The sequence below is a fragment of the Diplotaxodon limnothrissa genome, linkage group LG18, assembly GCF_057381915.1.
Source record: "Diplotaxodon limnothrissa isolate DT_005_m linkage group LG18, D_limnothrissa_male_GT1.1, whole genome shotgun sequence".
Taxonomy (NCBI): domain Eukaryota; kingdom Metazoa; phylum Chordata; class Actinopteri; order Cichliformes; family Cichlidae; genus Diplotaxodon; species Diplotaxodon limnothrissa.
Genome location: NC_140613.1, coordinates 25,436,317 through 25,508,405, shown reverse-complemented (window position 1 = coordinate 25,508,405; position 72,089 = coordinate 25,436,317). Strand labels below are relative to the sequence as shown.

Sequence of the window (72,089 nt, the reverse complement as noted above, 5' to 3'; positions counted from 1 at the left end):
GCCAGACTAGTATCTCAATTTACAACAAAAACTGCAGTCGATATTTTAATTTTAGGATTCTTTTGCCTGCAGATGACCAAGAAAATCCTCCAAAATGAAGCTAAAATACATAGCAGCGGGTTATTTTGTAATTTGCATCTGCTCGTGTGTGCGATTTGGCATCCACAGGAGACACAGCTGCTGACGATATGACAAGTGTGACATTTACAAATAAATCTCTGGGGACTGTGAGAAAGCAGAGGCACATTTTCTTCCCCGACAAACTTTGATGAAAGCCAAGATGACACAATTGATCTTCTCCCGCTGCTTGTCTTGCCGTTTGTGTTGGCATCTGCTTTCTGTGTCAGTTTCCTTCTTGTCACTTCAAGTCTTAATGCGCAACCGTCAGGCAGGCGGACTGATCTTTGTCCATGTATGCATCCATCCTGCCAAAACAGCTGAGAACAAGGTCTTGATTGCTTGTGCTCTTTCCAGACCATGTTTCACCAGATGGGTCCCTATCCATTTTAACAGAAGCTCTGTCTTTAGTCTTCCAGTTATTTTTTCCCCCGTCTATTAATAGTTTTCAGTCACATGACCTGTGCAGCACCCTGGACAGCAAAAACATGATGGTCAGTTAAATTAACTGTACCACTTTAGCCTGTCAATTTTCCAGCTGTTTCAAACCAAAAATACTTAAATAGTTTTTTAACATGGTTGAAGGGTGCTTCTAACTTTTCTTTACCTCTAAAATGTTCATTTATTGGCCATTCTTCTTCTATCCACAGACTTCTGGCATCAGTAAAATCAGTTGTAAAGTTCTGCCAGAGCCATGTTTTATACGCATCTCGTGTACAAGTCCTCTCCTTGTCCATGCATTACTTGATATAATAATAATAATAATAATAAGTGCTGAACAGCTATTTGAAGAGAAAAAAGATAAATAAATGAAAACAATACAGTTTGAAAACTGATCAAACAAAAGGGAATAGCAGTAAGAACCAACAAAAAAAATAGAATTAAGACACAGGATATGGTGAACAAGTGGGTCTTTTAAGGTAGCTTTAAAAACCTCCACAGAGCATGCCTGCCTAATATCTTGAGGGAGGTTCTTCCACAAAGATGGAGCACGAAAAGAAAAACCACGGTCCCCAACAGTTTTTTTTTCTGGCTTTAGGAACTTTTAGAAGGACCAAGTGTCCTGATATCAGAGAGCATGGGATGGAACATAGAGGTGCTAAAGGTCAGAGATATGAAGGCGCCAAACTATTTAAAGCCTTGTAGGTGAGCAGCAGGACCTTAAAAGCTACTCAAACCTGACAAGGCAACCAGTGAAGAGATGTCAGTTCTGGGGTAATGTGCTCAAATTTCCCAGGTTTGGTTAAAATGCAGGCAGCTACATTTCGTAGTTCGTGTTTGTATCTTCAGCATGGACGAATAACTAATACTCCAATTTTTAAAGGTATAGCACGGGAAATTTTTAGTTGTAAAAGCAATGGTAACAAAAATAGTCTGACACTAGCTACCTACCAACTAAAATCCAAGACTGGTTAGTCTTTCTTGCAGACCAAGTCGACAGCCATTGGTGCATCCAGTGTAACAACTTCCAATGTGATTTTTGGTTGAACAATCCTGGTAGAAATACTAAAGGGAAGCACTGGAAGAAAGTCCTGTCAAGTGTAAATGGCATCTATATGGATTAAGCGTAAGAGTACTGGTACAGTAAGCTTTTATAATCCAACCTCGTGTTATATAAGGAAGATTTTTTTTCTACTCCTGCACATGCTTTAAACTGGGCCATTATATCCCATGAATGCAGTAAACCCAGTGGGTTGTGGTTAGCCTTGTGGGTGATCAAAAAATAAAACAGCCTTCACACTGAGTGTCCCTCAGAAATCCGTGATTGAAACCAAAAGAATAACATGCTTTCATAGCAATACTGGAATCCTTCAGGACTTTCCGGAAAGCAAAGAAACCTTTAAAGAACTTCACTTGCTGGGGAGAGTGGTTCATGTGCCTTGGAGCATGCTCTTACCCTGTAATTTCTTCAAAAAGCTTTTCTTTTCACATGTGGGGTCTTGTGGCCTATTGGCTGAGTTCACAGTAATTATGACTGCAGTAGAGAATGTCTGGAAATGACTGAAAAGATCAGATTCATCAGTTTGAGTGCTGAAAAATAAGTAAAATTATATATCAGTAGAGGCAGAGGAGCAATTTCCTCCCAGCCCACATAAGCAGTTACACAGAGAACTGAAGCATCATTGATGCACTATGTATATGTAGTGCATCAATGTGTATTTTGAGAGAGAGAGAGAGAAAGTAAAATTAAATATCCCTCACATACCCGAGTCATGCTTGCAGAAGCACTAATCAGGAATCATCAGAAAACTGCTAAAACGTTGTTTTACATTTTCAGCCTTCTCTGTATCCCAAATATGGGATTAGTTCATTATAGTTATTTGTACTTTATGTAGACAGACTTCTTTCCCAACAATCTGTTACTGCTGACAGAAACCATACTGCCATCATCCTTGCAGCAAGGACTGTACGGAAAGATGCAGTCATGTGGCCGTGTCCCCTTGCCTGCTGCCATCTGGAGACGCTGTCAAATACAGACTGACTATCTGTGATTAGAGCTGGATCTGCAGCCAAACAGTCATATTCTTAGTGCACGGGTTGGACATGATGTTTGTCCGGATGTTCAGAGTTCATGTAGTGGGGCATTCTTAACCCGATCTGTCAGTTCCACAGTCCCATGAGCTCAGTCCTTTCACCTTTCCTGCCATGCTGTCAGCTCCGGGTACACAACAAGGCAGAACAAGTTTAGAGAACAGGAGACATTCCAGGTGGCCTTCTGTGTGTGTGTGAGTCTCCTTGTTTTTTCAGGTGTTTGCTTTTTCAACCTTAAAGCCAAAGAGCACTGACATGAGGCACAACTAATCATTGCTTATTCAAAGAAGTCACCAGAGAGGGGGGCTAATTATGAACTGTGTGACTAAAATACAAAAATGGGAAAGAGGAAATTTAATTTAGGGAAGTAGCAAAATCTTTAGCACGCTAAAAGGTCATGTATTAATACATCCAAGAAGGATGGACTTAAATCACCGTGCATTGTCTTTCATGTCATTGGTTATATTAGACATATATTAGTATTAGCTTATGAACAGTTGTTAGTTATTTAGTTTAAGTCCTGTAATATATTCTGTTGTATATCTTGAATTATCTGTAAGTAAACTTTTGAAGTACACAACTTCAAATCAAACAAGAGATAAATGCAGACTTTCAGCTTTACTTCAAGGGGTGTTGAACAATTATTGCATTACGTTTTTAGGAATTACAGCCATTTTTATGCACAGTCCCCCATTTTCACAGGCTCAAAATTAATTGGACAATAGACCGACAAACCATTGGCCAGGTAGGACCGGTTCCCTTGTCATCCCATAGCCAGTGAAACAAATTAAAGGTCAGAAGATTATTCCGAATGTTGAACTTGCATTTGCATTTGTTTTCACTGGTATTTTCAATAAGTGTGGCCAATTCTACAAACTGGTACAATCTTAAAAAAGAAGGACTGGACTAGAGATCCCCACACCAGCAGGCCTGAAAGACCACAGAAGAAGTAAAGTGGATGATTGCAGAAGAAAAACCCTTTGCAACAAGTCAACAGCACTTTGGAGGAGGTAGGCGTATCATTGGAAAACAGTCTACAGTCTCTCTGCAATCTACAATCAAGAGATGCATTCATGAATGAAAATACCTGCAAAAACTATTTTACACTGCTCTTCTCTTATTGTCTTCAACTTCCTTTTTCAGCATTTTTTACCCCTCGGCTGTAAAAGGGTGATGAGTTCTTTCGTCACCCTGCTGAGTGGGCGGGTGAGCAGGCGGGCGGGTGGTGTGGACGCCTATGTTTGTGAATTTGATCATTTGAGAACGAGGCAACGTAGGAGCTTCAAATTTACATCGTAGGTGCATCTACTAAAACTCTTAGACGGGTTCAAATCTCAGTGACCTCCACCTCAAGGTCAAAGGTCAGGTTTTGTGAAAATCTTGTGAATGAGTCATAAAAGAGGTCACCTGGCTTTTCAACTGCATACTATAGGTGTGAGGCTGAGGAGTAGCACTGGCTGTTGTCAGTATTTTTTCTTTCATCCATTAGGAATGTTACTGATATCACTTACATAGTTAATTGGTTTTAATTTCTTCCAGCAGTTTGAAAAAGCAAAATGGTTTTTAAAAGAAAGACAAACATTAAGGTGGATGTAGATTGTTGGCATCTTGTCCTACCAGCTCTATTAGTGTCAACTGAAAAGCAACATGCCACTAAAAGAAAACATGATCAACTCATAATGAATACCTACTCCCTTCTGCAGGAGTTAACACTGATAGGAATTACAGCTCAGGGGCTCTGCCTATGAGAGCGCAGTTGGGGATAATGAGGATGTCTTGTTTAGAGGGAGTGTGGATAACACAGTCGAAAGAAATAAACACTGTAGGTATCATTAGTCCTCCCCCCAAAAGAACGCACCGCCAGGGGAACAACAGCATATCAAACAAAGAAGAAAGTGGCATCTAGTCATCAGATCCTCTGAGAACTATTGAAAGAACAAAAGTCTATAAATAGGAAAAGGTGAGGGTGAAGGAGCGCTCGGCTCAGTCCCTGTGCGTTTAGCCCCGAGGCTCAGATGTTTGAGTCCAAATCAGGGCAAATTACGATAAGCCTGGGGCTAATTTTGTACACGCACAGTTTCCTGCGTCTTTGTGGTTTTTAAACTGTGATTCTTTTTTTTTAAAATAGAATGAGAGAAATTGTGTGGTGAAAATAGGAAGGATTCAAATTCCTCTCAATAGTTGTTCATTTATTATTATCAGACAGGACTTAATTTTAGGTGGCCATCTGCCTCCCACTAATTAGTCATTTTCATTTTATCGTCTTGGAGGAAGACACCGATTGAGTCATCTCGGGTCAAAACCATCTATTTGTTCATGTTGAATGTGTCATTTCAGAGACTTTAAGAAGAAACACAGGAGAGCTTTTTGCCCCACAAACGTCTATCCACAGCTCTGTATGTGATTTCCCAAGGTTCCCTGATTTCCCTGTTCCTGAGCTGCACCGTGCCATTTGATTACAGCTTATCTAAGCTGCACAACAGAGCAAAAATCAAATTGGATTGGTTTGGTTCTTATTGTTTACGCACAGTCCACCTGCTACACAGACAAACTACAGTGTAATTTGGCACTGACATACGATCCCTCTCCAAGTTGAGTGAGCGAGCATCTGAGCTCTTGTATTTGAGCGGTTCCAACAGTAGGAAACTTTTAATATGATAAGCCTTTGTGCTCCAGGAAGAACAGTGTCTTCTCTGATCTAGTCTTTACTTTAACAGTATGGAAAATAATTAGTTTTATGAGCCTCACTTGGATTACAGAATTTCAGGCATATTACCGAGAGAAGAAAAACACAGTTAAATGGGCGGCTGAATTCATGTATTCTGGCTTTAGCGACATTTATCCATGCAGTTAGTATTGATGTGAGCTGCCCAGTTTGGGAAATTTAGCTGGGGTTAATAGGGTTAAATGGCACGTGTCTTGTGCTGCTCAAAACTACAAAAAAAAGGAAAGAAATAAAAACAAAAAAATCCAAAACTTGGCCAGAAATTTTATGTAGGAACTATTTTTTTTCTACCAAACTTCATACACAAACTGTATCACTCTGCAGGAAAAGTGTGCTCTACCCGTAATGCGACACAGAATGAGAGAAACAGAATGACAGGAATCAACCATTAATTGTGATCTCTCTGAGCTGAACTGTAACATTAGTTGGCTATATGTGTATTTTGGTCGATGGGTGTAGATGGTAAAAAAGAAAATTGCTGCTACAGGAAAATGCTAACAACAACGGGGTTTATAGAATCATTACTGATTCTGGAAAGAGACACCGACATCAGCTCTGTGGCACTTCGTGCACCACGTGTGCCATCTGGTTGCATTAAATTCAGGAGAAGGCAGACACTTCTACGGCTCATATCTTCCAATTCTTAGTCAACTCGCATCAAAACTCTGAAGGTGGATGGATAGCACTACAGGCAGAAGGAAAAAACTGTGAATTTGATTTTAGGGGGAACTGTTCCTTTATGGCCCCAGTCACGAAAGCCTAAAGAGAGGTCAGCAGAGGTGGCATAAAATCCAAATATATTCTTTACCAAAGCAGAAGTGCAGATACTTTAAAAATACTCTGGTAAAAATTCAAGAACTGGATGGAAGTCTTTACTCGAGTAAAGTAAAAGCTCTGAACTGTACTGTGTACTCAGTGTAAGAAAGTAAAAACAGCTCTGGAAGACGTTTCTACCATCTGTTTTGTGTTTTTTGCAAAACTAACTGAACCTTGTGCTATTTCAATAAAATAATAAAATAATAGCAGTACATGGGAATAAAACCTTTTTAACTTTACCTCCACGCCTTAATAGAAAATAAATACTGTTAGGGATTAAAGAAATAGAAATTTCCCTCAGATGCATTAAACCAAAAGTAACAATCCTGTTTTGAGTAGAAAGTACAAATACTTGAGTAAAAATGTGTGTTTGGGGGGGGGAATAAAAAGTTGCCCAAAACTAAATACTTGAGTAAAGTAAAGGTACCTGAAAATTCAGTAAAGTACAGTAACAAAGTATTTGTACAGCAGTTCCTCCAACCAGTCAGCAAGTGGTTGCAAACAGGGCGATTGCTACCAGGCTGAAGCAGTCGCCTGTAGTTTATAAGGAACACACCAGCTACTTACTGGCTCGTAGTAAAAGTTCTAATTGCAACACAACTCAGAACTGGAGAAAATTTGCCTTCAGTATTAAAGCTGTGTCTTGCAGCTGCTGACAACTTGTTTGTGTTGCACATTTAACAAATTCATTACTGCTTGGAGAGTAGTTGGCAAGCGTTTGCAGATTAGGTTGGCATCTTCCACGCAAACTACAGGCAACCTTAGCAGTCTGCTATTAGTCGGAGCAACTGCAAGGTGATTTTCACCTTATACATCTTTACAATTTCTTATCATAGCAACCTTTTACCAACTCATCAGGCATACATCTTCTTCCCTAGTGACCTGTGGTTTCCAGGGGGTTGCTAGCAGGTTTGTAGGCCTGTGTGAGTGGAGCCTAAGAACACATCTTGCAAACAGACAATAAGAATCAGGAACTGAAAGAATCACCCTTACCACTTTGAAAACTTATATTTTGTTGTCACCGAGACGCACAAAGCAAGTAGTTATTATAATTTAATGCTTTAATGTCACTTTTAGGATTCCCCTCGGCGGTAGATCACTCAGACTTCATTCTCGTCTGTGGATGTGGCTACGTGACGAGACAAGCCCACAGTCCATTTTCTGCTTATTCTGGAACTTTCTGCATCAGATGCATCAATGAAAGCTGATGCAGAAGTTTGTATCATTTACTTGTGTTTGTATTGCAATGAGATGAGCCCTTTTGGCAAATGTGCACCATATTTTAGAGTTGACAAATAAATGTACTTAATTAATATCCTAACCACTGTCGTTGTAACATCAGGCTGGGTGCCACATTACCCCGAGAGACCCGTAACCCACTCACCATGCATTATATGCTCCCAGACCGGCACCCTTAAACAGATGAGATGTTTGTTCCAGTGAACTGGCCAGCAGCCACCACAGCTCAGTGCTGCAGTGAAGAGGGAAAATAATGACATGTCATCTGATAATGGCTGCATTGCTGACGAACTAGGCCTTTTAATGGATTTATAATTAATGCTTGTGTGTTGGCCGATGCCACTGATGGCTGCCGAGAGGCAGGATAATGTTCTGGAACTACAAAGTCGTTTTAGATCAGTGTGGATCAAGCTGGGGCCACAGAATCAGAGATAAGAGCTGCATTTTTATTCTGTGAGAGGTGCTGGGCTGGCAGTTGAAGCCCAGAGAGCTTTCTGTCCTTCTTCTATCCCCCCCCCCCCCCCACCCGCCTTCCTCCGCCCTTAACCAGGACATTAGAGGCCAATGACTCCACAGGCTGCTCAATACTTATCACTTTAAGGACAGAGGGTCATTATGGCTCAGGTTTTTTAGGTCAGTGATTCATACCTGAACAACACAGTCACATAATTGGTCCACGCGGCCGGTGAAATTTTTCAACATCCACATTTGTTACAATAGCCGAGTCAAGATAAGGGAGTTTGTGAATTGAAGTGTAAGGTTATATTTTGGACTGCACCCCCTTCAAAACTATCTTTTTAATGAGTTGGGATGAAACGCAGAGTCAGTCAAAGGTTTTTGTGGCTGTCTGGTCTCCTTTGCTACGGAGCGCTGCACAAAGAAATACTTGAGAGGATTGCTGATTCTTTGATATTTTTTTAACTGCTGTTGAGCATATTTAAATCATGGTTAATCAGAGGGTCCATACCCCTGCCAAAAAAAAAAAATGTCACAAAGTTTCATTTTAATTCATCTGGGATCTGTATCTAAGTAAACACATTTACGTCAACCAGACTTTAGTACATGCAAATAGCCAAATTATAAAGATTTATTTAATAATTATTTCTATTTGTGCTTCATGAAAGGTGATCTATTAATATTCATATGGTAGCAATTAGTCAGATTTTCTTCTGGCTATGACCCTGAACCAATAGTCAGACCTGTGTGATTTATGCCAACACAGAATTATGGATATGAGGATGGATGTAGCCTTCAATTTTGAAAGAAAAGCCCAGGCATGAATGATTTTCTTAGTGTAAAATAGGTATAAATGAGATAAACAAAGCTTTGCTTTATGATATATGGGACATCTGGCTTCAAAGGACCAGGATGGCCATGGCAGAAATGCTTAATATGAGGTTTTAAAATGGTAGACCAGTGGATAACATCATTTTATTAGAGTCTGTGTTGGCAAACTTCATTTACTTAGAAAACAGATGATGCTGGAAGTGGAATTCCACAATGATCCCTGTGGCTTGCAAAGCAGGTAAAAGTCAAGTTAATGCAGTACACATGTGTCTGTGCCTTTATAATCTAATCATGTCTAATGACTGGATGCAAACCTCTTCCTGTGAAGCAATTTAAAATCCAGCACATATAATGATTGCATGGAGTTGAGTCCTGCTACACTACTGCTACTTATCTAACATTTCCCTCTTCTTCTTCTGCTGGGAGATCATCTGCTTCCATCCACTAGCATCCTACCTCTACGTCACATCAACCCTCTGCATATCCTCCTTCACTACTCCATGAACCTCCTCTGAGGTCTTTTTCTCCTCCACCTGCCTGGCAGCTCCATATTTAACATCCTTTGCCCAATATATCCACTATCCCTCCTCTGCACATGTCTAAACCATCTACAACCTTGCCTCTCTTACTTAGTCTGCAAACCACTCACCCTGAGCAGTGCCTCCGATTTCTAATCCTGGAAGGAAGATCTCAGCACTCCTTACATCAATCAATCAATCAAAATTTATTTATATAGCACATTTTTAAAGACCGAAGTACACCAAAGTGCTTTCCAGTAAAATCATGATACAGATAAAAATCACAATATAAAATATAAATTACAGATATAAATAAAATATAAAATAATTACATAATCTAAATGCAAAGCCAGATGTAAATTACTCTAATTCGCCTTGAATGCCAGGTTAAACAAATACGTTTTTAAACGTGATTTAAAAGGCTGAATGGAATCTGATGCGCGAATATGAAGAGGAAGAGTATTCCATAACCTGGGTGCAGCAACGGCAAAGGCACGGCCTCCTCTGGTCTTCAGCCGAGACCTAGGTTGCACTAAGAGCAGTTGGCCCGATGATCTTAGTGCTCTCTGAGGGCTATACAGACAGAGGAGATCAGCTAAGTAGTCAGGTGCCATATTGTTTAGAATTTTATAAGTAAACAATAAAATTTTAAAATCAATTCGGTATTTAATAGGAAGCCAGTGTAAATTTGCCAGAACAGGGGTGATAGAATCGTACTTTCTAGTGCCGGTCAAGAGACGTGCTGCGGCATTTTGGACCAGCTGCAAACGCTGAAGAAGAGAAGATTGTAGGCCCAAGTAGAGAGAATTACAATAATCCAGTCTTGAAGTGATGAAAGCATGAATGAGTTTCTCCAGATCTTTGTGTGGTATGTAAGGTTTAGCCTTAGAAATTAGGCGTAGTTGGTGAAAGCTGGTTTTTACCACAGTAGAGACCTGTTTATCTAGTTTGAAGGAACTATCCATGAAAACTCCAAGATTCCTAGCAGCATCAGTGAGGTGGTTAGCAACAGGCCCGAATGTGCCAGTCAGTTGTCCCAGAGGCATATTTCTATCAAAAACAATAATTTCTGTCTTCTTTTCATTTAAAGTAAGAAAGTTACGTGATAACCAGTCTTTAACATCGCTCAGACAATCAAACGGAGGATGTAGTGAAGATGAAACATCCCCAGTCAGGTGGAGGTAGATTTGAATATCATCAGCATAGCAGTGAAAAGAGACATACATACATCTTCACCTCTCCATCTGTCTCCCTCTCACTCACACACATGTATTCTGTCTTGCATCTTCTGGCTTTCTCGTCTCTCCAGAGCATACCTCCACCCCTCCAGGCTCTGACTGACCTCATCTGTCAATCCATCACCACTGCAATCAAGAATGCACTTGGAGAAAATCTCTGATGTAATCCTGCCCCCATCTGTCACTCCTACTGCACACCTCACCACTGTCTTGCTGTCGTAAAATACATGTCCTGCACCACCTTCAGGTACTTCTTTTCTCTCCTGAGTTCCTCGTGGACAGAGGAACTCTATCTTATGTTTTCTCTGGATCGACAGGGTTATCCATGAACACGCTCAAAGCAAACATCTCATCGGTAGAGCTCTTCTCAGCATGAATCCATGCTGCTGTTCACTAATCATCGCCTCTCTCTTTAAACAGGCTTCAACAACTCTTCCCTGTATCTTCATGGTGTGGATCATCAGCTTTATCCCTCAGCACCTACTACAGTTCTTCACTTCACTCTTGTTCTAGAAGCTACCATTTCCGTTGTACACAAAACAGGTTGCAAATACAAATTTCCACCACATCTGAAATCTGCACAAAACCAGCTCAGATTTATACACATGCAGTCCACTGGGAAAATCACCAATTCCAACAGTTCCACTGAATTTGACTAACTGTAATCCTTTCAATGCCATAAATGCAGATGTGACCCAGCACACGTTCCGTGCAGGCAGTTTCACAAAAACCGTATCTGTAGGAAGCAGAAACGTCCCGTGGAGAATAAAAGAGCTCCTTGGTGGAGGTAATAATAAATTTTGACAGGTGAGTCACTATAAAATTACAGGGAATCAAGAAAAACATGTTTTTATACATCAGTCGAACCATTCACCCGACACAAAATTTCAAACGATGGCGTAATTGCATCCCCAATTCTTAATTGAATAAGTGCACCAAGTTTACGGGCTAGTGGTGATATTTTGATTTATTTTGATTAAATTCCTGTCTTTCTGGTTTCACCATCTTTTCATTTAAGTTATGACAACCACAGTCATCGTAGAACACTTTACATTTTAGGCCTTCAAGATTATTATATATATTATTATATAAGATTCAAGATTATATAATAATTGTCACCAGCACTGTTTCAGGCTCAGGACGGGCAGCTATCTGTCTCACCCAATGGGAGTTCATTTCATTTGAAGGTTTACTTAATTAGCGAGATTAAGAGGAGACACAAATCAATGCGAGGGTGTGACACATCAATTTGTATTAGAAAGTCATGGTTTTTGGTAGTCTTTGATTTTTAAAAAAAAATGAAGGTAGCTTGATCAGGATTATGTATAAATTGTGTGCGTGTGTCTTTTATACTATAATCAGGTTTTAACAGTTGTGTTTTCTTCAAGTCACAAACACACTCGTTGTCTTAGCACACAAGCCCGCTCTGTGCCCGTGAATCTCAAACATCTCCTCCATCTCACATAAACTCACTTTCAGAGCTTTCGGATGCTGCGCCCTCCCTTGATGCACAGCAACACCCGGCTCCCCCTTTTTTTATGACTGAAGGAATGACAGATGTGCAAATCTTTTCCTCTCTCATCTGTCTTCGGCACATCACGACTGAACGAGGAGTTGCCAGTGTTGACGTCGGTCAGCGGAGCTCCGTGAATACTAGAGACACGTTCGCAGCCTTTTATCATGTGTTGTTGAAACAGTAATGTCAGCAGAAACCGTGCCCCAACATCTAAGAGAATATTTGTACTTCATCTACATGACATTTCAGCATTTGAGACGGAGGGTTGCATCACTTAACTTCGTCAAAACAGCTCAAAGCCAGGCATCTTTTGAGTGGCATAAAGATGCTGCTGCAAAGCACAGCAGTGACACAAGCTGTGATATAAGATGAGATGCCTGCTTGATGCTCATGAGCTGAGGCTTAGGGAAAGTCTAACTCCTTTACTGGTCCTGGCCAAGTTTTAGAAAAGGCTAAGACTACACCTCTGGCTTCCCTCACCTTTAGGAGGGCGTCAGGCGTGTCTTCAGTTCATCATATCGCACTCCAACGCGTTTGTGAGCATCTCCCAGTGGAGATCCTTTCTAGGACACACACTCCGTCAGAGATCAAAAAGATTGCAATCATCGGTCCTGCAGCACGCACAGAGAACACTTTGGTTACATCTTCTCCCTGGTGATGAACAAGGAGCAAAAAAACAAGCGGGGCATTATTCCAATTTTAGACCTTCACATGTTTTTCACAGAACAAGAACCTTTTATTTCTGTAGTTTATTTCATTTGAAATGCATTCATTCAGTGACCAAGTGTTTTTTTGTTTTGTTTTTTGCACTTGTATTCTTTTGAGAAGCATAATACCGCGTATTCAAGGATAGGAGATGCTCAAACAACCATTTGCCGAAATGCACAAAGAATATGGCCCATTTAATTAGAATTTCTTTCAGTTATGTTATTTTTCATTTATTTATGTGAGCAGTTTTAAGTTATTCATATTTCAGCAGTGGAAACGGAAGGTTGAAAGAATAAAGCCTGCCTCATTTTAAAATGCCTGCTATGCTCGCAAATGCAATGCTATCAGTTAACTATAGCAGCATTAACTACTTGGTGTAATTTTACTCATTTACGGCTGCACCAGTGAATGATTTCAGTGAATGAAGCAATGGCGAGGAGAGAAACGGAGAGACAAAGACAGAAATTTATCACCCAAATCTGCTGTTCAAACTGTTTTAGCATCTTTCAGATGATTTCTTTCATTGTTTTGACTTACTCTCATTTTTTCTTGGTTCACCGTCTCTGCTCACAGCAGTGTTATTTCCAAGTGTAGCAGGCTAATGTTTTCAGCCAAAAAGCTGTAAATACAGATTGTACGCTATCTGCACAGCACGAAAACAGCAGACAGATAAAATGAGCAGACCTCAGGAGCCAAAAATAAGGTGGGAATATTGGATATCTATTCACAGGTAACAGCAGATTCTTCATAACTGTATTTTCCCTCTTTACAATCTGTTTTTTGGCCCTAAAGTGAGGGAAAAGTTAATCTAGGTATAAATATTGTTTCCCCTCTGTTTGGGTAAGAAGATGAAAAAATCACAATTTATTGTAAATCAAAAGTTCAGTGACATGTAGAATAATGGTCGCATAGTGTAATTAATTCATCTATTTTAGCTATTGTATAACACATCATAAATTCTGCCTGATGAATAATGACAAGCCTTCTATTAGAAAAGCTTAATTAATAAGTTTCTGATTGATGGAAACGATCTGTAGGCCTACTCCTATAAATCACGAGAAAAAATGAAACACTGTAAATTGCACATTTGACCTTTGAGGAACAGTTAAGTATTCGTGTTGGTTACAGATGCTGCACTCGTGCTTCTGCTTATATTACAGCCCTGTCGCAGTATCTTCATATCAAAACAGGTTTCTGAATTAATAAAAATAGCTTTAGAGCACAGAGTGGAGCACACGCGGTAAAGTTTAATATGGAAGCTTGTTATCTGTTGTTGTTTACACTCAAAGGCTGATTCTGAAGAGTTAACTTACAGAGGATCAGTCTGGCTTGTTATCTCCCCTCAGTTTTCTGTGAGGAGAATCCAAAAAGGCCACGTGTGATAGAGGATCGGCAACCGCGGGAAACGGCAGGAAAGATTTATTGCAGTTTTGTTTTTGCTAGATGCGTAGATCACTTTAATTTGTGTAAGTGTGTGGTCAAACGCCGACAAGCTCTAAGTATAGGCTTCAGTTCAGGGAAGCGAGTTAATTTTTAAATCGGTCCGACCCAGTCGAACGGTCCTGCAAACACTATTGATTGCATGCAAAACGTGTCTTGTTTATCAGTTGTCAGAAAGTTGTGGCTGAAAATAAAAAAAGAAAAAGACATCGTATACTGATTTAGGTTAGAGCTGATCTATCGATTTCTCTCCCTTCTTCTGTCAGTGAGTGATATGGCTGCATTTTGAAGATCTTTGCAATTGATCTATTCCTCCTTCAGAAAAAAAACCACCTGAATTACTTATTCATTACTCAAGTGTTTGACTGACACACAGTTTGAAGTACTGACTAATTCACTTTGCCAAAAAATCTATTGGGCACAAACTGACATTTTCAGGATGAGTGGTCTGTGAGTGAGTCTTTTGAATTGAATAGAATGAATGTTCGAGGCTGAATGTTTTTCCTGCCTGTTAATTAGTTCTTATAACAGGAATGTGGGAAAGGAAGTGTGTCCTCTATCACACCGAGAGTTAATCCTTCTGAATATTAGGAGGGAGGTTCCTCGACAGGTCCCTCATGGGCTCACATGAATACCAAAGATGGACTTTTTTGAAGCTAAGAAGAATGTCTAACCTATCTAATTTCCTGTTTTTTGTGATAGCGGGTTTCTCCATTGAAAATAATTTGTGTTATAGAGCCAGGCTCCCCCTTCCCTGTATCACTCAGACACACACAAAAACACCGATACTGTCACGGCTGGCGGAGTGAGCCGTGTGGTGTGGAGGAAAGGGAGGACCCAAAATGCAGCAGTGACTGATGATACGAGTGATGTTTATTTACAAAGTGACAATGGCAGAAACAGGCAGTGAGGCATGACAAAACAACTGAAGAAACCTAAACTGGGAGAACTAAATGACAAACCTGAGACCATACAAAAGGGGTGCGGGGCAGAGAGACGCAAAGACAGGAACACCATAGAACGCAGACGAGCCGACAATGAACACAGACCGACACCCACTAAATATACACACACAAGGTAATCAGGTAATCACACACAGGAGGGAAGAACAGCTGAACCTAATACACATGAGGACCGGAGGACACAAGCTGAACACAATGACAACAGACACAGACCTTCAAAATAGAATAGGAAATCCAGAACATGAGCCTTCAAAGTAAAGCAGGAACACACAGACTGATTTACAACACAACACGGGGACATGAACAGAGCACCAAGGACAGACACAGGTAGGGCTGAATACACACACCAAACTACAGGTTCAACCCTAAACCAATACAAAATCAGAATAAACACAAAGCACAAAAATGAACTTCAAGGAAACACAAAACGCTGGGCCAAAATGACCCAGGACCATGACAGATACAAAGGAAAGCAAGAAATGCCAGAGTGATGCAAAAGTAATCAATTCATAAGAGAGAGGGTCTCTGCTCACTTATCCCAACTCTGAGGTACACAATTGGTAAACCACCCAATGCGTTGTTCTTTACCCTTGACTTAAAACAGACTGTGTCCTGAAGACAAACGAGGCTGGCTACTGGCACAGAATGAAAGGTATCGTTTAATCTCGGCCTCAAATACAATCTAAGTGGGTTAATTAAGGCAAAACACTGCTCCTTCCACCACAGGGAAGATGCTGTGTTGATACAGCTCAACGAGGGCACAGTCTGAGGTGCATGGTTATTGGGGTGATTTGCATAGATCTTTCCAAATTCAACATTTAATCTTAAAAATATTAAATTGCGCATTATATGCACACATGTCACGTCACTTGTCTGACTGTCTTTAAGGCTCATGGGCACCACAGTATAAATAGGAGGCAACTGACTCGCAACTGGGAAAATTTGGTGGTTGAACAGTGATTGCATGTTTTCACATTCATATGATTGCAACTGTTCACCTAGAGGTTGAGCAACACCCTCAAAGGCAACCACTTATGCTCACAAGGGGACTGCACAGCTTACCTGGGGCAGGTACCAATCATGGTCTGATGTGGTAGCTGCACATCTTTTTGCAGTGGGGATTCAACTCAACTAATTACTAACCTGTTTGCATTCTGGTTATATTCCTATATAAAAGCAGGGTTGCTGAGCATCTATGAGATTTTGTTGTTGCATCTCTATTATAAAGGAATTACTATGAAGTTCTGGCTGCACTCACAATCTATGTAGTTTTTATGAATTTCTATGTATGTCACTGGCAATACTTATTCACCAATTTATCACAGTTAATTACCATATTACAACTATTGTTGGTTCTATGTAAATAAAACTCAATTGAATTGAATTATGATTACTCAAGAATCTATGGAGGTCTATGGAGGTCTGTGAACATGTAACACCAAGTGGTCCTGAGTAAGCATCAGTACAGGTGCACTTGTCATGTAAGTAAATGAAGCAAATTTAAAACTATAGTTTGTGAGTTATTGCAGTTATGGCTGACAGTCCATCAAGTAAATGTTCAGACATTTTAAGGAACGAGTGAAAATTCTGACCTGCTGTGGAGCTGACGGGGTCTCATTACAGCCACTATGATGTGAGTTACAGTGTGTATGTGAGGTTGACACTGACTCAAGCATTGAACATGTGTACGGTGAAGACTGCAGTTTTCTTTTACAGTTTGCTATGATGTGTTGTTTTAATAGATAAACCACTAATGTGACTAAAAACATGCTAATATGAAACCACTCTTACAGACTAAGAAAGACCATTTGTCAGGGTCCTGAGTTTGGTGACTCGGTGTTTATGTTTTTGATCATTAATATTCTTTGTTTCGGTTAAATTCTTGTTATATCTTTTGGAGTTTTCTAATTCTTTGGTTTTGTCTCAATGCCTCCCCTGTGTTTCACGCCCCTTGTCTAGTTTCCTGTCTAGTGTCTCCTGTGTCTTTAAAGCCAGTCGTGTCCTTGTGTTGCAGTTTGTTACTCCTGTCTCTGTGCTCCTTGTTCGCTCTGTCTTCCCCGTCAGCCGTGTCCCCTTGTCAAATCTGCGTCTCTGTGCCTGTTTCCTGTTTTACTTTGATAGTCTGTGTCCTATATCAATGTATCCTGCTTTGCTTCCTGTGTCTGGTTATGTCAGATTAGCCCCAGCTGTGCTTACCTCCTGTTTTCCATTCCATCGTTACTCCCTGGTGTATTTAAGCCCCGTGTTGTCCTCTGTTGTTGTCTTCTACGCTTGCTGTGTTTTTCCGCTGTCATTCTGGTAATGTTCGGGGCCCTGTTTCAGGAAGCCGGTTTAGTGGAAAAACTGAGTAAGTATACCCTGAGTTAACGAAAACTCCGGGTTTTCGGTTTCACAAAGCGAGTTCAGCTGAAGCCTGAGTGAGTCACTATGACGACACACGCCGTGAAGCTAACCTGCCCCCTAGCAGGTTTACTACAACTAACCCTGACTGTCTCCGCCCCTTTGTCGGAAACCTGACAGTAGGAAGTGTCAGACATGGCGTGTCCCTTCCTTGAAGAGCCAGTAGATCGTGAAGCCCAAATTCTCCGCAGAGCTCTCCGCCGGGAGAGAGTGATCAGAGCGCGTTTGGACATTTTATCATTTCCTGATGATTGTCTGTGCGAACGTTACCGTTTCTCAGCACAATCTATAAGTTATTTGGATAACATCCTCAGGCCATATATTACGCATGTGACACATCGCGGACATGCTCTCAGTTCATTGCATATTATTTGTATTGCACTTCGGTTTCTTGCAAACGGGAGCTTTCTGTATAATATTGGTGACGCTGAGCACGTTTCCAAGGCTACCGTCTGTCGGGCAGTCAGGAATGTTACAGTTGCACTGAAACGTCTCCTGTACACGTTTGTGGTGTTCCCCGGTCATAGACCCACAAGATTCATCAAAGAGGGATGCCACAAAATTGCAGGTATCAGGATGACCAAAACTTAATTTATGATGTGGTGATACTTGAACTACTACTTAAATTTTACATTTATTTTCAGGGTTCCCAGGCGTGATTGGCTGTACAGATGGCACTCACATTCCAATCATTGCTCCTTCAGTAAATGAAGGAGACTATGTGAACAGGAAGTCTTTCCACAGCATTAATGTACAGGTACATAGTTCCCTGTAGCATTTCAAACTAACAAATTATTTAATCATAGTAATGGATGCTAATTTGTGTTCTCTGCACTGTGAAGATCATATGTGATGCTGCCAACATTATCACAAATGTGGAAGCCAAGTGGCCAGGCTCTGTCCATGACTCACAAATATTCCGTGAATGTACACTGAGCACAAAATTTGGACATGGTGAGTTGAAAATACTTTAAAATATATAAAGACCAATTGCTTCAGGGACATTTGAACTGAAGTGTATCCTTCTGTCTTAGGAGAGTTCACTGGCTACTTGCTTGGTGATAGGGGGTATCCATGTTTACCCTATTTGCTTACCCCTTACCCTGACCCTGAACCGGGCCCACAGCAGCGATATAATCTGGCTAATTGCAGGACAAGAGCCAGAATTGAAATGACTATCGGAATGCTTAAGGCCCGGTTCCAGTGCCTGCAAAGACTCAGGGTCACCCCAGAAAGGGCATGTGACATTATTGTGGCATGTGTGATTCTTCACAACATTGCCACAATTAGAGGAGAACACTGTCCTTCTGAACCAAACATCAGCAGTGATCCAAACCATGAACATCCTGACCCTCCCACGGACATACAAGATGGAAGAGCAGTCAGAGACACCATATGTCACAATCATTTCTTTTGACCCATCACCTCAACATGTTGAAAGAAGAATAAACAGATTTTTTGTTCAACTGGCTTTATTGGTCACCTGTGTTTCCTGTACACAAAGTATTAAAAGATTTAAACCTCATAAAGTGTCTCTGTTGCTTCCTCCTCTGTAACAGCTGTCAATGTTTCTTCATTATTTTCCTGTAGTAAAGAAATTAACAACATTGCTGTTCTACTGTAAACTCATATAATCTGTGGAGTATTACTCACAACTGCATGTTGGTCTGGCTCAACAGGAGGCTGCACCAGATGCAGTACACCACCACCATCAACTGATAGAATATGAGGTTTATACAGGTCACTTATAACTTACAAGGGACCAAATGGCAATTAACAAACATACCAATCACCTTACACTTCATTGTCATTATGCTCTCAAAGACAACCAAGGCTGAGGGAAGGCAAAATCAGTCGGAAAATAACTTCACTACAAAATAATCCATTATGGTAAAGAGTTTATCAAATGAATGAGTAGCACTGCAAAGGTGACTGTGAAGAAAGGATGTATGCACATCATGTATTATTTTGAATTTACCCCTTATGTAGGCACTTGTGTCTTGCGGGGTTATTGACTCAGAGGATGTCCCCGCAGAGATGCCTTCGGCCACAGGGCGCCCACTGTTTTGGCTGAGGGCCAACTGCTCAGCCTCTGTGAGTGGTGGTGGTGGAGGACCCCCACCTGTTTTTCGGGCCTCCGCTTTTTTTCTGTTGGCTATAACGGGTCACATTTGAGCATACAGAGTAAGCAAATATGTACTTGTAATGTGCTCAGATAATTTCAATAAGTGCTTACAGACAGAAAATTAATGTAGCCTCTAACTGCAATTGATTTACATGGGACAAACAGACCAAGCACTATGGCTCATAATACAATTACACCTTACCTGTTTGGACTATATTTTTATATTTCATTTTTACTTGCTGCCAGGAACGTTTGGGGCCTGTTGGGTTGCACCTGCGCTCACATCACGTCACAAAATAAAATGTATAAAATAACAAATAAAATAACATATGATAAAATAACGTGTTAAATGGGTGGAAATCCCTAGATCAATGTTTAAATTAACACTCACGCATTGACTCTGTCGGCTATGTTTTGCCATGCATGCTCACTTTCTTTTGCAGCTGTCGCTGTGTTACTTTTTTCCGCGGAATTTGCATGTTATCGGCATATGCTGCCATCAGAATTTCGGCCTCAAGCGCTGTGAAATACATTGACCGCGCCTTCTTTCCCTCCGTCTCCATGGTGACTCGCTTAATCTGTGCTCCACTGATCAGGGCTTTATGTATCCTCGTCCGCGCGCTTCACTTGGGGTTAAAGCAACTCCGCGTTGACTGAACTACTTGTTATCAGCCTTTCTGAAACCGAATATTCCGAGTTGGACAGTTCGGGGTTACTCAACCCTGCGTATCGTTTTTCACTCTGAGTTTTCTAAACCGGCTTCCTGAAACAGGGCCCTGGTTCTCTGTTGCCTGGTTATGTTTTCTAGTTTGAGCTTCATGTTTTGAGTTTCAAACCACCTCTGTTGCCACCCAATATGACCCAATTCCTGCATGCATGCCAAAGAGACGAGCTGCCTAATTGGACTGTTTTGTAGATGAGCGGTGATGCAGATGAACATCAAGAAACCCTTGACAGGTAAACAGTGACAGTGCATCTTTGTTACAATTTTTTGAGCTAGTTCTCATCATAATAGTGGCCAGATTTAAAAAAAAAAAGTATGGAAAAACAAACAAAGAAAAAGACTTGAGAACTGAGATTTGAGAACTTAAAGCTTACGAGTGGTACAAACAGGACTTTATGACTTTAGGGTGAAAATTGATGCATTTGCACAGAAGGAAACCCAAACGCAGCAAGAACATGATTTGTAAATAAATTCATATGAATAATTCATGAATTAAGTTTGTGTGTATTGCACTCATGTTGCTGTCGGGTTTGTCACTGTGGCTGCATATTAGAAATACATTGTTCTGTTCGAGCACTTGGGTGTGAATAATAAAATTTCCGAATATCGTTCAACATTTCGTGTGGAAAAATATGACTCTCCAGCTCCAGTATGGTGTTTTTCTAGTTGTAAACACACCTATAAATAACTTCCTTGCCTTTGTAGCAACCTAGAACCACATAATACCCTGTGTTAAGATTCAGCTGTGTCATATTTGTGAGTTCTTTGACGTCTACATCATCAGTGTGATTCTTTTTTTTTTTAAATGAACTGCAAAAAATGAAAACACATATGTACAAATTTATAATTTTTGTCATAAGATTCATTAAATAGAATTTCAAAAATATTTAATTTGCTGGCAATTATTTCATTGGTTCAGGCTTTACAGGGTTAAATACTCAACTACTCTTCAAAATGTCACAAATGACAAAATCATACTATTTGACTTAAATATATACAGCTGTAATCACACAGAACAGTGTTGCTGAGTGATTTCAGTGCTTAGTTTAAAGCAACATTTTCCTTGACGATTTACTTCTTGGTGATGAGGGACTAGTGTTGGTAACATTTATGAATTAAATTATTACAAACCAGAAATGAAGCATAGGACAAAAAGTATTCTGAGCTCATACGTTACATACATTACTTTGTTACATATTATACTCAAAAATATGGGTTCCAGTGGTGGTCGTGTACCGTAATGGTATGAGGGATATTTTCTTGGGTCCCTAGTCAGTAGTGTTGGTCACTTGAAAATAGTAATTAGTTACTGATTATTTCTCTAAGAAAGTAATCCAGCTACTTTACTGATTACGTATTTTCAAAAGTAATTAGTTACTTCATTACTTACTTTTTAAAAACATGATACACAACCTGAATACCTAATGAAGCAAAACCTTTCAGCCCAATTCTTTTTTTTTTTTCTGCATTTTCCATCAATTAAAAATGAATCAAATGAAAATGTCTCTTGTTAAAACTTTTTAACAACTTTTTGTGTTTTATTAGTTTTAATCTTTTAACTTTATGCACATTGCATCAAGTAAAAAATTAAATTATATGCAACAGTCTTTGACTTGAAGAAATTTGTTTAACATTTAACCCTATTTTCTGCATATCCCAGCATATGAAATGAAATATTTTTGTATTTACACTCACTCTTTCAAATAGATGCAAGTAAAACACAGCGAAAAATAAATAAAATCAAAGATTCAGCAGCAGTGAGTCCTGTCTCTCTTAAGTAGATTTTCACCTGTTTAGCAGGAGTGGGGCTGTTGGAGGTTTGCCGGGTGCTTGGTCAGATTTGACGTTTTATTTTTCGCTGTAGAAAGAACTTTTCTTCCCACACAGAGTGTACAACAGACACTAGTGTTTTTGTCACTTTTTACGGAATCAAACTCAGAGTAATGTCAGTACTTCCCAGCTTTAAACGCTGCATGGTCGTACTCTCTCCAACACTCCATATTATCCATTGTTGATCTGCACACGTCTGTTGCTGCCAGAGACGTCGCACGCTCGCACGTCATTGTCATGAGACACTCTCATAAACAAAATCACGGTTTAGTAACGCAGTAACACAGCGTGTTTATGGAAAAGTAACAGTAATCTAATTACTTTTTTGTAATAGTAATCCCTTTACTCATTACTTGAAAAAAGTAATCAGATTACTGTAACACATTACTGCCCATCTCTGCTAGTCACCTCAGCCTACCTGAGTCCATCCCTTTGTGACCACAGTACACCCATCTTCTGACAGCTCCTTCCAGCAGGATCACGCAGTGTCACAGAGTCAAATCATCTCAAACTGGTTTCCTGAACATGACAATGAGCTCACTGCACTCAAATGGCCTCCACAGTCACCACATCACAATCCATCAGAGCACCTTTGGGATGTCGATGGAACAGGAGATTCGCATCATGGATGTGCATCTGTTGAATTTGCACCAACTGTGTGACGCTGTCATGCCAATATGGACTAAAACCTCTTAGGAATGTTTCCAGCACCTTGTTGAGTCCATGTCATGAAAAATTAATGCAGCTCTGAAGATAAAAGGAGGTCCAGCTCAGCACTAGCAAAGTGCACCTAATAAAGTGGTCGGTGAGTGGAGTGTCTGTCAGAGGCACTTGGGTAAAAACTTCAGTTGCACAATTTGATCCGATTTAAGTCTCTCGTTGTGTAATTGAAGTGCAGTTGATGTTGTTGTTAAAGCTGGAGTCATTGCTGAGTGAATTAGAGGCTGCACAGTAAACGATGATGAGCTGCCAGAGAACAAACGTTGATAAATCAATAGGTGAAGATTGGTTCACGACTATCTGTTAAACAATGGAGGTAAGTTGTAAGGATCACTTTCTCCACAAGGACTTTCTTCAGCTACAGGACGATAATGACCCGTTCATTCCTCATTACTGAATCAATATTTACTCTTTCCGCGCACCCCCAAGAGATACATAATACTGAGAAGCTTTTAAAGTTGTGCCTCATTACTTCATGACCTCTGAGTTATTGCCTTTCCACGCAGCTCCATGGCCAAATCTTATTATGGACTAGCATTTACATTTAGTCTTATTTATACTGAAGGCCACTTTCACCTATCCACATGCACATTAAACACAGTTTTATGCTGCAAAAACAGCACTTTATATTTATCGATCTCACGCCCACCCGCCATCAATGAGCACGCGTGCCATCTTCCTCCACAGTACTCTCAGCCAGACTATGACGGGGACGGGAATATTAATAGGCTGTAAGCGCTCTGAGTATGACAGTTCAAATGCCTTCTTTTACAGTCAGCCTGATCCCCAGCTAAAACCTGGAATGTGGTTACACCGCTTCACTTCAAGGGGCACAAAAATCGTTAAGCGCTGAGGTACGACTTCAAAAAACCTCAAACGCCTTACTTTGTGTCACCGACATTATGTTGTTCAGCAACTCTTAATGATTCTGTAACTTTCATATTGAATCATAAGTACAAGCATTTTTGTGTACTGTACCAAAATGTATTACTGGGAAAGGACTCAGCTTTGACTGACATTAGCAGCCGAAATCTCGTGATCATAACAGACCGAGGAAAGCTGGAGCAGCGCGTGTGACTGCGATGAATTGAGTAAGGATGTGATTTATGTAAAATTTCATTTGTTAGGTAACAAAAGTCGTATGTCTTCTCTCAAAAGTTACAGCGCTAATGTACTTTTAAATGTACTTTAATGAGATAACTATTTTACTTACCCTGAGAAAGCTCACTTAGTGTGTTGCATGGTGGGAATTAATATCCATTCATTTTCTGTCCTTTCTTATCTCATGCAGGCTTACAGGGGGTTTGCTGGAGCCTGTCCCAGCATGCATTCAGCTATACCCTACTACACTCTCAACAGGTTGGCAGTCTATTTCAAGAACACATACGCACACACACACACACACACACACACACACGCTATTTCTCTACTTCACCTAACCTTCATGTTTTTAGACTGTAGGAGGGCATATTATGTCTCTCTGTGAGTGCCTATGCTTTGTTTCCCAGTCTTTCAGGTGTGTAAAGTGTCCCCAGTATTCCATGGTCAGCTTCTGAAGGATATATTTAAGGGCACTTTGCTTTCACCATTACTCCTTTTCTCTTCTATTCACATTCTCATGTCCTCACCCAATTGAGAGGCTCCAAATCCTCATGCTTCCATTTAAGAGCCTCATTCTTTAACCTCCAGCCAACTGTGCCTGTATGTGCTTTATTTAAAAGAACTTCTTCCTGCCATACTCAGCTTTACTCCAGCCTTGAAAACAGCAGATTTTTTAGTATCAAACGCAGTGCATTATCAAACTGGAGGTGCACTGCACGCTGTGTGAAGATGCACAAAGGGACGGAATAAATGGCATGAGGTAGAAGTGGCGAATATTGCACAGACAGAAAGTAGCTTTTTGTGTCATGGTTATATATATTCACATCATCTCTTGGTATTTAATTAATTAGTTTTGATTTCAAGAACATTTACTTGTAAAAGCTAAGGAAATGAAAGCAGAAAGGTCTTTTTAATATTTAATGTGACTTACTGAAAACGACAGGCTTACACATTCTGCGCCTCACCGCGTTCTTGAAAGTTGCTAATTTAAACAAATTAAACGGAGTCATATCTAACAGCATTAGTGTCAGGTCAGTGACTATTTAATACTCGTAATATAAATAAGAATATATTCATATTTGACAGGGCCGTGGATATGTACACATGGTAACCATGGTAATTTGCAAGCATTTTATTTTAATGAAAAATCACAAGTCATTAAATCTGCTAATTATTTTCGACACACACTCTGAGTCACAGTAACTGAATCTATATATTAATGACCACCACCGCAGTTTTTCTTTCTTTTCCCTTTGTAATAAAGTTTTTAAAGCTATTTGCTTTATGTAGCATATATTTGCAACACGTCAAATTGTAAATGGGCCATATTTAACTTGGTGTGGTTTTTTTATTTTTTTTTTTTTTGAGGGTTTTTTTTTTTTTTAGGTTTTCCAAACAACTTTGTCCAGATTCATGATAATCAGCCAGCATCAGCCTACACTTTGATGGCTGGTGATTCTAATGATGTTCTAAATCATTATAGGTCACTACCGGAGCACATTAAGTCAGTTCTTTATTCATCAAAAACACTTTAATGAGACCCAAATGAATTGTGCTAACTAGAGCACGAGCTATTTGGAATAACTAATAAGATTTAGGACTGTATCATGGGCTGGAAAAAGCCAACAAACTACACTGTAAACATTATGATGAGCTCTATAACCTAATGAGGTAAGCTGCTATGTGGTCTTCGTGGTGGACATTAAGGTTTACAAGCTCAATGTAAACACCACTGATGAGCTTTGAGCGTTCACTTTGATGAAGGAACCATTTTTCCCCATGACTTTTTATTTCAGTTTTGATTTGTGAACTCAATTCAGTCTCCCACACATAAGATGATTGCTGTTATAGATCACTTTTTATTATTTATTTATGAATTTTTTAGGCAGACAAAAGCAGCATCCTTTGGTTTTTTCTGACGATTGCTAATTTTGCTTAAGTATAGGAGATTTTTTTCAACATTCAGCTGTAGCTAGGTAGTCAGCCAATCTCAGAATAGCCTCTCTGAGTTCATTCAAAGGCTATGTCTGGTTTTGAGATTATGCTGCAATACAAATACAAAGCAGGTCGAAACAAGCTCATTTAACCCAAACGGCATCCAAGTGTGCTAGTCATTGTGCTTTTTTAAAATAAATAGGTAGTGAGATGGACAAGCTGTTATTTATTCTTATTATTCTGTTATTTATTTATTCTTATATTTATATTTTTGCACTTTTCTGTTTTCATTTTGGTTCACAATTAGCTAAGATCTGATGGAGCTAGACACAGCAACTACTGAGATGCTTTGTTTACAAGAGCTGGTTTTCACATTAGGTACTGAAACAACCTCTCAAGAGTGAAATCTAAAGAACATGTCCAAGTAGAACTGTGACTCCAAAAAGGCCGTACAGAGAAGCCACACACCGAGGAAATCCTCAAGACAGTGTGATGAATAATGGCCGTCAGGTGTGCGCATCCAGCTCTTTCATGAACTTAATTACTGTCACGCCTCCTGAGGCGGTAACCTGCCATGCACATACCCATTCTCACGAGATAAGAGAGAGAGAGAACACAAGAAAGGTGACACTGAAGACATGCGGACCACGACATGGACCTGCTTTTCCTCATTTATCCTGTCACTGTCATATATACACTGACTCACTGGCCACTTAATTAGGCACCCCTCTTCAACTGCTCATTAACGCATATATTTTAATGAGCCAATCACATGGCAGCAACTCTACATTTACACATGCAGACATTGTTCAAACTGAGCGTCAGAATGGAGAAGATTTAAGTGATTTCAAATGCAGCATGGTTGTTGGTGTCAGACAGCATGATCTGAGCATGTCACAAACTGCTGATCTGCTGTGATTTTCCCACACAGCCATTTCAAAGGTCTGCAGAGAATGGTCCGAAAAAGTGAAAATATCCAGTGAAGGACAGCTCTCGGAGCAAAAATGCCTTGTTGCCAGAGGTCAGAGGAGACTGACCAGGCTGCTACAAGATGATAGAAAAGCAACAGTACCTCAAATAACCACTCATTACAACAAAGGTATATAGAAGAGAATCTCTGAACACAGAATAAATGGAACCTTGAAGCAGATGGGCTACAGCAGCAGAAGACCAAACCAGGTGGCTCTCCTGCCAATTAAGAACAGGACAGAGGCTACGATTCACACTGGCTTACCAAAATTGGACACTAGAAAACTGTAAAAATGTAACCCAAATGCTGTGACATTTGGATGGCAGGTTCAGAATTTGGTGTAAACAACATGAAAGCATGAATATTCTTTGCCTTGTATTTATGCTTCAGACTGTTGGTGCTGTAACAGTGTAAGGGATATTTTCTCTGCACACTTTCAGTACAAACTGAGCATCAGCCCAGCTGAGTATGTTCATCCCTTTATGAGCCCAGTGTACCCATCTTCTTATGGCTGACAAACCATGTCACAAACCTGAAATCATCTCAAACTAGTTTCTTGAACACGACAGTGTGTCCATTGTACTCAAACAACCTCCACGATCACCAGATATCAATCCAACAGAGCACCTTTGGGATGTGGTGATTCACATCATGGATGTGCAGCAGCTGCGTGATGCTATCGTGTGAATATGGACCAAAATCCCCAAAACCAAAAATGTTTCAAACATCTTATTGAATCCAGGCAGTTTTGAAGGCAAACAGGTTCAAATGCATTACGAGCATGGTGTACCTAATAAAGTGTCCATTGAGTGTATGTCTGTGAAGGTTCTCAGTCATCCAGGTCATCGTAGTCAAAGGAGCTTGCAAAGAAAAGCGTCTGGACTTCTTTAAGTTGCTTGAAGACGTTTCACCTCTCATCCGAGAAGCTTCTTCAGTTCTAAGGTCAAATGGTGGAGAGTCCCAGATATAAACCGAGTGGGAGTAACCCCCCACAGAGGGACAAAAGGACCCCCTGATGATCCTCTAATCGCCTGAGCCAAGGTGTGAAACTGGGTGTGGGTCCCAATCAGCCAGAGTTTCGGGTGTGTTCATTGTGAGCGACCATCTTTGAACAGAGGCGGGGTTTACGACACCAACTCTCTGCCATCTATAATCCAGTTTTGAGATCCCTTCCCAGACGCCTTAACGCCCACTCACATCCTGGGCCATCTGACCTCAGGAATTCGCATGATAAGGTGGGGCCAGGTTTCACAATGAACACACCCGAAACTCTGGCTGATTGGGACCCACACCCAGTTTCACACCTTGGCTCAGGCGATTAGAGGATCATCAGGGGGTCCTTTCGTCCCTCTGTGGGGGGATACTCCCACTAGGTTTATATCTGGGACTCTCCCCCATTTGACCTTAGAACTGAAGAAGCTTCTCGGATGAGAGGTGAAACGTCTTCAAGCAACTTAAAGAAGTCCAGACGCTTTTCTTTGCAAGCTCCTTTGACTCCATTGAGTGTAGATTGTATGGTGGCTGCTTATTTTCTGCTTAATTTCAGATCAGCATATGTGCAAGTATTCACAACGAGCCAGAATCTCAGGATCCATATGACTCTCAATCTGGAAGTTTTTTCCATCCTTAAATGTGTTTGATTTTAAAAAAAGGGAATTAATATGGTCTTGTATTGATCAGCAGAGTATATATAATAGCTTACTATGTTATATAATAGACTGAAAGCACAGCATAAAAGATGTATTTAGCTAAGCTGTAATTTATAATTCTACACAGGTTTTCAAGCTGTTTTGTATTTGAGAAAGCTATTATAAGCCACAGTACAGGGAGCTACCAGTCACCACCACATCAGATAATATTCAATATTTCCAGACAGCAGAAGTTCTCAATTTTAACCTTTTTGGTGCATTTCCCTCGTGTGTGCTGATTAACTGAGATCATATCAATACTGTCTAAATGTAATTAAAAGACTAAATCCAACATTAGCTCTCAAAATAAGCAGGTAATGGGCCTCTGTAATATTAATTGCTGTGGATGTTTGGGCTGTATGCTCTCATAGTTTGGATCAGATTTGGTAATGTAGTGTATTTTGAGAAAGGTGAAGAGGTACTCAGAAACACCAGGTTGTGTTTGGGGCCATGATGAGGATGGGCACTAAAAGGGCTTATTTCAGGCAATGGGTGAGCTGATGACCTGAGGGGGCTTCACCAGGGCTTTGTATAAGTTCAATAAGGATTTTGTTAACTGTAAATAATGATTCTTTTTTAGACACAGAATAAGAATCTAGAACTGGAAATTGGTGTAATTTAAATGTCAGGGATCACTCGAACTACAGCCCCATAGACATGTAAGAAGTCAAGGGCTTGACTCACCTCTGAAGCAGTGATTGGATGATTGGATGATGACTGTTCAGGGCAGGCAGCCAGCAGACATTAGCTGAATGACTCCTGCAACACAACTCCAGTAATAGTGTTTACTGTAATAGAAAGATGACTTTTATCATTTGTGGACTAACTCCTAAAAGGTGCAGCCTGGTGACACTAGTAATACTAATTTTCATAAGTACACCACAATGTTTAGTTGGGCCATATATAAATCATATATATACCACATATAAATCAAGACTGAAGAAGGAGGGTGTTACGGCCAGGATAGCCGGTGTGTTTGTGGTGCGGACCCAAGAGCAGGAAAACAGGAGAGAACAGGATTTTAACAAAAAGCGAGCTTTTAATTATGGCTGATAGAGGAACATAGAAAGGCAATGGCGAAACTAAACTATAAGCTGAACTGGGGAAGCTATAGGATTAACTATGTAAACTGTGACTTGAAACAGAAACATGAATATGAACCTAAGCTTGAAAATAATCCTGCGACTTGAAGTACATGACGCTAGACAACCCGACACTGAACAGAGGAAGACAGAGGACTTAAACACACAAGGTTAATGAGGGAAGTGGAAACACCTGGGGAAACACAGCTGACACAAACATGACACGACAGGGGAAGTAAAACTAAACACACTGAACATGGAAGGCTTTCAAAATAAAACAAGAAACATAATGGACATGACAAGACAAGCTTGACAATAGACATGGAAACACACACACGTGACACAAGAAACACAAGGAGAGACACATGGGAACAGATAAGGGAGGCGAAAGCACGGGCATAACTAAACATTAAACATAGAGGACAAGACAGACTAACACAGAAGACAGGAAAAGACTCATAAACACGGAGACATGAAAGAAACATAAACTGGAATAAATCACTCAACTAAACCTTAACTAATTGACACAAAAACTTAACATAAATGCAATCTAACATGAGAAAAACAAAAATACAAAATAAACTCAAAACGCCGGGTCACAGACCTGGGCCCTAACAACAAACAGGAATGGCATCATAGTTAATGAGTCGTTCATTAACAGTAATAACTCCTAATACAGGAATTTCAAGCATACGCGCATTGTTTAACAAAAGATAATACTGTAGTGATCATTAGGGAAAAAATTACAGCTCCATTTACACAACAACAAAAAAAGTTGTCACATTGCTGCCTAAACAAAAACAAATTGCAGTAATGTTAAAATCATTAAAGTCTTATATTTAATTGAGAGTCACTTAAAAACAACACAATAATGGCTGAAATTGATACATTTGACAGTCTATTTTTTTTGTTTTGGAAAAATATATGCTTATTTTATGAAAGATGGGGCAGAAGCATGTCTATCATTGTGTTGCATCACCTGTTCTTAAGGAAATATTCTCCTTTATTTCTGAATGTGTGAATGTTTTCAGCGGGCGAGAGGTCTGCGGTCAGGTCAGGTCATCTCCTGGACACTGTTTAGACGGCATCATGCTGCTGAATCAATTCATAAGAATTCCTGATTAACACTGATGTGTACTATTTATTCCAACCATTACTCTTTTTGTGCCACCTGAATCATCATACTTTAATTCGGTCATTATTTCAGAATTACTCATCATTACCTTCTGTGTCTGTGTCCCCTCAAGTAAAGTGAAGCATGACATTTGTATCATTTTAATCAGGAGAGACACATGAAAAAAAGGTGATGAGCGATATCGATTTATGTTAATTATGAACCGATAATTACCCAATGATTCACTAATGTAATATCCTCCAGCTGGTTACTTAGTAAATAATCATTACCGGCTATAACGTCCCGGGTCAGGCGTTATTAGGGAAGCGCTGATGAATGACTAATTAACCGTCCTGCCCATTTGTATTTCACTCCTCCCTCGTTCTCTGGTCACCAAGTTTTTGTGTCGTTTATTGCAAAGTTTGACTGTAAATTCAATGTTGGCTGTTAAGCCATCTTAACTAATTCTCTCCTTCAGTGACAGATGGTGAGGTTTTTTCTAAACAGATGGTTTCTGTTACTAAATCAAATGCAGGATTCATGTAATCATCAATTAAACACAAGTACTATACAGTCTAATGTTTACTTACTACAGTGTAATGTTTCTGTATAAAATGCTATCCTTTAATGACTGAAAAAGACTTCTTGTATTTAGTAAAAGTAATATCCTGAGAATAATATCAGCTAAAGTACCAAAAGATGTAAATTAACTGTGAGATGTGGGATGAAAAAAAATGCTTCCAAATGAAAATGCAGAGTACACAGTCGTGCCAGTGTAGGAGTCTACACTGTTAAAAAAATCCGTAAATTTAGGGGTCCCTTTACCGTGGATTTGCTACGGATTCGCTCCGTTTTGCGAAATACGGAAAGTTTGCTGTTGCGCAAGGCAGAATTTTCTCCCCCAGCCAGAATATTCCGACGCCATTACTTTCAGTGCGGTCAGTGCCTACCTAAATTTCTACAAGTCACAAGGAAAGTTAGAAACAGGTTGGTTGTGTGGAATGAGAATGAGAATGGAGTGCCACCTTGTTCCCCCTCGTACATTAAATTGGTCTCGATAGGCAGTTGGTAGTGGTGTGTATGTGAGTGGACGTTTGCTGCTAGCTGCGTTAGCATTAGCCAGCCGCCTGCGCTTCGTAAGTACGTCAAAAACCATTTTTTCCCTCCCTCTTACATGAAATTTGGTCTCGATAGTCAGTTGGTAGCCGTGTGTGTTTCATGGTAACATTTGAATGTGTGGGTTTTGCGTTATTTTGAAGCGTGGTTTGCCCAACTAAAGTTAACGTTAGCCCATAAGTTGGATGCGCGCGCTTGTGTGTGTGTGTGTGTGTGTGTGTGTAAATTAGCCACATGTGTGTATTGTTATAGCTCGCTGTGTTACGTTAGCATGCAACTGAACATGGTAATAATTAAAAGGGGTGATAGTTAAGTAGAATCAGATTTCATTGCAGAAAACATTGCAGCCCAAAGAGAGTGGCCCATGCAGCCCAACGCAGATTACTTATTTGAAGGTACCTGAAAAGTGAATATGCTTCACTGTGCTGATATAAATTTATTGTTTTCATATTGATTCTGTTCTGATTCTGGCTATCCGTCAATTGGCAAATTCAATCTCTTAAAAATGTTGACTTGTAACATTTGTGGCTTTAACGCTCGGTCTTCGACTGATTACTTGAAACACTGCCGAACACACAGAAATAATAATAATGTATCTTTTTATGTGGCCATAGGGATTGCAGAAGGAAGTTTAACACATACAGTAGCCTTGCTGTGCATATGTCACGAGCTCATGTAGACAGAAGGAGCACACAAACATGGAACCGTAATGTGTCTGTACAGTTAAGGTGCTTGTTTAATTTTTGCAGCAGTGAATATGATGATCTTAAAACTTTAAAGTGTCATTTGAGTGGTCACATAGATGAGGGTTTGACTGTAACGTGTCCCTTTGATGGATGTTCTAAGACATTCAATGTAAAGTCATCCCTAACGCATATTTCCAGATACCATAAAGGGTGGGATGTTACCAAGATAGCCCCAGTTCATATATGTGAACTAACAGAACGGTCTTTCCAAGGTGAAGGATCACATGTAGAACCTGAAGAACCTGAAAGTTTTAACATTGATGCAGAACAAAGTGATAATTTCTGCAGTGATCAAGTGAAAGACAACTTCACAGAGAGTCTTGCTCAGTTTTACTTGGGTTTACAGGCAAAATATTTGGTTCCAGCCTCCACAATAACAGAAATAGCAAATGAAATGAGAACTATAAGTGATATTCAACAGGAATATACTGTGGATGCACTAGCCTGTGAACTGGGGCAGTATGGTGTTCCAAGGGAGACTGTAACATCTCTTGGGAATAGTATATACGAGCAGAGCCCTATGCACAAGGCATTGCATTCTTATTTTAAAAGGTGCATTAGGGCAAGTAAGAACTTCATAAATGTAACCAAGTCTCTGGCTGAACGGCACCAGTTGCTTCAGGCTTATCAGTCTTGTGGTACCTTGTTTCGTTCCCAGGTTCATGTCTCAGACTCAACACGGTTCTATCCAGAGCTCTATGACCAGAACATAAAGACAGTGGTTGGAGAATTTGATTTGAACTCAAGTAACTCAGTTGTCACAGAGAGTGTGCAGGTTAAAGGCACTACATATGCAAATGGAATGCTGGTCTTACTGAGCTACGCAAAAGGACTACTGCAGTTAGGACAAATAGCAAGCATTTTTGTAAAAAATGAAACTACTGTCCTACTTTTGCTTCGAGGGAAAACTGCCAGCTGGATACCTGATCTTGAACTCTATGAACTTGATGAAAATGCTTCTGACCTGTTCAGTTGCCATGATTTGAACAAACTTGATGATTATCATCCACTTTATTCTTACCAGAGAGGTACTCGGTGGCTCATTCCTCTTAAACACACACCAACATGGAACTTGTGAAAAACTATGTCAAGAAAGCAATGCCATCGCTCAGTAGCGATCAGATGGATACACTCATGGCTAAACTGGAGGAATTAGGAGTTCTCTCTGTAGATGACCTGAGCCTTGTGGACCCGGAGGACATTAAAGACACTCTGCCATTCATTCAGTGCAAAAGATTCGTCAGAGCTGTCAAAGCATTGGAAGCAGGTGAGTTTTTGCCCCTCTGTTTTAATGCAAGTTTTCTGAAACTACAAAGGTTTATTCCAAAAATGCAAAAAAAAAGTTGCCATCAGCTGTACATGGCAATAATTACTCTATAATTGGTTTTCATAATTAGGTCCATTTGTATTCCTGGTTGACCCAAACTGGACATTGAGGACCAATGTATTAATTGATTTGCAACAATTGTGATGTGTTTAATTTATGGAGATGTTTGTCATGTCATCCATAGATTCACAAACTCCACCGCAGTTCACCCGGCCTGGCCCCTCATCAACACCTGAACCACAGAGGTTTCAGCTGCCCTCAACACCACCTGAGACAGCCGACTCCCCATCCCAAGACGCATATTCTGTACCATGGCACAAATTTCCCTCAAAAGTCATGGATGAGTTGCGTGAAAAAAAGTACATAATGGGGAAAGACAGACGAGAGATGGTTCGGATCGTCGCTGAAGATTACCTCCATAAACACCCAGGAAGACCTGGTAGACAAAAGCTGAGGGAACTCGCCAGTATGATTGTAGGACAATATCCTGCCTCCTTCAAGCTGACAGAGCCGTTTGGAAACAAACCTTTTGCAAAAGATGGTTCTGAAACTCTCTTTCGTCAGCTGGAACACAGAATTGAAAATATGAAGAGGCCACAAAGCTCACTGAAGAGGCAAGCAGGGGGTGAAAATTCAACAAAGAAAAGGCCCAGGAATTCAGATCTGTATGGATGTGTGGCGTGGGATCCAATCATTGAGGGGGCCATGTGTAGAGAAGACCTGCTGTCTAAACGAGATGAGTTGAAACGTGCCTTTCAAACCCAGGATCTTCAGGTGGGTCTGCAATCATCCATTACAGATATAGAAAGCTTTATTAATCCTCGAAGGGCAATTCGGTTCCTACAGTCCACCATCTAGACATACAACCATTCACACAGCAATAGTATATAGCAGGAGTAATGCGATAAGGTCTGGGTCCAAGTACAATTTAGGACACATTGTGAAATTGTAGATCGTCTGTAGATCACTATGCCCATAGTCAATTGAAATTGATACCCTGTTTTATTATTTTAATTGGTTAGTTTGACTAACTGTTCGACTGTTTGTCTAACTGCCTCATATCTTTAGGAGTCATCTGTTCGAAAATTGATGACTGAAACATATCCCATTCAGCGTGAAATCCTCAACGATGATGATACCACTATTGCCGTTGTAAAGGACGAGTGGCCGTTCCTGTTTGAAGTTCCTCACCTGTTTGATCATGCATCTAAACTCCTTGGCTTCTCTGTACAAAACAAGCTGGCACAGGTGTGTTGTTATTGTTATTATTATGATTGTGCTGTGCTGTTCCATATGGAGAGAATTTTGTCTTTATTAATCAATCAGAAAAAGATTTGCAACCAAAAAGAGAGTTGAGACCAAAAAAGATAAACTGGCAACCAATCAAATAGAATAACTTGGATGAACAATCAAATGGAATAGATTTGAGACCAAAAATCAGGAAGTGACAACCAAAAAAGCAGGACATTTGAGATCAAAACAGAACAGGTTGCAAATGAAAATGAAATAATTCATTTTTATTTTTATTTTTTTCAAAATTCTCTCCATAGCTCCAAACGAAAATGAGTGTTAGTCTTATGTACTTGTACAAAATTAACACCTTGAACCTTGAACAGGAACTTTCCAAAAAAGAAAAGGGGATCAATGACTTCCTTGACTCCAAAGGGATGAAGATGGGCGAAGGTCCAATACAGCTCATCTGTGGCATTTCAAAATACTTCAAGGAAGACTCTTATAAACTCTTCCACAAAAAAGAGGTAGATGTTGTAGATTTTAAACTGTGTGCAAGATAATTATTTGCATCCAGTGGTGAACCAAGTAACCAACCACAGTAGGAAGTATAGATTCCCCTAATTGTGCTGCTGATATTCTCTATAAACTCTCTATCTATAAACTATTTACATTAATGTTTTTGCATAATGGCTACCTCTGTCTGATGAAGACACTAGCAGATAGTCAATTTGCCAGCAGGTTTGTGTGTACTGGAAACATTAATTCATGTATCATGTCTGTCACCAAAACAGATCTCTGCAGATCCTGAAGTCGAACTCCCAGTGACCCCATGCATCCTAATCAGAGGTTTGTAGTTAAATCTTTTTTTGTATCCCAGCAAGCTGTTGTTAGCTGTTGTTATAAGCTGTTGTTGTGTCATATTTATTAAAGAAATGTTTTGCTTGCCTTAAAATATAGGATTTTTTTTTTTTTTGTAAATGGTACATGGTTTTTATCTGTGTTTAAGGTGACCAGCAATTCAAGATTGCTGTTGATGGGTTACTTGTCAATGACCACATCACCTCTCCCATTGTGGCCTTGAGCTACGTCTTCTCCATGTTTTATGTCTGCAACGTCCAATACCCACCGGAGATGGCTTTTACTCTCGAATTCATGCAAAGGTAAGCACTCATTGTTTGGAAATACTTTGTAAATGTGACTTTGCCGTGCCTTTCTGCACCTGACCTGCTTTTTGTCAATCTACACTAAACCCGTTTGTCTGAGATGTACAAGCTCAAAATGTGTCGTCACATGCTGTGAGCTTTTAGATCAGCTGTTATTGGCTTATGATCCCCCTGAATATGGATTTGTTCAGAGATTTTGTAGCTCCCTGTTGAAGACTATTGTTGGAATAAATGTGTCATATCTTTTTAAAGGGCAGGTAACATGCTTTTTGCTTTAAATAGTGTCCTAAGTCAATCAATAACAAAACAAACATAACATGATTCCAGTTGGGAAATGGAGCAAAAACATATTTTTCTCAGAATGGTTTGTTGACACAAAATTCGTTTGAGCTTGAAGAAAATATAATCTGATCAAACATTATTCAGCTTTAAATATTGTTCAGCTTTAAAGTTACTGTGCAACTGTGTAATAAAAATGTGTGCTCACGACTTTGGCCTTGAGAGCGATAAGAAGCGATCGCCTCATCCTGCAGGTGGAAGATATCTGCAAGCGAAGAGGCTAGAACACCCAAGGCCGATTTCCTTTTATGGAGTTGTTTTTCTGCTAATGCAGCACTTTCCTCACAACCCCCTCCTGTAAGTTTTAGAGAATATATACCCATCCTCACAGCAAATATTAGGAATCTTCTGATGTGAGCTGTATTGAGAGGTTGTCTCTGTCTCAATAAAAGTTCACTGATTCCCCATCTGCTGCAGGTGTCCGGTTGTCTTCATTCTCCGCCAGCCTGGTTAAGTCAATTCCTCCTTAACATCTAAAAGAACCTATTTAATGAAGGAAGACGGTTCACTTTGTGTTTAATATTATTCTATTGCTGTTGTTGTTTTTTTTATATCCTTCAATTGGCGTCACGAACAGGATCCGCTCCAGGCCAAACTGGAACGGATGGGAGGACATCGGCAGTGGTCTGAGTGAACGGAGTTTGGACAAAAGCTGTGTGCACACAAAAACAAGGTAAGCAGACCTTTTATTTCTGCTATATTGAACATTATAAAAATACTTAGTGTCCAAACTCCTAGTAATTCATAACCAAAATTGTCTGGCTTACTTAAGGCTTGTTGAGAATCAGACAAGTGAATAAGAGATAAGTGAATAAGAAATAAGTGAATAAGTGAATAAAGATAAGAGTGAACTGAGGTCTGACCACGGTTGCAGCCGACGGGTTGCTCTCCGGTGTCGGATAAATACCTCAGTGCAGGTCTGGGACCTTGAAAGGGTTTATTAGTAACGCCTTTCTAAACAGATTAAAAGGTTAAAGGCCTTGAGAATATTTTTTAGTAATATTCTCTAAACTACAGAAGGGTTAGGAAGGCCCAGAGGACTTTATTAGAAAAGATCCTCTAAAACTTAAAAAGGAGAAGTACTGGTTGGAGTCCAAAGGAGGGGTCCCTTTGATCAATAGGAGAAAACGGATCTCTTCTTAAAACCCCGATGATTTTAGTGTTTTAAATGTTTTGATGTTCTGTTTGATATTGGACACACATAAATACACGCTGAATGCTTGCTGTGGAACACTGGGCAGGACAGTTTGGTTCTCCGTTGTTCACAGATTACACAATTAAAGGAACTAGGTTCCTCTTTTGGTCAAAATAATACACCACACATAGAATTTTTTTTTTTTACACATTTATTACATACATAAGGAGGGTAATGAGTGACTGCAGGTAATGTATGAAGTGTGAATGAGACGTGTGAACAAGGTGACAACCAACTAGCACCCCTATCAGGAAGCTCTAGGCAAGGTTACCCGCCAGACTCCGGTTTGGTAGAAGCTTGGTAACACCTGAAGGGATATTTCAGTGCTGACTCACCTTTAAAGCAGCGCCCCAGCTGTTAGTGCCTAACAGAGGCAGAAACCCAGCTGGCCCAAATTCTCCTTTAAAATCAATAAATAGAACATAAATTACCGGTGTGTGTAAATAAGTTGTATAAATCTGTTAGATCTGAAACTCCTGCTAAAAAACTTCCTCTCTACAACTCTTTTCTCTTCTCTCCCTCTTTCTCTCAGTTGGGATTCTGTGTGTGTATGTGTGCTGGAGAAATAAAAAAAAGGAAAAGGGTCTCTCTCTCTGTCTCTGTGAGAGGAAAAAGGTGGGGGCCGAGTGAGCCCGCGGGGCCGAGCGGGTCCGCGGGAGCGAGCGTGTATGCTGTATGAGGAAGAAGGGAGTGAGAGGGAGCGAGTGAAAAGAGTAATCGAGTATTTGGTGATTTTTTTATTATTTCAGAGGCACTGGGTAAGAGTTTTGACTTTAGCTGTGAGAGTTGTGAAAAGAGCAGGTTTTTCTTTTGTTGTAGACTGTGAGTAATCGGTGTTTTTCTGCCTATTGTGCTGCGTGGCAGACACAGAAGTGTAGAAATGTTTGTGGTTTATCTTTGTTTGACGTTTTATATAGAGTTGGTTGATTCAGGGTGATTTCTCCCGTTTAAGGGAGGAGTTGCATTGTGGTTATGTTAAAGCTTTGCTGTAGGGGTATGTGTGTGATTTTGTGCTGGCTTCGCATGTTTAAATGGATGCATAGAAGTTTGTCAGTGAGAAATTGTTATGGTGGGGTTTTAAAGTTAGTAAAGAGTCAAACAACGCCCACTGTTTTAAAAAGGCCCAAAACATCATAAAAGACACCTCACATCCTGGCCACTCCCTGTTCGAACTGTTGCCCTAAGGCAGACGGTACAGGGCAATCAGAGCAAGGACTAATAGACTCAAACACAGCTGTTATCCAACTGCAATAACACATCTGAATACTACAAAAATGTCCACCATGCCACTCTTGTGTTAATCTATGCACGGTCTGAAGCATGACGGTGGGAATACTTAGTATTTTAAGTATTCTATCTATTTTATTGATTGAATTTTATTGTTTTTTATATTTGATATTACTAGGGATGATGCAATGATCGGGGACCATTCTTAATGTCGTCGGTCTCATGACAATGACAATAAAGTTTTTGATTTTGATTCTGATTCTGAAATACACCCTCCTCAAGAGTTCAATGATTTAGGCAGTTATGTTTATACAAATACTAAATGTATGTTTAGTGTCTTCATACAGGTGTTTTTTCTTAACCTGGAAGCCTGAGTACGGCAGCAGAAGACAGGCCAAGCTTTGGCTAAAATTCACGGCTGGACACCAGAGTTGTCCTCACCCCTCCCGGTAAAACAAAAAAGAGAGAATGTAGTTTGAGGCGGGTTTTTCTCGCTGAACTGCTCTGGGTGCTGTGTCCCTGAATCTCACCAGTGTTAACCTCTGGCGGAAGACATGGAGAAAAGGAAAAGATGTTCCTGGTAAATCACTGAAACAAATAAAACCACACACAACCAGAGAAAGATATGAGAAGGGTGAGGAACAGACACATGTGCGTGTTAGAGAAATGCCTCGTTTGAGAAAAAGTTAAAGTAACCCATATACAGACGCACCCATACATGCAATGAAGAAACAGCTTACATACATGTGCACGTACATGCAAGGTTAAAGTAGCGACACTTAACATACACCTGTTTTTAAATGATATAGTTTATACATTACTGACAATTAAACGCTTTGGGTTGCAGGACAACAACGTAACGTCAAAAGACAAAGACACTGGTCTGAGGATTAAGTGAGGACACGACAAATTTAGTGGTTAAAAGGGTCGACTTGGGACATGTTTTTGTTGATCGTTTAAGACAAATGACTACTGAATGATAGGAAATTCCTTTTTAGGTTTCTAAACAGGATCTTAAGAATTTTAACACGTACCTGTGTTGTCCTGTCAACTTGAGGGGTTATGAGTTGATTATATGGTGAAAAACAAAAAAAAAAAAAAAAAAAAAAACAAAAACAAAAAAGGGGGGAGACGAGATCTCGTTGTTTCTCCCCTCTCGGGATAACACAGCCAACACAGCACAGCCAACACAACATCATTTTCCTGTTCGCCTGTTTTGTTTTGTTTTTGTTTTTTCTGAGAGCCGAAGCTGACCTGGACTCCTACCCTCCCCTCTACCATCGTTGCCCTCTCCGCGACCATCTTTGACCCTTTGACCCCTGAAGGCCACAGCAGCTGGACTCACAACAACAACTTGAGGATGTCAACAGTGCTGCAAAAGAGTGATCTCATGCAGCAGAGACGGAGAGCACTAAACCTAAAGCCCGTTTCACTACACGGGGGAAATTCCCAGGCTGCGTCAGCTGACAGAGCTGTGACGAGACGCGCATTAAGCCCGGAGGAAAAGGGACGGTGAGCAGAAGGATGCTGACCTCTGAGAAGAGCCGAACAGCAGAGCTGCAGAAGGCCGTGGAGCAAAGTAAGGACAACATAAACAGACCCAAAGAGGAGGGGAGGACCCTAGGCCATGCGTCAGGCCGCTGGTTTACCTAAACTACAGAACAGGAAGGTGATGAACACAAACATATACCAACACACGAACACACACTTCTGCATGCGCCTACTTAGAATGAAGGGAAACACACACATGAACACTTATGCACTTGTTGAGGGAGTAAAAACTGATACATACCCATGCACTAAAATCAAAATGTTGATTTAATTTACTAAGAAGTGACACACAATGCTCCAGCTGCTGCAATGAAGAATGCTTTACTGACAAAGGCTCAATGCTGCACACAACAAAGTCAAATACAGAATTTGCTATAATAATAAGCCCGGAGGGCATTTGTGTGGTCTGGGGAGCAGAGTCCGGAGCGGTTTGGTTATGAAAATGATGCCCGTGCGAGATATCTGGGGCTTAAGGCCTCGACTTAATTGTTTACTCTACACTAAAAAGAAAAGAAAACACTCTGAGCAGTGGTGCAGAGTGAAAACGAGGAATTAACAGTGTGAGTTTTATTTCAGAGCGCCACGTCATTGTGATGGAGATTTAATAAAGGAGGAACACACGGACAAAGAAGAAGAGAAGGGGGGGCAGCCCTTGAACGCGATTGCCTGAGGCATTAAAGTTCTGTACTAAATTCTGGTTTCCAGTGTGAGAAAAGTCACGCAGTGCCAGTAGTAGAGCTAGGTTGAGTAATGATTCTAAATTACTGTAAGTAAATCATCGTACACCGTTCAAGTTTCATGATAACGGGGATCTAGACTTTGTTGAACCCTAGGCAATTTGAACAGGTAAAAGTCGAGTGACCAAGTAGCAGTTGAATAAAAGTCATTGAATAAGTGTTGAAATAAACTGGCAGAATTAAGAGAATTAAAACATTTCAAGAGCTCAACTTACTTAATGGTTCAATTTTGTTTCACGAACGCAAAACATATAGGTTTATGAATATGAAAAGGTTGAGGTGGTGTTGATTTGACTCTGTGTAGGTTTAGGTTGGTATTTTTATTGATGGGAAGAATATTCAGTGACAAGTCCTAAGACCCGGGCGTCTGCATTTTGTTTTTGTTATTTTTCATTTTATTTTGTTTTATATTTACTGATTTTTGTTTGTGAATCTTTTCTTTAAGCAGATCTGCACATCGGAAATTACAAGCATTACACGTCGGCGAGAAAATTGTTGTAAGTGAGTTTCTCCGCATTGAAATGGGTTCTGGAGGAAACACTTGTGGGGACAATTAGAAACGAGAGTCCCTGTTTAAAAAAGGATTCAGCGAGGTAATCCAAACTCAAGTTCTTGTTTCTTTTTGAGATGACGTCATTTTGCTGAGTGTGGAAACTAGATGCGACGACAGGTTTCACTATCAGCAAAGAACGGATGAATGGATGAAAGACTGGGAATGAAAACAAACGGACTGACTGGTAAAAGATGACAAGACTTGACCATGACTCAAGGTTAACCACCTCCACCTAGATAGGATAAAAGGGTGGATGAATTTATGTGGGTTTCTTTTACAGGAGTAGAAGGATGACAAAATATTCGAGGATGAGTGAACCTGTAAATGCCATTTTTGTGTCTTGTGTTGCTTACAGAGGTGACTGCGCAGCGTTACCATTTACATTTTCTTCCCTACAGGGTTACAGTTTTAATGTTTTTCTATTACAGGATTTCTGGGCGGATGTGTGAAGAAACGGTGTTTATGGGTTAGGAGTTGGGGATGCTATTACACTGTATTCTGGTGAGAGTGTTGGGGGAGACACACCCTGTCTTGAAAACTGTGATTCTTTTACAGGAAATGTTTTATAGCACCTATGGAATGAGGATGCCGGACTACGGTCAATGTGCTGCTAATGTTTGCTTTGCTTTGGTGAGAGGGGTGCAGTAGAAAACAGACAAGTGACATGAAAACAAGTAATAATAACAACTAACAAATTTGGGGACAGTTTGACCTAGAGCCCACTAACTGGCCATTAGGGGCTCTCTCTCGCTCTCTCTCTCTCTCTCTCTCTCTCTCTCTCTCTCTCTCTCTCTCTCTCTCTCTCTCTCTCTTGGAATAACATTGCCCAAAGGGTGAATAAAGCAAATTGTGGCAATAATAGTGATTTAATGATTGGAGAAACCTGAACATGATACTTGTCTGTTGAGCTGAATCGTTTATTACTCTTATGATTTTCCGGTGGGACTATGAAGATTTTTTGGTACAGATTGCAGGTTGTTGCTCTTTAACTCCTAGAACACGCCCTTGGCGAGGTGGGGGGAACTGGACCACCTTTCTCTGCCCCATCATCCTCTATTGGAAGACATCCAAGCTAAGTAAACATGTCTTGGCCCTTTCCCCCTGAAATGACAGGCAGGCAAAGATGTTGCGTCTTTATTTGCTTCCTGGCCCTGGGTCTCATTCCCATTGGCATAATCCTGATCGTGAGGGTGACGAACATTATCGTCTTTCTCTTGTTTAAATGCTTCTAGACTGGTTGTTTCTCTGTGGTGTTTTGTATTAGGTTTGTTATTAATTGTTTCCCTCACCCACTTCCTCTTGAAGGATATATCTGGTTGAACTGTGTCTGGTCGGGTTGTGAGGGTTAAGCGATGTTCTCAGGGTCTCCGGACTTAAGCCTGAGCGAATGTGTACTCCCACCACTGGATATAAATTGTTTTTTTCCACACCCCTTCCTCACGTTTTACCATATTCACTTTTGAATGTCCTTAGCAGTTACCGTTCTGGGTTTATTTTACGATTGATTTATTCTTTCACATTTTCACGTTTATATCTCTCATTATTATAGTATACTCTGCACTCTCCACATTTTTATCATTACTTATGCTTTTTGGTTGCTAGGTTACAGGAACTGTTAATTTTGTGTCACTACCCTGGTTGCACTGACTCGTGTATCCTTCTGTGCAGGACAGCTGTTACTGCTTTCGTCGGGAACCGAGACTGCTTGCAGCCGACCCCTGGGCAGGGTGGTGCCTGGACTCTTTTCTCCTCATCTGCAATGACAGATAAAGACAAATGATAAGACCCGAGGAGTTTTTCGAGCCAGGCTTCGACACGTCTCTGTGTTCCTTTGAATGTTACTTATTTTTGTGTGTTGACCCATTTAAGATGGGTCAAAAGGGGGATTTGAAGAAAATATAATCTGATCAAACATTATTCAGCTTTAAATATTGTTCAGCTTTAAAGTTACTGTGCAACTGTGTAATAAAAATGTGTGCTCACGACTTTGGCCTTGAGAGCGATAAGAAGCGATCGCCTCATCCTGCAGGTGGAAGATATCTGCAAGCGAAGAGGCTAGAACACCCAAGGCCGATTTCCTTTTATGGAGTTGTTTTTCTGCTAATGCAGCACTTTCCTCACAACCCCCTCCTGTAAGTTTTAGAGAATATATACCCATCCTCACAGCAAATATTAGGAATCTTCTGATGTGAGCTGTATTGAGAGGTTGTCTCTGTCTCAATAAAAGTTCACTGATTCCCCATCTGCTGCAGGTGTCCGGTTGTCTTCATTCTCCGCCAGCCTGGTTAAGTCAATTCCTCCTTAACATCTAAAAGAACCTATTTAATGAAGGAAGACGGTTCACTTTGTGTTTAATATTATTCTATTGCTGTTGTTGTTTTTTTTATATCCTTCAAGCTATCTCTTTAAAACCATTAGCACCTGAGACCAGGTTATGTCAGTGGTGGTCAAACCTTTTCATGTCAAAGACACACAAACTGAAATTTATTTGGCTGCAGACCCCAAACTCAAAATATGTTGTTCCAGGGACCCCCCCCCCCCCGAAGGAAAGACTAAACATATTAATTTAAAAAATACTACATAGTGGATTCATGCCCAAATGTTAATACTTGTACTGATGTGTAACGTGCACTGAATGTCACAGTTTCTCCACTCCATGTTTGAATAACCCCCAGGACAGTCCGTGTTCAAATGTGCTGTTACACCTTTTGATAGGACAATGTCAACTGTGTTTTCTATCCCCTTCTGTGTTCTGTGCATTTATAATATCCCTGCATACACATTGAGGATGCATGCTGTCATGTGTTGGTGATAAGCAGACTTCTCACCCTTGCAAACATTTCTGTATATGCACAGTGTGAATGCATGTGTCTTGAAAAGACAAAGGAAGAGAGCTTAGCCACTGGCACCAGCACCACAACAACATTGGGTTCTAGACAGATGGTCAACTAGAATGATAGAGAGGTTCACACATAGGGGCATATTGAAGAAAACAAATGTAGGATTTTATTGAACTGCTCCACTCCTGTCAAGCCACACTACATGTGCAAACTTTGTCTGCATATCACTATTGTTTTTTTTTTCCCTCAGAGTTTTCTTTGGGGTCAATCCTGAGCGAGGCTCCAAGGCAGAGAAGAAGGGGAAGAAACGGCACTTCATTCCTCCACAGGTGTGCAAGCTGGTTTCTCAGCTGAAGGAATTTGAATGCAAGCAGAAGGAATCTGAATGGGCCATTTGAGCTGTTCTCAGAGCTCAGAAAATACCTTTTTGGACTGAATGTACACACACACACACACACACACACACACACACACACACACACACACACACACACACACACACACAAAGGCAAATCCAAAAACATGGGGCTTGGGAGTAGAAATACAGATTTTTACAGTATTAGGTGAGTTCAGATGTTTTAACTAGATGCCCACAACACACATGCTGCAGTTTCAAATCCCCCATGTTAAGGGGGAGGGAAGGTGGGCGATATTTGTCATTCCAGTTAAGCTTTTCCTGTCATTGTGGAGTTGGAGGTGTAAGTTTTAATTTTTTTTTAGTTTTAAGTTGTTTTAAGAGTTTTAAAAATCTCTTTATGGCATGTTGCACAGTCATCCTTCTAAGGTCATGGTTGTTATTGCTGCACTGATGTTTTATAGAAAAGTTGTATAATGTAATACTTCTAATGTTCTATTTGTTTTTTGTAGAAAGGTCAGCCACTGGTTGCAGAGCTCTGCCTGTCGGTGTGATATGTGGAGTTGGAGGTGTAGGTTTCTGCATCCTCCTGGAGGGGGCTCCTCATTTTGCACTGACAGGTGAGACAGCAACAGCAATGCTGGCAGTTTTATTGTCTTATTTTGTCATTGTCTTTAACAAATCAATTTGTTATTAATGCCTGTCAGCCTGTGGATGCTAAAAAGTTGCTAGATTTGGCATCTCCCTGTTAAAGGACATGGCTGTACTTCTTTGAGAAAACAGCTGGTTTATGTATGTAAAATTTCTCTGAATGTGAAGGTGATGTTCTGAATGTTTTAATGGTTGTAGTGTAAATATTGCAAATCATTCACCACAAAAAGTGAAATCACTTTAAAGCACTGGCAGCTGTTAAAGGAAATAAATAATTGCTGTGATTCTACATTTGTGCTTTATTGATGGTAAACGGTATAGAGAATGGTACAGAATTAAACATTTTAGGATGACTGAAGTGTCCGTAAATGGTATGGATTGAGTACTTAAATAATACGGAATATTCCATTTTAGGTTTGATGGAACTGTCCGTAAATGGTAAAGAAAAAGTCAGGTAAATCTACGGAAATATCTGTTATAGGGTTTACGGAATTGTCTGTGCAATAACGCCGAAATTTATGGAAAATACGGAATTTTCCATTTTAGGTTTGACGGAAATGTCCGTCAATGGTACAGAAAAACTCGGGTAAATCTACAGAAATATCCATTTTAAGGTTTACGGAAGTGCCCGTACAATAACGGAAAAAGTGCTGGTAATTAATTACCAGCACTTTTTCCGTTTTATAACGGAATTTTTTTTAACAGTGTACTCTTTGGCCAGTGGATAGTTTTATCTGTGACCTGGTTTCCTTGCATTTTAATTATGCTTCCATCTCCATGCACTCACAAGCAGAGGGATTTCACTGATAACGGTCTGTTTGTAGTGCACCGATCGTGGCCGCAATGTGCTTCACAGACCATTGGCCAAATAATTCAACGTAATTAGACTTGCGTCATGCAAAGACGAACAGGAGGGAAGAACTTTTTAGAGATTGTGTGTTCTTTTGCAGACAGGATGAGATGCAGAGAGGACTGGAGAAAGGGAACGAATGAGTCATGACAATACTTCTGATAGAGACATGGGGAGAGAGGATGGCAAGAACGCAGGTGGCATTTCATTTTTTTCTTTTTCTTTTCTTTTTTACCATAAATAGTCTAAATGAAAACATGATAATGTGTAATTACAGATACAATAACGCAGAATGTGATGAATGTGACTCGCATTCTCCAACGTGACAAAGAACAGATCGGGACTCAGAGGAGAGCTTTCTGCACAGCAATAATGTTCAATTAGGCCTTGTATTGATTTACAGCTGACATAACAACTTCTACAGGAATGAACATTACCACAGATACTTTGCAAAAGAATTTTTGTATTATTACTGTTCATGCATTTTATTTATGCTGTCTGTTTGGAGGACATATTGGGCTGCGAGGTAGCACATTGAGCAGGTTACTGACCTTTGCATCAGAAGACTCGGCAAGAAACCTTCTTACCATAACGTCCTTGAGCTTGACACCGAATCCCTACCTGCTCCAGGACTAGCGGCCTGTAGCTGACTCTGACCTCTGACCTTCCCACAGAGGTAAGTAAGTGAATAAAAAACATTTTTTTAAAAATCTCCTCGCCTTCAGGCGTTAAACACTATCTCCTTTTTGCCCCTGCATGAGTAAGATAGCAGCGCCAGGAAAAAACTGATTTGGTAAGAAGTAGGAACGTTCAATCAGAATTAAATATGTGAGAGATTAGCATTCATTTAAAAACAGCTAAAGTGTGTCTGTCTGTGGAGGCTAAATTGAAACGCATTAGTATTCATACCTAAAGTAAAAAAAAAATGACAGACAAATACAAAAAAAAATATCTGGCTACAACCAGTCCAACTTAGTGGTGTTACATTATCATTCTAGGAAGGCACATGAATATGTTATTTTTACATAAAAAGCAAATGGTACATGTAGGACGGCAGAGGACTGCACAAACTGACGGTCCAGCAGAAAAACTCTTCGCAACTTCAATCTGAGTCACAGCATGAGTCTGTTCTCTCAACGTGTATTACATTTCTAGACGTGCTGAGGTCGCATGTGAAATATCAAACATCTGACTGCAAGGATTTAGTAGTCCAGCAGTGTCCAGGCATGCTCCAGCATCTGTCATGGCTGAAATAGGAAGGCATCCTCTTCATCCAACCAAAGCAAGCCCTGCCATTTGTTGCTCCTCTCTCCGGCTTAATCAGTGAAGCAAAATGCTCTCAGTTAATTGATTAAAATGATCTCTGTCTCTTAGGAGCAATGTCATCAGCATCCTTGTAATTTGTGTGTCCCTGCCAGAATTTGCTTTAGGTCTGATTTCATTAGCGCCCTATGTAACAGTTTGGAGTCAGGTTAACGCCACGGCATCCTGAGGTGAGAAAACCCTGTTCTGTTTACGTACACTGACAGAAAGTACGTGACAAAAGTATTGAGAGGTCACCCCATTTATGCATTTTCTCATTTTTCAATACAAAAGGTTGATCTGATTACGACGACAGGCTCGCAGATGGAGACTCTCCTCAGGAGTAAATGTTTATTGATCAAGAAAGACTTGGGCATGTAAATTCTGATTTGTATGTGCGTGTTGTCTGCAGGGTAGCTGCAGAGCAGAATCCATCACTATTGGCATGTGGACCTGATTACTGGAGAGACTCTGAAAGTCTCATAGACCTATGATAAAGAACTCTGTCCGGGCCTCTTTACAACCGCATCACTCAGAGTGTCTGCACAAAGGAACAGTGCATAGCAAAAAAATAAAAAAATAAAAAAATCTTACATTCAGCACAATTGCCTTAATTCAGCTCTATGCTGGCACAGTTTCTTGTATCTGGACTGCAGGAATACATTTAACGCCCTCAGTAAAAAGGATGGCCACAGAATATTTTTAACAAAGAAAATCAGCTTGAATTGGGGTGGGGGGGTGGAGGGGTATTTAAATTTAAAATCACATTAAAAGATTAATGGCTTCAAAATGTGTTGCCGTAAACAAAACAGATGTAATATTTATGGGGCGGCAAGTGTGGTGGAAAGTGACTTGCATTTGATTGTCATTTGAAATGGTAGAAGGATTCAGCAGAGACTTGTTGGTGAGAGTAGGTGGGATGATCCATTTTGATTTCAAGCACCACACCGGCAAAAGAGAAAAATAATATATAATGTGAAAAACAATCACTCCTGCAGCGTGTATGATAATCGGGATGAGGTTAGCATTTTGCAGCTGCAGGCAGAAAAACCCCGTCTGACTAAGTTCCTGGTGCACGAATATTACATCTTTTATGTGTCATGTGATAAACGGTAACTTCTTCAGTATATCTACCAAGTGTGTAGCAATTTTATGTTTTTTATATAAAACAAAATGTTAGACTTTTACATGTTGTGATGATGCTCAGCTGGTTTTATTTTGATTCCCCAACACATCATGGGGAGGCAGCACTGAGTCTGCTTTGACAGTCAAAGCTCTTTATGTTGCGCTCATGTGCAAACTGGATGCAAGATGATGGCCTGTGTTGGCTAGCAGGTAAACAGATGCCCGTCCAGTGGCCAACAGATAGGTGGGTGTACATTTTTTTAAAAGACTGACTTTGGGTAACATAGTAATTATTTCCTTTTGTTTGAAAAATAACTTTACTGAACATGATCTGATCATACAGACACAGACACAAGTGCTTTTAATCACGTGAGGGTTATAGCTTCATATTACTTAAAAGTCAGCAAAATGGTGATGAAGTCATGATGTAAAACTTCCAAGCTGGTTCAAATTAATTTTATGAAAGACTTACAGTAATGTTTAAGAAAAAAAGCGAAAACATTACCAGGTAAAATCCTCATTTAGATGCTGTTTCAGGCAAACATTCTGAATTTCATGCTGAGAAATTTCCCTGACCACAGCCGCTTCATGTTAAGCTACGTAGTGTCAAACTTTTTTCTCACTTCTGTACATTCCCCTTTTACTTACCGAGGCAAGCCAGTGATTTGCGCTGAAACGCAGTACGCCTTTCATCTGTGAAGAGCGCACCTGTATGACTCACTACAGGAAAATTATGTCACCAGATCAGAGCGCTGTTCCTGTGTACGGCCTCTGTTGCCTTTGCAGCTAATTTCCCGGAAACTCACAACGTTCTTGTAAAGTCTAATAAGGGAGATCCCACGCCTTCATAAAGCTGTGAACTGCGCAGACTTATGAAAGTGTTTTAAAATGGACAGCGTGACTTTATCCTGTGAGTCTATATCACAGCGACTTAGAGCAGATAAAAACAGATCAACAAAATCTGAGCGCACAACTGATCTTATTATTTAGACTAAAAAGCATTTATGAGTTGATAAGGATCCCTACAATCTGCTCATACACAAGCTGTAAAGCTAAAAAATATAAACAGCATTCTGTAATAGTGAATTAACTGAATAATGTGACATATGAACGTGCAGCCCATTATTTTATAAATCTTGAACCTTTGACCCCAACTGTAAGAGGAAAGAGTTCAAACCTTTACTTTAATATGTCACATGTCTGTACTTTGGAGGACACTGTACACAGCAAAATCTCCAGTGTTAAATTAACACTAGAGAGTGTCTATATGGGTCCACACCTCTGAGTGTTAAATACAACACTGTTGAGTGTTAAATTAACACTTTTGACAGTGTTATATGTTTAAAAGTAACCTAGTCAGTTTTGAAGATTAACAATGGCTAATACTGAGCGGTGCTGATTTTCTAACACTGGAAAATAACTCAAAGTGTTAGAAATATTCCAGTGTTAGAAAATCAGCACCGCTCAGTGTTAGCCATTGTTAATCTTCAAAACTGACCAGGTTACTTTTAAACATATAACACTGTCAAAAGTGTTAATTTAACACTCAACAGTGTTGTATTTAACACTCAGAGGTGTGGACCCATATAGACACTCTCTAGTGTTAATTTAACACTGGAGATTTTGCTGTGTATATTTAAATAAGACCCCTGAGGCGCCTTATTAGATCCAGCAACTGAAACTAACATGTTCATGTGAATTGTCCCATCTGTAAAGTGGCTAATGGCCTGGACAAGTTGGTTCCAGAGGCACTATCAAGTGGGTCGCATGGACCACGTCTGTGTGAATTTAATTAAACTCGTGAGACAAGACAGGTTCAGTTTTGCCCGTCAGGTTATATATATAACCTGTGACTCTCTGTTCTGCATTCACTGCACAAGCAACCCTGCCACCCAGCAGGAGTGATTAGTGCAGCAAAGCCATCTGCACAACTGCAAGCGCAAAGCTGAACAGCACCTCAGCTGCGTATTGGATTCAGTTTTCTGCAGTGGTGGGCAAATGCTCTTGTTCCACACCGCACACAGGCGCCAACCATAAGAAGGCTGACTATTACTCAGTAATCGGTATTAAATAACATACTGGATGGGAGTGGCGGGGAATTGCAAATAATGACTGATTTACAATTTAGATTCAGCTGCAGGCCGGCTCATGTTTAACCCACACAGTAACCAAGGGAACCCGCTAACTTAGTCGTTAGTGACCCACATAGGAAAGAAGACGTGTATGTTTTTATTAGGTACATCTGTACAGCCTATCTGATGCATTTTTTTAATATATCATAAAGCCTACTTGCATTATGCTTGTTATCTTTACTTCAGACACTGTTACTGAGATGGTTATTTAATAGTTATATTAGAGTGAGGTGTTAATGGTCTTCTTAAGCCTTTCATCTATATAAACATGTAAGAGCGACAGACAAAAAAGAAAAAGAAAGCTCTTTCATTTTTATGTAATCAAATGTAACACCACCTTTACATGTGGGTCACCTGATGTGTAAAATAAGTTACCATGTGAATGTACCATATGTACAATTATTGAACTGGATCTAAGCCTGGATCTAGGTGCTCCCTGTGTGAAGGGGGAAGCTGATGATGACTTTCCTGCTAGGGGAATTGTAGACTTAATGCCTATAGGAGGATTTGGCCAGTGAGTGTAGCAGCAGACTTCATTTATGAGGAAAAGGGGGAAATCTGTCTCATTTAAATACATTGTTGAACAAAAGCTTTAATAGTGGAATAATGCACATTCTGCACTTTTGTTCCATATCTGGAAGTACAAAAAGGTTTAAGCACAAGGAAAGATTGTGGTATCGGCAAGGAAAATATATGCAACTAACTACGCTTTCCTTAGTTATTATCAGATATAAATCAGATTGTGAGGTGCTCAATATTGCTCAGTATCAACAAGGCTGCATTTGTTCTCAGCCTAAATGTCTTTAGCTTAAAATTTCTACATAATCATTCATAATCTCATTCAAAAAATCTACTCTGTTTGGTGTAACCAGGGCCGCCAACACCAGAGGGCAAATTAAACTCATGGTTCTCTAGTGATTTTGTATAGCTAATGTAAAGGTGCTTCCTTGTCTGCTAACAATGAAATGGCTGAAAGCTGCTGTGCGGTGGGATACAATATTACAGATGCTACAAAGATTGAGATAGCTTCGGAAAAATAAAGCTGGCCTCAAACCTGCATTCTGTCTGAAGACCAGCAAAAAGACTGGATTATAAAGAAGTCTACAAAACAGCTCTCTAGCTTGATCACTGTAAACACTTTCCTGATGAGTTTATGGGCTCAGGCACTTTTTTGTTTATGATTTGTGACATTAGCCACTCGCTCATTGGCTAACAACCTATTCAGTCACAAGCCACTGGCCAATAACTGAGCGGTTTTACAGTCAGACCGGCCTCTACTTGTCACATCGGTTACCGTTTTTTGCAACAAAGGCAGAGATGGCAAAATCGCTCATCTTCATATCAGAACTACAAAAACAAGCATGTGGCATCACAGTAGCTACCTCCATCTGTTATATGGTCTATGCACATTTACCAACAGCCAACAAGGTGGAAGTAACTTTAGTATTTTACCCTGTGTGTTTTACATGGTGCAGAAAACTTTTATTTTTCTATAGTTTACATATTTTTATTTACTTTTTATTTGCATGTTTTTATTTTGAAAGTTTAGTGTTAACTTCCGATCCATATCTCTCCAGTTAAGACAACGATCTATACCTACTCAATGACCTGCTATAAAAATGCAGGGAGACACAGCAGAGCAGAGAAACCAACAGAAATATATGGCTGCAAATATTACTTAGAGCTCCTGTGAGCAAACCATGCTGTTTGTCTGTTTTATAAAATACTCAAGCACTGCAGGCAGATAGCCAGAAGCGATCGGGTCCTTGTGAAGTGCAACAAGAACGGTAAAAGAACGACTGGCAGACAGGTGGAACTCGGTTTCAGTCGTTCTTCTGCATGGCACGTCAGAGTGGGAAGTGTTAGAGTATTTTAGAACTTGTTTGTACTTGTTTTTGTGCCTAGTCTGGCTTTTATGTAGTAAATTCTTTTTTTAATTACTAATCAGTCACCCCTCTTCCTTTATATTCAGGGGCATAATTTCCAGGGGGGTTAGGGGGGTTATTACCCCTCCCATAATCAGACCCAACGAATATAACCCCCCAACCCAATAAAATTATGAATTATCTTGCATAAATAGGCTGTAGATTCTCTTAACTCATTTCAGGTATTACCAGCAAAATAGTTGCATGTTTAATCATCTAGGAATTTATTTATTTAGACAGAGATCTTGACCCCCCCAATGTTCAGCACAAAGTTATGCCGATGTTTATGTTCTCCACCCGATTAAAAAAGTCCTCATTCAAAATGTAGAATTCATTTTTGTTTGCATTATTGTTTTGTTTTTTCCTTTTTTTAAAATTATTTTTTAAGCTGCAAATAGGAATGTGGTTAGCAGTGTAGCTAATGTAGCTTGCAACATTAGCTAGCTAACAGCTAATAACAATTGGAGCTAAAAATTCCTTTGATGTAAATGAATCTAGTATTTTTAACCTGCTAGAGGCATTTTGTCACAGTTTTATCTCAGGGCCAAGTATTTAAACCTCTAGTGTGCGTGCTTTTCAGATTATGACATGTTGAGCTCTGTGCTGGTGAAATATGAGTTTTGAATTCCATAAAATGAAACTTGGCTCTTATCTTTTTGTGAATGATTAATGAAATAATGAGTGGCTAGCACAATTCTGATATCACAAATGGGAAAGAAGAATAATGATTCAAAACTGATGTCATTAAACAGAATGTTTTATATGGTAGATGATGAAAAGAAGTGGAAAGTCTTCAGTCATCTGTCCTGGATTGACATATTGTACCCTTGTAGAAAAGATCAAGGCCTGGCCTCTCCTCTCCAATGAGCACCCAAATGTCTCTTTTCCTCATTCTTGCATGCCCTATTTTTGGATAAAAGCAATTCCAGTGAGGCATATTGTTATGAAAATAGGAGCATGACGAGAATGTTGAAAATAATTTTCAAGCCTTAGCACCATTGTTGTGTTTGTTGTGCTTGTTTGCGGTCTGTAAGGGGGTTCCTGCTGATTCCCTGAAGTCCGTTATACTCTGACACGTCTGTTGATTCATTTTGTTGTCTGACTTCGCTTTGTTTTCAGCCAATGTAGAGACACAAAGTACAGACTGAACTTGACGTGAAAAGGCGCTTTCAGGCAGGAAGTAACAACACCCCTTCTTCCCCCCTCACCCATGTCAGCACTTTGCAGTTTCGGTTCAATCGCTTCCCTTTTTACCAAGCGACATCCAAAATGCACTCTTAAATGTCCATTTGCATATCATCATTGTCCACACATGCACAGCTCTGTATGTTTGCACTGCAGCACAAAAACAACAGGTGGGGGGAGACTCTTGCGGTGTTGGGTGTACGTATGAATTTTGCCAAATATACCTCAACCAGACATCACGTGGTTTCATATCAGTTTCGCCGCTGTGAGCCGATAATGTTATTTGTTTAGTTCGGTGATACTTTAAACACTTCTTCTCTGACAAGAAATACAGAAGCGCAGTCTTCCCCCTGTTTATTAACAGATCACTGCATGAAATAACTGCTACAATACTCCGGTGAACCAGTTACATAATTACAACTGTAAATAGGAATATTATTTCAAAATGATCAAATGAAACAGTTCTAATCTTTTGTCTCCAGCTGGCAGCAGAATCTTCTTGGCTCAGTGTGTGTATTGATTTTGTTGGTTCTCTCATCTGGTATGTTGACAAGAGGCAAATGCATACAGAGAAGCTAAATGACAGCTATTTAATTTGGTTTCAGTGATTGTGCAGGCTGCTGTTACCTGAAGAGAAAGGATGCTGCAGGTTCTATTTATAGGACTCATATGCATTTCCAGAAATTGTGTCTTTCATTCAACAGGTTTTCTGTTGTTGTTTTAGTTGTTTTGGGGTTGTTGTTTTTTTAATGTGAGAATAGAAAAAGGTTTTGATATAGCTTGGTGCAAGTTTCAAGGGTTTTACAAATAGACTGTGTTTACCATTGCGTTCCTTTGATTTCTTTCTAGGCTGGATAGTTAAACCTTAACTACAAACCAAGTATCAAGGTTGAATGTGCCTTTATTGCAACTTTATGCAGGGGCAGAGCTAACCGGTGGCTAGCGACTGAAATTTGGCTACCGCTTTGGTCAACCTACACCACCAATGCTGAAACATGTTAGGGGGTTTGTACCCACCACAGAGCTGCTAGCAGAAAGGCTGAACACAGAATATGGGGGAGATCAACAGGATGTAAACAATGCCACTTTTGCCAATTTGCTGCTGTGGTTTCTGCGAAATGCTGACAAAGTCATCACAGACATGTGATTTTCATCACACCAGAAGGAAAACAAAGCCAAAAGCATGATCACGGCCGGCCCCTGTGACTGATGTGTAGTGAGTAGTCATGACTTTGGGGTGTCACTGTTGCCGGTGGTATCAGTAAATTCTGGGTTGTAGAGGCTCTTGAGAAGATTTATCGCGTCACTTGTGCAGGAGGAGCTGAGTCTACTTTTCTGCTCGACAGATGTGCAGTTTACATCTGCAAATTTTGTGGTCTATCAGAACTTGTCCGGGGTCCACAGTTCCCGCTAACTGTCAGCTGTAATTGACATTTGGAAGCTGGAAGCGCTTTGATATCTTTGTACAGCCTTGCCGATCAAGTAGCTGCAGTTTAGACCCTCAGACAGCTACTTAGAGGGGCCCACGATGGGTGGGAGATAAGGTTAGAGGATTTATCAGCTCTGAACCTGTTATTGACTGACAACTTCAGAAGGCTTGTTCATTTTCCAATTACGTTTAATTAGGACCTTGTTCTTTCCTTTCAACTTCTGTTCAAACTAAAGAAACACATCCTCTGCTGCTATGCTGAAAGGCAGCTTCACACTCTCTCCAGCACAGACGTTGCACTTGTCTCCATCTCCATCTAGAACACATCTATTCCCTGTTGCTCTCTACTGTGTCACAATGAATTCGTCCTCCTTCTTTAAGGCTCTCATGTTCGGGAACGAGCTAAGGTCAGCCTCAGCGCATACGCATTTTATTATTCATTACATTGTATTCTTTCCAGCACTGCAGTGTCTGGCCTTGCTGGCGGTACAAGTGGAATCACAGAACAAGTGACCTCTTTTATAATTCACACTCTTAAACGTTTTCTATGTGTTCAAGGTTGATATTATTCATGCAATGTCGAACACGTAATCAAACACGAGACAGTATAAACACAGATATTCAAATTGATATTGATATTCGGACAACATCAGAGTTTTTCTTAAATATTGGGTCCAAATTGCTTAAGTGCAACGCGTCACAGTGTGAAAACGATTGTTACAAAAAATCAAGACAAAAATATCACCTCAAGTCAAAACAAACAGAACTAATGAATGATACAAGTGAACGTAATGAACATAATCACAGGTGTCTTTTTCAAGTTTCCTAGTAAATAGTTACAGCAGGATGTTGAACCCAGAGGGGTTTTCTATATCACAGATCAAGCTGATGGCAGTAAGCTGTTATACCGTTACAGGAAGTAGAGCGAGCATGGGAAATGAAACGCGAGCGCCGTTTATAAAAGACGAGGTGGTTCAACGAGTGATGGGTTAAACATTTTTCAGAGAGTTATTTGTGGCCTGCTGCTTTGCACGCCACAGACAGCATGGAGACGCTTCTTCTTCTATTTCCTCAATTCAGCTACATGCCCCCAAAGGAGGAAGCATATTTCAAAATGTTTGGTCCAGTAGGCTTACAGACACCAAAGATGAAGGACGACAGTAGCAGGTTGGTGTGTGATTTTCCGTCATTTTTAAATGTTTACCTGTTTTCTGAAGTTGAATATTTTCAGGGGGCTTTAGCAATTTCTAACAGCTATTACAAGAAATTGGAGCAGTACAACTTTAATCAACCAGAAATAGATTCAGCAAGCGTTTTTGTACAAAGAAGAAATATTTTAATCTGTAATATTCACGACATGTCTCCGTACCTTGTAGATTTGCCTTTTCTGTGCTGCTCAAAGCTGCTATAGCTGACACCATATAAGGCTGTTGAACTTAAAAGCTGCCGTCTTCCCTCATAAGGGTCTCCACGCTTTTCTTAAAAAACACGTCAGCTTATGTGACTGAACTTGCAATCTGTACTATGCTGCAGAGCTGTTGTGCAATTCATATTGTGCCATGAAAGCCACTTCAGAAAGTGTGCCTTTAAGGAGAAAAGTTTGCTGCAATTGTAAGTGCACCTTCTGGTCTTTTATATTTGTTCTCCCTTGTTTGCAGGCAGAAAGACAAAGAGAGGAAGAGTCGGCTTAGCCTTTTTCTCACCAAGTCAGGCTCTCACGAAAACGTCAGTCCCAGTAAAAAGACAGCTACGACACCCAGCAAGTGAGAAAGAAAAAAAAATCCATTAACTTCTCATGCAGGCCGTGGTATTTTGCACAAGCGTTATCCCTTTTTAACCTCAGATTTCTGTACCCTCCATGACTCATTACACACTCACAGATAAATGACATCTAGTACGTCTCTGTGAGAATCCAAGACATTTTTTTTTTTTGCTGCATCATTAGAGGAGAGCTGACCGCATCTCTGATTTGTTTCACAGCATCTCAACGGAGGCAGCTTTGCAATGGAGCGACTCCTTTGAAGAACTACTAAAGCACTCAGGTCAGATTAATGCCGGAAACTTTTCAAAAATGTTGTGTCGAATTGCCGTCTAAAACCGTTTCTTGTGCTGTCAAACGCTTTGCTTCATTTGAATTGTAAACTGTAACACAGTGTTCGAAGCGCTAAATAGTTAATGGGGAGTGCTGTGAGAGTTTCACTACATCTTTTAATGTTTGTTAACACAGATAGTAATACAGAAACTGTGCAACTTCCTCCCCTCGTCACAGATGCCGCACAGAAACACTGTGACCTGCTGTCGTTTTGGCACGGTTAACAGATCCATGTAATAACATCCACACTTTTGAGCACACTCACACATATTATGGTTAAGCTGTTTCGGGATAGTTAAACTGACTATAGAGCTGAGACTCATAGATTATGAAGTTTTGGCAGGTTTCCACAACACACTGAAATGTGGAAGCTACATGTCCTTAAACAGCTGTAGTTACAGGAGCGTGACTAACAGTGTTTCTCTGTTTCTCTGTTTCTGTTTCTTTACATCAGATGGGGTGGAAACCTTCTCTCAGTTCCTCAGGACAGAGTTCAGTGAAGAAAACATTGAGTTCTGGTTGGCCTGTGAAGAATACAAGACCACTGATTCTGAGACAAAGCTGCTGTCCAAAGCCAAATATATTTATACAATTTTTATTGAATCCGATGCCCCTAAAGAGGTATGACATATGCCTTTTTTTACATCACAAACGGCATGGATGTTGTGTTGCTAAGCTGGGCTTCAAAAGCTTAACCCCCCCTGGAGTGCAGTTTACCGTTTTTCTTGGCTTATTTGTCAGTGAGGGCTGTTGACAACTTGAAATATTTATATTATCGTAATAAAAAAATAACAGTAGGCGAATTCTAAAGTGCTGTGTAGACAGGAGCCCGCAGCAACTTGACCTTTGCGAACAATCATTAGGAGCAGCAGCTCGTCGAGGTCATGTGTTTAGCGCTTACACGGCTGCAAAGCAGGTTGAGTTATTTCTGTGCGAGACAGTTGTGGTTTAAAAGGTTTCCACTCACTTTGCAAAGATGATGCGACCACCATCTGATATGCTTTCAGGGCCCATAGCATATTTGACCGTTAAAGAGTTCTGCGTCTGGTTTGAGGTTTTCACATTCCTCTGCAAGAGTGGAGAGAGCATCTCCCACACACTTTCAGTCTAAGATGAGTGCATATGTAAATCTGAAAGAGGGTTTTCAGAGCAGCGCTGCAGTGGCATTATTGCACACAAGTACACAGCTCGAGCGATTTGAAGGGAGAAACAAATGTAAATGAATGCAACCTTCAATACTGATGGTAGACGATAGCGTAGTTTCACACGCATGCATATTTAATTTGAAAGCTGCTGGTAGTTTTTCAAAGGAAAGTATCTTAAGAATATTTCAGTCTATAAAGGGCATAAATATGGTTTTGCCGCCAGTAATTAAACATTAAAAAGCCAGTCACGAGAGTAGGAGGCAGAAAATTAACCTCTATCTGTGATGATATCTAAGAAACTGATGTGTGTCAGTGACTGTTTAAACTCAGATTATCTAGAGTTGAAATATAGTGTCAACAAAAACACGCACGGGGAAAGAAAACTCACGCTCTGAGCGCAGTTATGAATAACTCACATTTTGGCTTTGGAAAGCGATCCATTAATGTCAAGGTGAGGTTTGACATTCTTAACCTTTTTTAAAAGATCCTCTAAAGCAGGCACAGCAGAATTATTTTCTCTTAAGAAGAGCATCTTGACATTCTGAAATTGACTTTTATTTGGTGTCGTGTGTGTGTAACCTTCTGAAACATCGAGATGTGGAGTTTCTCCATTGTTGTAAACGACTCCACGCAGCGCTCACTGCGGGTTTCGGGGTTTCCCCTCTCTTATCAGTAACTTGCATATCTACTCAGGCCTTTGTCTAACCCACTGTCTGCCCCTGCTGCAAACCTACGCAAAAATCCCAAACTCGGGTTGAAATGTACGTGGGCAAGTGTAGAGTTAACATGTGTCCCTATTTTTCATTCAGATCAACATTGACTATCACACCAAGATGGCCATCCAGAACAACATGGCAAAGCCCACAAAGAGCTGTTTTGAAGCAGCTCAGATAAAAGTCTACAGCCTGATGAAAAAGGACTCCTACCCCAGGTTCCTGCAATCTGACATTTATCTGCGACTCACCAGGAGGAAAGGGCCCGGAGCCACCATGTTTCGCAGAAGGTCACGCTCCTGTGTATTCAACGACAGAGGGGAGGCCACGACCGAACCCTCAGCCTGGTAGCTTGGAGGAGCAGTAGCTCACTCTGTGCGATGGATTAATTATTATATTGCAGCACAACTGCTGAAATATAAAGTGTGGTGCGGAAGTTTATTATTTTCCACAGGTTTGCTTCTGCAGAGTGCATTATTTTTTTATAACCACCGTTGCCACAGTGGATTACTCCACATGCACAGCACTGTGACAGCATGCCAGCAATAGTAATCTAAATAACATTTTGGGAAGTACATTTGTTTGCTTTCTTGAATGCACAGACTGCTACAAATCTTAAACGCGTGTGCGGTAAATGCGTGGCTACAGCTAGAAGCTGGCTAGTTTAGCTTAGCATAAAGGCCGTTAACAGGAGATTATAGGCACAGAAGCTCTGTTTCAGAGTCACAAAATTCAAGCGCAGTTCCTCTAAAGCTAATTTTGAAAGCTTTAAGCTTTATATGTTAACAGTTCATTCTGTGGAGAGAAAAAAAGATAGTATTTAAAGAAGTTTCACTTCATTCTGAGTCTTTGTGATGGGATACGCTAACGGGCTGCGGGCGGTAGCTTTATGTCATGCAGATAGGAGAGTTCACAGGATTAACCTTCAGCTACAAGAATAATCTCAAAGGTTACGTCACAGCCATGTGGTTATCTGAAAATAATGGACGCCCCCTGGTCAATCAGAATTGAATATTCTCAGTGGCCATTGTATGAAACCAGGTTACGCCGCAGCATCTGTGGATTGATCTATTATCCATTCTTTTCCTCAGAGGCGCTTTACTTGTGGATTCAATCTTTATTGATGATTTTTAGATATATTTTTTTTAAATCTCACAAAACTTGAATGACAATGTGATAGCTAGCTGGAGACAGAATCTCAGATGAGACGCCTCCTCCCCACTGACAGTATCCAGCCAGCCGTACAGGCAGCCACACTGAGGCAGCCCTCGTGACTTCAGACTGGGTATACTTCATTTGGTTTGTTTTCCGATCCAACAACAGCACCTTAAAACACCATTAATGCAGTCAATGCAGCATACGAGCCAATTTGAATGTGTCTCATTAAAAGGAATTCATGAATTTATCCTTCTATCGCACTGCCCACCTGTCTCAATACTAACTTGCAGTGACAGCCTGCTGTAAAAGTACAGAAACCTTTTGTTTTTTTACAGATCTCTTATTTCTGCTGTTAATCAAAGACTCATTTTTTTCACACCAAGAAAATGTATCTGTGCTATTTGAATACTAATATTATAAATTATGATTGCCTTTTTTTCCGTTTGCTACCACCTAATAATTTATGTATTATTCATATGTCATCATACGTGTTGACTTGCTGTAAATGATGTGGAGTAACTCAAATAAACACTTTCTTATAAAGCACTTTTAATGAGGCCTTCAGTGGCATTAATTACTCTGAATGACTGCATCTAAATGTGAAAAATCGAGCTGTAGCGTGTGCATATTACACTAGTGGGGGAAATTGTGATCTTGTGTAGCTCCCTATTCCAAATCACAGAAAAATTAATAGTCCGTATCAGGTCCCACCACTCTAGCACGAAATTATTCATGTTACTATATATGTATGCACAAGCTATACTTCTTGTAAAGACAAATGTGTATTAATTCAGAATTGTTGCCCCTGAACTCTTGAATATGCATGCAGACAGACTACATCTAAGTACTTAAAGCGGTACATTTAGCTCATTAACACAGATGTCAAGGATTCAAGAATGCTTTAATAAAGGGATAAAGTCAATCTCAGCCCAAGTACCTGTCACTCTATAAAACCTGTGCAGAATACCTCACATTTCCCATTAATTATGCATCCATCTAGATGGCAGCAGCAGCAGCATGCATACACTGCAGTTCCTGCTGTCTTCTCATACCAATAGTCAAAGAAGGAGTGTGGGGTGTGGGATTTATTGTAATGGTCTTTTAACAAAGGTAGTAGCTCTGCTGCCCTCCCAAATACATCACAGCATAAGATTAGTTGCCCGCTAAGACTTTGCTGGCAGATTCCGTGTTTCTTTCCCCATTGGCATTTAAATTCGAAGCTCTGTCTATGCTAAAAAGCCTCTAAAGTCACCCACAAGTTAAAGATGTATTGTGGAACTGCTGAAGGGAAACAAAAGAGTAAGAAAGCAGTTTGCCTGGAGATATGAGGCTTGTAAAACACAATGAATACCAGTCTAAGAGGAGTTTAAAATGAAAAAGATGTGTTATAAGGTGGCTAACAGTGGATTTTACAGACACTTTCTCCAGTATGTTTTTGTTTTAAAAGATTACTCAATGTAGACCGAAGAGCGTCAGCAGTTTATGTACCTGCCGGGCTCTTGTCTCCTTTTTGAGAACAAGTTTGTCCCGTCTCCGGAGCCTGTGTGGCTCAAATTTAGCAAGAGATTTGCTGACACCCAGGCTCACATATTGAGTTGCGAAATCTTCCCCCGTTAGAAATCCATTTGCACTTGATGTGGTTGACCTGCAAAGATATTGACACACTTCAGTATATTTCACTGCAAACAGAGGGCCATGTCGAGTTTAAAAATCTTGAGGTGAGAGTTTGTATTTTGTATTAAACCTCCACTGAAGTAACAGAAGCAGCGAGGCACCCATTTATGCTGGGAAAAATCAGCACTGCTGATTCTTAAAGTGGCTCCATGTTTATCAGTGGACTGGGGGCAGGTTTCTGGAGGAAGTAGCCTAAATCGTTTTTAGGAATAATGTCAGACTGAAGGCAAAATGAAACATTGAAACACACGTTGTCAAAAAACATGTCAGTTGCATAAGATCTATAGGAGCAGGCTGAAATAAGTAGCAACTGTACGTATAAGTGGGAATGTAACATTTAACAATTAATAAAAGAAAAATACATAACATGTTTCACCAAGGACAAGTCGATGCTCTGTCAAGATTTTTACTGTTGTTTATAGAACAGTTACATTTGAAGGTACATGAGCAAGAAAGAAAGGCAGAAAGCCTGCTGCTGTCTTTTAATATCATGTAAGTCAAAAGTCATCACCTTCAAGAGTTCGAAATCTAATTTAAATCAAGTGCTGATCGCATCTTCGCTCTGCACCAATCTCTACCCCACAGTCTTGAGGAGAACAGACAAACCCCCCGTTCGAGTTCAAATGAATAAAGCAAGCGGAGTGCACAACAAAGGGAGACAGGCTGAATCAGAGCCGTCAGAAATTATACAGGATGGTTGACACAAATGTAAAGATAGGACAACTAGAGTGCCCCCATGTGTATGGTGAAAAAACTGCATCTCTACTTGCTGTGGGAGTAGTGAGACGCTGCATACATTCTAGGCCAATTTATTAGGTACACATTACTACTGGTGGGTCAGGCCCCCTTTTGCTTTTGGAACTGGCTTACTTCTTTGTGACGGAGATTCAACAAGGTGATGGATGTGGTCAGCAATGGTACTCTGTGATGTTTAAAAGATGCTCAGATGGTACTAAGGGACCCAGAGTGTGCTAAGATCTCCTTCATCACCCTCAACCGCTGATACAAAGCAGGATGGATCCATGCTCTCATGTAATTTATGTTAAATTCTGATCCTACCATCTGAATGAAAGACTCACTGGACCAGCAACAGTTTTCCAGTCTCCTGTTGTCCATCTATCCAAACTATAGCCTCTGTTTCCTGTTCTTAGTTGACAGCAGTGGTACCTGTTGCGGTCTTTTGCTGCTGTAGTCCATCTGCTCTTCTGCATATCTTCATTGTAGCCAGTGGTCACTGGGATTAATGTTGCCTTTCTATCAGCTCGAAGCAGTCTGGTCATTCTCCTCTGACATCTGACATCAGCAAGTCATTTTCACAGAAAGAACTACTCCACACTGGCTATTTTCTCATTTTCTATAAACCCTAGAGATGGTTAAGTAGGAAAATCTCAGTAAATTAACAGTTCCCGAAGCATTCACACCAGCCTAGCATCACCTTTTAAGTCTATGTTAACGAGCAGCTGAATAGGTGTGCTTAATAAAACGGCGAGCTGGTGAGCTAGTCAGTATTGCATTATTGATGAACTACCCATTAGTACCTATTAATATCTTAACAATAACATAGGGCACATTGAATTTCTTTCCCGTCGATGCCTTTTATTCAGTCATCTATCCTCTGGGTTAATGCTGCTGTCAAACAGCACCTTTGTATTTACATGGTGATATATTAGATTTATAACTTTGGATTTAGATTTTATTATGTTTTGTTTTATGATATTTTAGTGATTATGGTTATATTCTAACACGGAGTGGAAAAATGTCTTTATTTTATTAAGTTATTTATGTAAAAATTAGACAGAGAACTTCTCTATTGCACCACTGCATTTTCCTTTTCAAATATAAACTTCAATTTAAAAAGACTTTTCATGTTTTAATGGATACCATTTATCAAAGAGTTTTACTGCAGAAATGAATAGTCCACAGTTCCACTGGCTCAGGATGAAATGTACCTGTTTTCCTAAAGGATGGTACCAATCTAACTCTTCGTCCCATTGCTTCAGTTTGCATGTTTTCCTCCATCTGTTCTAGTATCTGTATCTCTGTTTTGAAAAAAGATTTGTTTTGTTAAATATAATTGCAATTTTTGTGTGGTCCATACTTATAACATATGAATATTCCAATTTAAAATCCTGGTTTTCACCTTCGGGGCTCTGTATGGTAATCACCTGCCTGCTTCACAGGGTTAGGGTCTTGCAGCCTGTGCTTGTTATCATCTCATAATCCAGACTAAAAGCTAAAGTAATGAAGTCTTCGCAGCTCTAAGGACTCGTGAATGTGAAAACTTGTCTTGTTAAACCAGCATTTTTGTAGCTTTTTACTTTGTTTCTGTCTTATTTCAGTTGTTTTTTTTTTTTTCCTTTTGATGTCCTGGTGTTTTTTTTCTGACATACAGCATTTTGTGATTTATGTCTTGGAAAATGCTCAATGAATATAATTTACTTACTTCCTTAGTTACATGTAAATACTGCAATGTAATACGTCAGCCTTTTTTTTAACTGTTTCCTTGCTTCGCTCCTTCCTTCTTTGATATGTTTTCTTTGCAGCATGTAAGGAGTTTTAAAACATCTCACATTTTGCTTTTTGACTTAATTAATAAAATACAATTTCAACAAAGGAATTGTTCTTTGTAATAAAAAAGAAAAACATTTGAAGACTTCTCCACAGCGTTATTTCTGGCCGCATTTTGGACCTTTTTTTTTTTTTTATCCTTTCTGTGTCTGGTAATTATTTATCAGTAACTAAATCACTGTAGCTCACGGCAATTGAAATGGCTTTTCAGCACAAGTGGCCAACTTTTTAAAAAATCTCATCAACACAAGAGGGTGTTTTTTTTAGCATATTGTAACAAATGCGTTCTCTTTTACTAAAAGAGCCTTTTTAGGCTTGCGTTGAGCCCTTTTATTCTTGGATTCTCTTAACTTTTCAGAACTAGAAAAAACATCCTGGATGCAGTGAATGCGCAATGAGAGCACACCTCAGTATAGTCCACACGTCTTTCAGGCCATGGGCTCTTTTGAAAAACAAATTCCTCAACCTGGTGTGTCTACACACATGCAAATAAGGGCAGCCTGGGTGTTTTCCATCACCTGTGTGATCACCTTGTCATTTACATTCTTGGTTTGTTTCGGCCCATCACATTTGAGCCAGTGGTCAACAAGGTCAGCAGGCTAAAGCATTCTAGAAATACTTATGATGACATCTATATGTATGACTTGTATGCAAGCAACAAAGTCAAATGAGAAGAGGACTCCTCCATATATAGCTCCTGGTCCGTCATGCTGTTCTTTGATGCATTAGAAAGTGAGAATGACCGCCCTGGGGTTGATGGGTTTGAACACACAGCAAAATACATTCATACAGCTGCCAAATGCTATTATTTACATTAAGTGAGATGCATCATGGAAATGTAAAATATGAAAAACATTCTCCCTCAAACAACAAAGTAGATATTAAATGAAAAGCTTAAACATTCTATTTGTGAAAGACGAAAAGTATGTAATGGACCTAATGTGAAAACAAACCTCTTGGGGTAGTTTATCACACTGTTAATGTGTGAGGGTGAAAAACTAATTAGAATTGTTTGCCCCCGATTTGTTAATTGGTTGTTTTTTAAGACTTCTCCAAGTTTTAGAGCTAGAAACGTCAATGCAAACTTGCACACACGGTTGACCAAATTAGCTACATCCCCCCAAAAATGTGTCTAAAATACGACACTGTTTGCAGTGTGTAAGTCAATATTTTGTATAGCCGTCTTTATTCTTCAACACAGCCTCTTCTTTGGATGTTGGCAGGATGTGGGGCTCGTGTTCCAGATGAGATAGAAGACAACGTTCTTTTAAACCGTGTTAAAAGTCATTGTGGTTTTGATTTGACGTATGTATATATTCTGTCGGTGACGTATGAAGGGGCGTCATTAATTCAAACCCTGATGCTATAAAAATCTGTGTATGCTTTGATTAAGTCGAAGATTAATTCCTGTCTGCGTACAGAGTGGTCTTCCCACGCGTGTATTCATTAAAATCAATTGTTTGACCAAGATCTTCTGGACCAATGGTTGTTTGTACTCTCCTTCCTCAATATTTGAACCTTAACACTGTCTTTTGTATTCTTCCCTGTTAATGTGATCCCACATTGCTTCAATAATATTGAGGTTCGGGCTCTGGGGAGGCCAATCCATGACTGTTAGTGTTCCACTGTTTTTCTATCCTGTTATGCTTTTTCTGCATATACTGTGTTTGTCATGTCATTGTCATGCTGACAAATGAAGCTTTTCAATCAGTTGCTTTCCAGATGCTATTTTTGTGTTAATAATTTCAATTTTGACAAGCTCTCCAGCAGTCCTGGCTAAAATGCAGCCCTAAACCATGAGACAACCTCTGCCACATTTTACAGATGGCTGTAGACATCCCCAAGAGTTGGGAGTTTGCCTTGTAATCAGAAGGTTGCCAGTTCGAGCCCCAGCTCGGACAGTCTCGGTCGTTGTGTCCTTGGGCAAGACACTTTACCCGTTGCCTACTGGTGGTGGTCAGAGGGCCCGGCGGCGCCAGTGTCCAGCAGCCTCGCCTCAGTGCGCCCCAGGGTGGCTGTGGCTACAATGTAGCTTGCCGTCACCTGTGTGTGAATGTGTGTGTGAGTGGGTGGATGACTGGATGTGTAAAGCGCTTTGGGGTCTTTAGGGACTAGTAAAGCGCTATACAAATACAGGCCATTTACCACCATTGTACCTCTCTCCTGACCTCCTCTGTCACCAATGATGACAGTTTAACCAAAATTTTCAGTTTTGGATTTACCACTAAATTTTCAGTGCAGGTCTTGTGTGATCGTTAAAAATGGCTTCTTGACAGCCACCCTTACACTTAGACCTTTCTGATGAGGTTTCAGTGAACAGCAAATGAATCAACTGAAAGGCCAGATGACTCTCTTGGGTCCTTTGTCAGGTCTTTATTGGATTGTTTTCCTATTTCTTAAGGACACAGCTCTCAGATACTTTTCATCTGCCACCTCTTCTTTTGTCCTCTACTTGTCCATTTTCCTCAGATTTTTAAGTAAACACTGCACACCATGCTCAGATAGGCCACTTTTTGGTTAATAGCTCTTTGGGAATCATTTTTTTATTGCAAAAATACTATTTTATTGCTGTAAACTGTGTTATCTTTGGCATTTTTTCACAGAAAGTAATGAAAACAAACTGTGTATTTTGGCTCTTTGCTAAATATGATAAGTTATGTTATGTAATATGTTAAGTACCTCTTTCATGGTTGAATGATTCATAAGTCAGTGTTATGTACTGTAAAAAAAAACAAAAAACAAACAAACAATGAAAAAAATCCTCTGAAAATTATCAGGTAAAAGGAGTGAATTGAAATATCCAAAGAAAAATTTAAAAGGCCCATCATAAAGCCTGGAAATGTATTTCTCGGACTGCATTGGGAAAATCACGCGGGACTCTGGCTTCTTGGAAGCATAATATGAAGAAATGAGGGGTAGCTCAAGACTTTTGCACAACACAATATAGTAATGGTTACACAGCATCTGCCCAACACCAGCATGTTAGCGTTCCCACTGTTGGCATTCCAGGCTAGCATTAGCATTTAGATTGAGACTTTAATTTTCTGTCAGCACAGATTGGCTCTTGCGGTAGACTAATCTAAGAACATAAAACATTTCTATCACAACACTTGAAGGCATACCAATAAATCAGAGCTGACTTGTGCTATTGTCACTGCTAATATGCAAATGGAAGGATGACGAGGCTTCTCCTTAACAGCAGATTTGTTTATGGATATTTGCATATGGCCAGGATCTTCCAGAGCTTCCTGATCACCGATCATTAGTTTAGTTAAATCATATTCTAAATCTCGCATGTTGTGCTTTGCCACAGCAGGCCCTGTATCCTATATTCTTAATTAGGCTCATTTTTGTTTTTTTGTTTTTTTTTGTAAAGAAAAGAAAAGAAAAGAAAAACAACTTGATTGCAGTTCTTACTAAGCAGCAAATAAATGACTGTAAGAAATTCATGTGCTGGAATTATTTATTTATTCAGCCTTGGTGTGATGCAAGTATCTCCCATGTCTAGGTTAATGTTGGTCAACAGTTAGTAGAATTGAAATCACAGTCAAGCTCTCTCTTCCTCAAGGTACCGCAGACATGGACGGATGCCCTGTCTCTCCCAACAATAACACTTTGCATACAGATTTCCATATATTCCACTCGTGCTGGGCGTGGGTCATTTAGATTTGTTCACTCACTCGACTCTCTCATTTCCAAACAATCACAACCCCATCTTCAGTCTGGCAGGATCTTATCTCTGTCTCCCTTTGTAGAGGACGAGGAGATGGCGATAAAGTGAGTTACTGCATATTTGATTATTCGGCCTTTACCATTTTCAGCAGGAAACAACTTACAGCAGCCATGTGGAAAATGCCAAAAGGCTTTCCATTCACTGCAAGTCTAACTTTGGACTGTGTCTATTTCTGAAGGGGTCTTGTATTGATAGGAGGTTGCTCTCAGGTGCTTGATGCATTTAACAAATCTTTGAGATGTCTTAAAAAGACCCTTTGCAGGTACGGTTTGCAGGCGGGGTGTTGTAATGTGGGGGGTCACAGACATTTGGGCTAGTGATAGATCTTAATGCTCTTTTCAAGGGTAGATTCTGTTGCTTTCCCACGGATCCACTTGGGGATGTTGAGACTTGGAGTGAGTCTGTGGACAAAGTCCTCAGCTGTAAAGGTGAGAGTCTCTTCTGATTCTGTATGATATATATTTGCTTGCATGTGCATGGTTCCCACTCGCTTACTCTGGTCTGTGACTTTTAGCCGGGCAGATAGCTTTCCGGGAGTTCCTGAAGTCAGAGTACAGCGAGGAGAATATACTGTTTTGGCTCGACTGCGAGGAGTACAAAAAGATTAAGACAGTCCCAGAGATGATCTCCTCCGCCAACCGGATCTACTCTGAGTTTGTCCAAACAGAAGCACCAAGACAGGTAAATAATCTGAGCATATAAAACAGGATTTTGCTGGAATTAAATTTTCATATTAATTTTTTAGCAGTTAGTAGATCTATAGTCGCATAGCATCTGCAATAAAACTGTGCATTTCATGGTGGTAAAATTGCAGAAATGTAAGCAGATTTCTGTGCAGACAGACAGCAGGTGATGATGGAAGGAACAGCTGTAATGTAGTTTTTGTATGACATTGCTTGATTCCAGATCAACATAGACTGCAGTACAAGAGAAAGCATTACAAATAACATCTCCAAGCCGACCCTGACTTCGTTTGATACAGCTCAGAAGCACATTTACAGTCTGTTGGCCAGGGATTGCTACCCGCGGTTCCTAAAATCTGACATCTATCAGGGACTCCTGAGGAGAAACGATTCAAGGTGACTGTATTAAAAATTACGGCCTCTCAGGCCGAGGCTCATGATGTCTTCAGCTCAATTCTGATCTGCTGTAGCACTCTTTGATTTCAGCGTGGATAACAGGTTTATCCTATACAATCCAGATCCTTAGTCTAGTGGAGGTGGGGGGTTTTCTTAGTCTGTGTGATTTAGTAGCTTAAGTTGAATTTACAGCTTGTATTATACTTTATCCCTTAATTAAGTAAAAAAAAAAGTGCCTATAAGTCTTTTCTTTTGTTTTCTCCCCTCCCACATACAGTTAATAATGAAGATAATTCCTTTATTGTAAAGTATTATCAACGCTTTATATAACACTTCGTGCAAATATAAACTGTCTTACGCTCTGAGAACTTCCACTTTCTTATGCGAATAAATATTGTTACATTTCTGCCTCAGTTTTGTGTTCTATGGAACGTTTTCTTGTCTGCTTTGCATGCACTTCTTGAAATATCAAAAAACAAAACCTGACATCCGGGTGTGGTCTTTTTGTATGCAATGCAAATCACCTGGGTTACTGTAATGTGGTCATTTGTCACACAAACAGCAGATGGCAACAGAGTTCTTTACATCCTTCATTAAACAAGAAGCACAGCCTGGGGACAATGAAATACTTGAGACTTCCACTAAAGTTTGTGTGTCATCTGCTCGGCAGTTTTAAGAAGTCAGAGCGTTTACGTGAAGAGGAACTGCATGAATCAGGAGTCTGAATCTACATTTGCCTCATCAGACGCGGGCTTGTGGGTGTGCACTTTCAGTCACAACTAAGTTAGTTTCATGTTATCCCTAAAAAGTATTTTATATCCCTTCAAAATGTTGTGAGGCAGTACAGTTTTTAGAAAGTATGACACAGTTCTCCTCTGCGTTTGTTTATTTCTGGCAGGGACAGGGTGAACTTTACTAGCTCATATAATAGTCTATGCAAAAATAATGCAAATGGAAGAGAGCACACTAAAAAACAGGCTCTCTATTACTTTGTATTTAGACATAATGTTCAGGTCCACAAAAACAAGATAAAAAAGAGAAAATGTTCATATGAAGGTAATATGAATCAACATAATGAATGTCAAGTACAAAATACCACTTTTTCACTGATGTCCCTTTTTTTGTTTGGAAAGTGGATGTGGGCGCAGCATGGTTTCTCCGTGTGACTACTCAGTGGTGGATGGACATTTTTTCAGTTTCTGTTGGTGGTACTGAGTGTGAGGGCTGGCGGGGGGATTTATTTTAAGAGCTGTTTCAGATGTTTGAAAGACAGCGTTCTGTTTTGTGCAGACATATTGCCGCAACTTCCTCTTCTTTGAGACAACGCTGGTGGCTCTCACCTCTTTGTGGGAGGAAGACTAAGTTCACTGCGTTTGAAAAACAGGGTGTTTGCTCTACACACGCATTCATGAAGAAATGTGTAGCCGAGCAAAAACTGCAGGATACTGAGCGCAGGAAGTGATAAAGACAAAAACGAAAGGTTCTGAAGAAGGTTTGGGTTCTCACAGTCACAACATTTGGAGGAAATTCACGGATGGGTGTTGCGACCGGTAAAGAAAATGAGATAACAATAACAGTAATGTCACCACAGGCACATCTGCATTTTGACAGAAAGTGTTTCCTGTCACTCACAAGAAAAGTACAGACAAAGCACTGTATACCTCAGGAGAAACTGATTACATTTACCGCTACACATGAATGAGGTTATGTACAGCTCCTTTTTTTTTTCACAGACAAGACTGTTGTTAGTTGCTCTTTTCCCCTCCATGCATTCTTAACATGTTCTTAACATTTGTTAACTCTTCAGCAGCCAGCGGCTTTCAGTTGATTTCACAACAGAGGGAATCTTGTGAAATCGTGCGAACATCTAATGTCAGCCTAATGTCATTATGGCTGCCATAAAGACATTAGGATTCATTCTTTTAGCTGAGAGCGTAGATTTACTGAAACTTTACAGGAAAACATTACAAGTGAGTGAGGTGAAAGAGTAGTATGACGCTGAAATCAAAAGATGATGATGAAAACAAATGAAAAGTTATCGTTAAAAATCTCCAATAGCAGACTACCAGGTACAGTAAAGCAGCTGAGAGAGGCTTTTTGCTATAAGCCAGGCTGCTACATCAGTACTAAACTAAAATACTTCAGCAACTGCTGGGTGA

At 40.1% G+C, this 72,089-nt stretch overlaps 3 protein-coding genes across 4 annotated transcripts; all 3 read left to right on the top strand.

Moving 5' to 3' along the window:
• Positions 1-33,711: 33,711 nt before the first annotated feature.
• Positions 33,712-45,212, top strand: LOC146613764 (uncharacterized). Its single transcript, XM_085378243.1, has 7 exons — positions 33,712-33,916; positions 34,161-34,750; positions 35,045-35,224; positions 35,593-35,733; positions 36,001-36,055; positions 36,216-36,369; positions 45,065-45,212. Exons 1-7 carry the CDS (start codon positions 33,715-33,717, stop codon positions 45,210-45,212), a joined length of 1,470 nt encoding a protein of 489 aa, XP_085234369.1. The 5' UTR covers positions 33,712-33,714.
• An 11,601-nt stretch (positions 45,213-56,813) lies between these two features.
• Positions 56,814-60,454, top strand: rgs18 (regulator of G protein signaling 18). The gene is made up of 5 exons (XM_085377127.1): positions 56,814-56,935; positions 57,427-57,531; positions 57,749-57,810; positions 58,315-58,481; positions 59,815-60,454. The coding sequence occupies exons 1-5, from the start codon at positions 56,814-56,816 to the stop codon at positions 60,067-60,069; spliced, it is 711 nt and encodes a 236-aa protein (XP_085233253.1). The 3' UTR covers positions 60,070-60,454.
• Positions 60,455-68,884: 8,430 nt separating this feature from the next.
• On the top strand, positions 68,885-69,934 carry rgs1 (regulator of G protein signaling 1). Of its 2 annotated transcripts, none has more exons than XM_085378160.1 (4): positions 68,885-68,895; positions 69,200-69,279; positions 69,366-69,532; positions 69,758-69,934. In XM_085378160.1, the coding sequence occupies exons 1-4, from the start codon at positions 68,885-68,887 to the stop codon at positions 69,932-69,934; spliced, it is 435 nt and encodes a 144-aa protein (XP_085234286.1). The 2 variants fall into 2 exon arrangements, with proteins under 2 accessions (XP_085234286.1, XP_085234285.1); XM_085378159.1 differs by lacking the exon at positions 68,885-68,895 and adding an exon at positions 68,962-68,994 and having other exon boundaries at positions 69,195-69,279.
• The last annotated feature ends 2,155 nt before the right edge of the window (positions 69,935-72,089 follow it).

Excerpts from the sequence above, each read along its gene's own strand:
- rgs1 (XM_085378159.1), top strand. The coding sequence starts at position 68,962 with ATGTGGAAAATGCCAAAAGGCTTTCCATTCACT. Across the intron at positions 69,280-69,365 it reads CAAAGTCCTCAGCTGTAAAG|CCGGGCAGATAGCTTTCCGG; the intron begins GTGAGAGTCTCT and ends TGTGACTTTTAG. Across the intron at positions 69,533-69,757 it reads AAACAGAAGCACCAAGACAG|ATCAACATAGACTGCAGTAC; the intron begins GTAAATAATCTG and ends GCTTGATTCCAG.
- LOC146613764 (XM_085378243.1), top strand. The coding sequence starts at position 33,715 with ATGGAACTTGTGAAAAACTATGTCAAGAAAGCAATGCCATCGCTCAGT. Across the intron at positions 33,917-34,160 it reads TGTCAAAGCATTGGAAGCAG|ATTCACAAACTCCACCGCAG; the intron begins GTGAGTTTTTGC and ends TGTCATCCATAG. Across the intron at positions 36,056-36,215 it reads CCCATGCATCCTAATCAGAG|GTGACCAGCAATTCAAGATT; the intron begins GTTTGTAGTTAA and ends TCTGTGTTTAAG.
- rgs18 (XM_085377127.1), top strand. The coding sequence starts at position 56,814 with ATGGAGACGCTTCTTCTTCTATTTCCTCAATTCAGCTACATGCCCCCA. Across the intron at positions 57,532-57,748 it reads ACAGCTACGACACCCAGCAA|CATCTCAACGGAGGCAGCTT; the intron begins GTGAGAAAGAAA and ends TTTGTTTCACAG. Across the intron at positions 58,482-59,814 it reads AATCCGATGCCCCTAAAGAG|ATCAACATTGACTATCACAC; the intron begins GTATGACATATG and ends TTTTTCATTCAG.